At 41.7% G+C, this 72,089-nt stretch overlaps 1 long non-coding RNA gene across 2 annotated transcripts; it reads right to left on the minus strand.

Annotated features, from left to right (window-relative positions):
• Window positions 1-18,796: 18,796 nt before the first annotated feature.
• On the minus strand, window positions 18,797-49,977 carry LOC132399356 (uncharacterized). Of its 2 annotated transcripts, none has more exons than XR_009513971.1 (4): window positions 49,641-49,977; window positions 28,708-28,817; window positions 26,751-26,903; window positions 18,797-24,985 (listed from the first exon to the last, which is right to left on the minus strand). It is a non-coding gene; the product is annotated as an uncharacterized LOC132399356 (long non-coding RNA). The 2 variants fall into 2 exon arrangements; XR_009513970.1 differs by lacking the exon at window positions 49,641-49,977 and adding an exon at window positions 36,718-37,701.
• Between the last annotated feature and the right edge of the window lie 22,112 nt (window positions 49,978-72,089).

Consider the following 72,089-nt stretch of genomic DNA (forward strand, 5'->3'; position numbering starts at 1 on the left):
TGCTTGGTTCTATGCCCTCAACTAAGACTCTCTGGCCAGAGGAGAGAAATAGTTTCTATCATATTTCCTTTATAAATCCTACAAACCTCAGCCAAGCCACTTCTTAACTTCCTAGCTGAATCACTTTGTCCAAATCCAAAATATCCTTTCCATGTGGTAATGCCCAGGGCTATACCTCATCGTCCAAATAAGGCATAACTAGGGCTTAATATATTATAGCGAGTTTTCTTCACCTTAATAAATTATTTCCTGGTTCTCTGAAGATAACGGGTTCTTGATTTTTCTTATTGGACCATAACACTTTGAGTAATCCTTAAATCTTACTTGACACTCCCTCCCCCCACTGTCCTTAGCTTTCACCATTTAAAGTTACTCAGATCTATCAGACTTTAGTCCTTATATTTACTAGTCTTGAATCCATCTGCTGCATTTTACTCCCTCATTTAATCTATCAACATCTCTGTAATTTTATGGTTCAATCTACACTGCTTGCTATGCTACCTGTCTATGTGCTAGTCAGAAACCTAGATATAAGACTCTATTGTGTTATTGAAGTCATTAATCATTAATAAATACTGTGAACAGTGAGGACACAGCCAGGTCCTTGTGGGCCATCACTACTCACTTCTCTCCCATCTGTGTACGTATATTTAACCCTACTTTCTACTTATGGCCACCTCATAACTAGGTCATAATTTCCATTCAATTCCATGAGATTTAGTTTTAACTCTCGGGGAGCTGCAGGTGAAGGGAGAATTGTGTGCTGCTGACAATCAGATGGTGGGAGAAACCCAGTGGAGACAGAAACTGCTCTTGTTCAACCAGAGCCAAGGAATTGTGTCCAAGTGTTTAAGGGGAAAATGCTGTAAGTCATATGTACAGTCAAACAATTGGCTCTCCAGAGTGGAAAACAACAAAATATAAAAATATAATAGTGACAGAAGCAGACAACATGATCCGTGTTAGCAAGCAAGGCTCCAGAATTTGTCAGGGAATGTATATATTCACAAGAATCCATCACGAGGACCATCACTGTATGGTCTAACGAGGCAATCTTTTTGCTTCAGGACTGTTCTGACGTGGAGAAGACACAGACCTTGAGGAATCTGCCTCATCTGTCACTGACTACAGCTGTGTGTAAATGACATCAACACCTCAAGGACAGCCATCTCACGGCCCAGGCTCAGGCCTGAACACAGAGGTGCACTCCCTGTTAAAAGCCTGGGCTGTAAACTTCAAATCTGGAGATGGAACAGCTCTGGGAGCTGGCAAGAGGAAACTTATTTGAGACATCAAGAGAGCAAAGACGATACACTCAAAAAAATTCAGGAGCACCTATTCGATAACAATCAGCAGCATATGTGGATGGGCATTACTGACTACGTAAGGAAAAACTGTGTCGACTGTAACAGTGACACCTCCCTTCTCAACGCCCTAAACAACTTTTACACGCGCTTTGAAGCATGCAACACAACGCCAGCCACGAAAGCTACCCACCCCCCCAGGTGAACAGACACTGTCTGTTAGTATGCACGAGAGGTCTGTGCAGAGCATGAACCCTCCGTAAGGTTGTTGACCCAAACAACTTCCCAGGCAGGGAACTCAGGAAGTGTACACAACAGTTCACTGATGTCTTCACGGGCATCTTCAACACTTCACTCATCTGGGCTGCTATTCCCATATGCTTCAAATCAGCCACCATATCCCCGTACCAAAGCACTCTGCAGCTTTGGAACTAAATGACTATCGCCCAGTGCCATTGACACCAATCATCATGAAGTGTTTTGAATGGCTGGTGATGACACACATCAAAAACTCCAGTCCTGCCATATTGGACACTCGCCAATATGCTTATCAACAGAACTGCTCGACAGCAGTTGCCAAAGCATCTGTCATACACCTGGCTCTGTCACACCTAGAAAACAAGGACATTTACGTCAGAATGCTGTTTCTGGATTTCAGTTCGGTATTGAACGCTATTGTCCCACAGACTTTGCTGAGCAAACTCCCACTCCTCAGTTGACATATGCCATTTTACACCTGGCATTAGACTTCATGTTCAACAGACGTCAAATTGACAGGCTGCACAATTGTTCCTCCTTCTTCATCGTCCTCGACACAGGTGGTCCCCAGGGCTGTGTGCTGGGCCCATTGCTGTACCCACGAATGCACAGCCAAACACTGAGCAATTACATTGTCAAGTTCGCCAGAGACACCACAGTGGTGGGGCTTATTAACAACACAAGCAGAGTGCTGACAGAGAGGAGGTAGAAGAGCTCGAGGCCTGGTGATAGACAAAAAAATCACCTCTTACTCAAAGTCAATAAGACAAAGGGGGTGGTTATCGACTTCAGGAGAGCTCGTACCACTCACACTCATGTTCACTGGAGCAGTTTCAAGCTCCTGGAAGTGCACACCTCACACGTCTCATGGTCCAAGAATACATCCTCCACATTTAAGGAAGCTCACCAAGTGAGACAAGTACCAATGGCTGCAGAGTCAGCTAAAAAGACAACTTATACCATAAACAGTATAATGTTACAGGCACATCATATGTGATGACAGCAGTGTGGTGGCAGGGAATTCAGTAGTCTGCACCCTGGGGGGGAAGAGTTGTTTCCCATCCTAACTGTTCTCGTCATAATTCTATGGTGCCTCCAGCCTAATAGTAAGGGGTCAAAGAGATTGTTGGACAGATGAGAGAGATCATTGACAATGCTAACGGCCCTGTGGACACAGTGCTCCACATAAATATCTCTGATGGGTGGAAGAGAGACCCTCTCAACAGTCCTCAAAATTGTTTCTTGTCAGATGCCTTGCAATTCCTATACTAGTGGCACTCTTGAATGTGGTCTTGTAAAATTGTTTAGAATGGTGGTGGGGAGGATCTTCACACACTTTGACCTCCTCAGGAATTGGAGATGCTGCTGAGCTTTCTTCACCAAAGAAGCAGTGCTGCTCCTAACTCTTTCCACAGATGATCTGTTCATGTGCAATGAGGTGTGTCCTGAAGAGTGGCAGTAAGCCATTTTGAATCTTGAACTCTGAATGTAATTAGCAGGAACAGAACTTGGTATGAAGAGTGGAAGAATGATTTGTTGTGATCGGAGTCAGTGACATAAATAAAGAAGATTTTTCTATGGGAGTATCAGGCACTAAATTAAGATTTGGGAATAATAATAGACAGTGGGGCGCAGGGCTATTTTTTGTCTTTTCCTAATATGGTGGGTGGTGCACTTCCCACCAGGAATGTGCATCTGCTTCCTGCAGGCCATATTGGGAGCGTCATTGGTAGTTTGAAGTTACAGGGCTAGAATAGGGATCAAATTCTGCAATCTCTGTATAGGAGATGAGGATTCTGTCACAATCATCGGATAATGTTACTGAGCAATTTTAGGGTCCGGAAGTAAACCAGTTAGATCCATTTAGGAAATATAAATAAAATAGCCACCCAAGTTGGAAAGATATAAACAGATACTCTGAGATCAGCTGTTTCATTACTGACATTTGTAGGTCTGGATGTTTGGACAGGAGGTTTGTGAAGTCACGACATAACACTGACTGCCAAGAATGCAAATAGCTTAACCAAGTGTTGACGTTCACGTTCCAATAGAACTCTAAAAACTTCATTATCATAGCCCGCTGTTCACTGGGAAGAAATTAATCTCGAACTGAAAGGATGTCACGCAGAGGCATTAATCTGAGCAGCACAAATATATTTGTAACACAGACAGGCCCCCAAGGGAGGTCAGTGTCTTGGCGTTGCGATATTGATACCACAAGTGTTTCAACTGAGTTCCAGCGGGATAAAAACACACCACAATGCGGGTCACGTTGGCATCGCTGTTGTGTGGACTGTGGAGCCCAAGAACATTCATTTCTCCTCACGAAGTGTGAATGTAATTTCACACCTTAAAAGCTATCAGTGTGACCGAGAGTGAAAAATATATTGTAAAGCAGACAGTTATTCAGAAGGGCTAGCCTATTAGGTCCTCTTCTTCTGGTGCAGAGCAACAATTCAACACTTTTGTTGATAAAGGTCATCTGATTTTTCGAAATACAAAGTACATTTTATTAATGATGACAACCATAACCATTCAAAATCAATGTAGCTCCTTTAAAATATTAATTTTCATTATAGCTGTTTGCTAGAATTTGAGTGTTGTGCACTGTATCTTTGACCTTCCTTTGTCCTAGGGATGAAACTTTTCTTTGTTTATGTGATAGAATTCAAGTTATTTGTGGTCAAGTGTGATTTTAAGGCTGGTCCCCAGTTTTAGGAGAAATTTTCTGTGGTTTGTTTTTTTTTTCTCCCTTGACATATCACTTCATTTTAATGGTGAAATTAATTCAGTGTTCTAGCCTGAGAGTGAGAATGTATATTTCAGCACCTGGATATTGATCTGTGAGTGAGCATTTAAAAGTTTGAAATACAAAGTTCAAAGTAAATTTATCATCAAACTGCACATACGTCACCACACACAACACTGAGATTCATTTTCTTGTGGGCATTCATGGTAAATAAAAGAAACATAGTAGAATCAATGGAAGATCACCCCCAACATAGCGGGCAAATAATCAATGTGCAAAAGGCAACAAACTGGGTAAATGTAAAATGAAAAAAATTATAATAAATAAGCAATAAATATGACAATATGAGTCCTTGAAAGTGAGTCCACTGGTTGTGAGAAAAGTTCAGTGATGGAGCGAGTGAAGTTAGTTGAAGTTATCCCCTCTGGTTCAAGAACCTGATGGTTGAGGGTAACAGCTGTACCTAAACCTGGTGGTGTGAATCCTGTACCTTCTTCCTAAGGGCAGCAGCAAGAAGACAGCATGACCTGGATGGTGGGGTTCCTTGTGATAGATACTGCTTTCCTACGACAGTGCTCCGTGGGATGTGCTCATGAATGATGAGGGCTTTACCCGTGATAGACTAGGCCGAATCCACTACTTTTTGTTGGATTTTCCATTCAAGGGCATTGGTTTTTCCATACAACCAGTCAATATGTTCTCCACCACACATCTATAGAAGTTTGACCAAGTTTTATATGATATCCAAATCTACACAAATTCCTAAGGAAGTAGAGGTACTGCCCTGCTTTCTTCGTTATGGTATTTTGGTACTGGGCCCAGGACAGGTCCTCTGAAATAATAACACAGAGAAATTTAAAGTTGCTGACCCCTTCCATCTCTGATAGACAATAGACAATAGGTGCAGAAGTAGACCATTCGGCCCCTCGAGTCTGCACCGCCATTCTGAGATCATGGCTGATCATTCACTGTCAATACCCAGTCCCTGTCTTGTCCCCATATCCCTTGATTCCCCTATCCATCAGATATCTATCCAGCTCCTTCCTGAAAGCATCCAGAGAATTGGCCTCCACCGTCTTCCGAGGCAGTGCATTCCACACCTCCACAACTCTCTGGGAGAAGAAGCTCTTCCTCAACTCTGTTTTAAATAACTGACCTCTTATTCTCAATCCATGCCCTCTGGTACTGGACTCTCCCAACATCTGGAACATATTTCCTGCCTCAATCCTATCAAATCCTTTAATTATCTTAAACGTTTCAATCAGATCCCCTCTCAATCTCCTCAATTCCAGCGTGTACAAGCCCAATCTCTCCAATCTCTCTGCGTAAGACAGCCCTGCCATCCCAGGAATCAACCTAGTGAATCTACGCTGCACTTCCTCAATTGCCAGAATGTCCTTCCTTAAACCTGGAGACCAAAACTGTACACAATATTCCAGGTGTGGTCTCACCAGGGCCCTGTACAAATGCAAAAGGACATCCTTGCTCTTGTACTCATTTCCCCTTGTAACAAAGGCCAACATTCCATTTGCCCTCTTCACTGCCTATTGCACTTGCTCATTCACCTTCATTGACTGGTGAACTAGGACTCCTAGGTCTCTTTGCATTTCTCCCTTACCTAACTCGACACCGTTCAGACAATACTCTGCCCTCTTGTTCCTGCTTCCAAAGTGGATAACTTCACATTTATTCACATTGAATGACATCTGCCAAGTATCTGCCCACTCACTCAGCCTATCCAAGTCTCCCTGTATTCTCCTAACGTCCTCTTCGCATGTCACACTGCCACCCAGTTTAGTATCGTCAGCAAACTTGCTGATATAGTTTTCAATGCCCTCATCTGAATCATTGACATAAATCGTAAAGAGCTGTGGTCCCAATACAGAGCCCTGTGGTACCCCACTAGTCACCTCCAGCCAGTCTGAGAAACACCCATTCACTGCTACCCTTTGCTTTCTATCTGCCAACCAGTTTTCTATCCATGTTGAAACCCTGCCCCCAATGCCATGAGCTCTGATTTTACTCACCAATCTCCTATGTGGCACCTTATCGAATGCCTTCTGAAAATCTAGGTACACAACATCTACTGGCTTACCCTCGTCTAACATCCTTGTTACACCCTCAAAAAACTCCAACAGATTAGTCAAGCATGATTTGCCCTTGGTAAATCCATGCTGGCTCGGCCTAATCCTATTTCTGCCATCAAGATGTGCCACTATTTCGTCCTTAATAATGGACTCAAGCATCTTCCCCACGACTGACGTTAGGCTAACAGGGCGATAGTTCTCCGTTTTCTCCTTCCCTCCCTTCTTGAAAAGTGGGACAACATTAGCCACTCTCCAATCTTCAGGAACTGATCCTGAATCTAAGGAACATTGGAAAATGATTACCAATGCATCCGCAATTTCCTGAGCCACCTCTTTTAGAACCCTTGGATGCAGACCATCCGGACCCGGGGATTTCCTGATCTCCTGATGGGAACTGGCTCATGGACCTCTAGTTTTCTCCTCGTGTAGTCAGCTCTTTGGTCTTACTGACATTGAGTGAGAGTTTGTGGCACCACTCAGATAGATTCTCAATCTCCCTCCTACATGTTGATTTGTCTCTACCTTTGTTTTGAACAATGACAGTGGTGTCGTTAACAAATGTAAAAATGGCATTGGACCTGTGCTTTGTCTCACAGTGATAAGTATAAATTGAATAGAGCAAGGGGCTAAGCACGCAACCTTGTGATGCCCCTGTGCTGATGGAGATCTTGGAGGCCAATCCAAACCAAATGAGGTCTGCAAGTGAGGAAATCGAGGATTCAATGCATAAGGAGATATTGAGGCCAAGGTCTTGAAGCTTATTAATTAGTTTTGGGTGGATGATAGTATTGAATGCTGAGATATATTCAATGAAGAGTATCCTGATGTATGCACCTTCACTGCCCAGATGTCCCAGGGTTGCATGAAGAGCCAATGAAATGACATCAGCTGTTGACCTGTTGTGACGGTAGGCAAATTGGAATGGATCCAAGTCGCATCTCAGCCAGGAGTTGACATGTTTGATCACTAACCTCTCAAAGCACCTCATCACTGTGGGTGTAAGTGCTACTGGATGATAGTCATTGAAGCTAGATACCGCATTCTTCTCAGACACCAGTATAATTGAACCCTCCTGAAGCAGGTAGGTACTTCAGACTGCAGAGGTGAAAGGTTAAAGAGATCGGTGAACCTTCCAGTCATTTGAATATCACTGGTCTTTAGTACAATTGCTGGGAGCCATGTCTGGACTGGATGCTTCCTATGGATTCATCCTCATTAAGTATGTTCTCACATGAGAGCACGTCAACCTCCAAGACTGAAAGCACAGTCTACATACTATTTAGACTACGTTGTCACATCAGGGTTGCTTCCTCATGTAACTTTTGTATTTCCCTTCTAGTTTCTATGACCAATCCTTTCAGCCTTGACTCCTCAATGAAGACATCATTGGTGTCAAGAACTTTTATATGACACCAGCTGTAGTTCAGCAAGCAATATTGTTCCTGTGCACGAAAATGTGGGTTAAAGTTCCACTCCAGAGATGTGCACAAAAATGTATTCCTTTTCCAACTGAAGGAGTGCTGCACTGTCAGATACGTAATCTTTCAGATGCAGTAGTATGTCAAGGCCTTGTCTGTTCTTGCAGGTGGACTTACATGATTCTTCATATTATTTCAAAGAGCAAGATAGCTGTTTGTCTGACTTCGATACTGCCTTTACTTGCTCTATAACCTGGTCAGCAATGAATGTGGGTGAAGAAGATTCTGCTGTGGCCCCTCTTGGTGGCTGACTTTCACACCTTCTTTCCTTCTTGCGACATTGCCTCTGACCATGGCCTGAGAGGCCACAGCTGTAACAAGTCATTGTCTTTACCCTTCTATGCCACCCTTCAATTATCCTTCTATGCTAGCTGCTCTCCGGTTGCTGGCATGAAAACAAGTCCACTGTGTCCTTGCAGCAGCCACATCCACTACAGCGATGTTACAATTTCACTTCCCTCTCTTTTGATCTGATCCCCCAGTCCATGAAACTGTTGCGGTGTAGGTGGATCACACAGTCATCCCCAGGACTGAAACTTACTGACTGCTGAGAGCCCTTCCTTGAGCATTTTCAGGAGAACTGGATCACCCCTCCCCATATTGCCCAGTCCTGAGTATTTCTCATAGGCCTGGTATTTTTACGTTGCATTGTCCATTGGAGGCTCATTGGCCTCTGAACAACTGTTATTACCATTCCCCAGTTACTTTCACCTCCTCCAAGTTGCTGAATTACTTCTTCCCCGAAGTTTCAATAATCTCTCCTCATTACTGGCATTCTCACTAGTTGCTCATGTTCCATCCTGAGTCCTTGGGGTCATTCTGTCCCACAAATTTCCAGGGCATTTAGCTTTAACAAATGTCTTTGGGATGCATCTGGTGGATATCGATTGTTTCTGCTAATTTATGGCAAAATTCTGCATTTCCGCGTGCAACTAAGCGAGGGCAATTCAGATAGAGTGCTCCGCATTTCCCCTGGAGTGAAAGGCTTGTGGATGGTGTTGGTGTGTGTGTGTCACTGGTTGGGATCGTTGGGGTTTTGAGCCTGCTGTTGCCTGGTCTCTGTAGGTGCCATTTGGACAGGCAGTACTGGGTACAACCTCTCCTGTTCGTGGATACTTTACCGCTTGTCACATTCTTGGTTCAGTGCTTTCGAGTTTACCTCATCAGCTTCCTCAGTCATTATTCCCATGGCTGCTACCCAGCGAGCGCTCTCTCTCTCTCTCTCTCTCTTTCTTTCTCTCTCTCTTGTTCACAGACTTTAATACAAACCGTGTTAAAGGGAAAATAAAACAATAAATGCTAGGCCAAAAAGGGCCATTGACTAAAACTCTCAAAAGGAAATGAAGCCTACACTGCGGCTGGAAAGAACGTCTAAAGATTAAATGAATACCGCTAGTCTTCAGAGTCAGTTTCTTGAAAGTCCAATGGCTCAGGAAAGGCTGAATGCAAAACAGCAGCGAAGCATTGCTGTGCTCTGTCCAAGTCTTGACAAGCACTACGATGACAAGTATGGAATTAAAAACTATCACAATTAAATAATAATTAGCTGACATGTGCAAATTCACAAGCGCAATTGCCGTATCTACTGTGCTGCCAAATCCATGGTTGTCTCTCTCTCACACACACACACACACACACACACACACACACGTCATTGGGTTATGAACATATCCAAGCCCCCAAATACTGTGATTGTGATGAAACTCACTAGAGAGACCACTGGAGTTGTGGATATGAAAATGTTTATTCATCACAACAGACTTTTTCTTGGAGACACTCTTGGCAGAGGCCCCAAACTCAATGGCATCACCTCTTATATCTCTAAGATCAAGATATAACCATATAACAATTACAGCACAGAAGCAGGCCATCTCGGCCCTTCTAGTCCATGCTGAATGCTTACTCTCACCTAGTCCCACTGACGGGCAATATAACCATATGACACTAATAGGTGATTCAATACAATGGTAATAGGTACAATATCATTGTTCACTTCAATACTTTGGGTTGACAAATGGTTCCTTTGAGCTACATACGTCCAATAGGAGACACCTCAGAACGTTTAGGTACCTTTGCTAATTACAAGTTTCCCTGAATTTACATATTTACAATGGTATAACTTAGTTAAACCAACAGTTGCCTGGATGCAGGACAGGGCAATTAACACAAACCTATTGTTTTAACATTTGGCTGATGCATATGCAACCTCAGGCTACCTCCACACTATGCCGGATAAATCCGTAACTGAAGCTTTTTCTCTTCGTTTTTACCCTCTGTCCACACTAAAATGGCGTTTTCGTCCCCCGAAACCGGAGCTTTTCAGAAATGCTTTCCAGGGTGGGTATTTTTGAAAAAGCTGCTCGGGCAGATCAGTGTGGACGGGGTAACCGGAGATTTCTGAAAATGCTGTCAGACGGCAGCGCAGTATTTCATTGTTTTCTTGAACGCAACCTAACAATTTCAAAACAGACAGCAACAAGACTAAAGCCAAAAAAGTTAGAAATGTACTCACCAAATACTTTGACCCATAACTTACTGAATAAATAAGTATACTCACTTTGCCCTGTTTTCTGTCCTTGCTCGTATGAAGGTGGTTTACCTATTTATGCAAGTACTTCTCTGACAATAGATGTGTAACAGCCTACTGTAACATTGTTTGGAAATACAAGATAATGCTGATGCAGACATGTTTTACACACTTAACAAGGTGCTTTATTAATGCAAAAGAGTTAGTCAGTTTTTCAATGTTCGTCATCAGCCGGGTTATACAGTCCATGAACCCCCTGTTGGTTGCCTCATACGCTTCTTGTGCGACAGCCAGCAGCTGCCTGTCGTTTAAGTTTTTCTAGTCTGTAACTGAACAAACACACACTGTCTTTCACGGCGAGATTCAACACCAAACATGCTACTTGTTTTTGGTAGATGTGTCCTGCGCATGCGCAGTAGGAGGAGATTCGACGAGATCAATGTGGATGGAGATATTTTCAAAAATGCATAATGTGGATGCCTATTGTTTTTACACAAAACCGGCGTTTTCAAAATTATCCAGTCTAGTATGGATGTAGCCTCAGTCTGTGGACCAGCCGATGCCTTTAACTTCAATTTACTGCTTGCAGTTTACAATAGGAGCTGGTTCTTGCTTGAATTAATATCTGCTATAATCACAAAGCTCCAGAATACTCCCTAGCATGCGCTCCTCTTGGCCTATGGATGGAAATCTGCCACAGGCAGGGCAAACTTTAATGAGGATCTAAATGTTTGGCAGCAAAAGTACCATTTGCTTTGGATGCCTTTCCTGATTAGTAACCTATCATGTCCCTGTGTGAATCTACGTCTGCACCATCATTCCTAACTGGCGATCTACAAGACTGAGAAGAGGTGGCAATAAAAAGTTCCAGAAATTTGAAAGCACATCCTCTTGTTGGAAAAATTAGTTTCCTTGATTTCAGTCAGTCTTTAAAATGCAGCTTTGTCATTTACGTGCTTGTTGCCTCCTTCCCTGCAGGCCCACTGCAGTCTACTCACCTCCTTACCTCACTCCTTTATTGGCTGATAACTAAAATTTAACAGTGGCCCTCAGTGCACGGGGAAACCAGCAAGGTAACCTTTTTCAGGTTCACAGGCAACAGCTTACTTTCCATGCCATGACAGTGGATTGTCAAAATAATCTGACAGCAAGTCTCTTTGATCGACCTACAGCAGGTTTGGGGTGGTCTCTACTTTGAATGGCTCCAAGGACCTCACCATGGTAGCAATTGTCATTTCAATCACTGGTCCAACCACTGAAAGAGCCCTGCTTATTTTATTCACTCCCATTCAGGCAGGGCTGGCTCATAGGTGGCCATTCTTCACACAACATTCTTCGACTCATATTTTAGTAATTTTATCTTGAAGATTGAACATTCAGCCAACATATTAAATTACTTTGGAATAAAGGTTTGTTCTGGGAGGTAGATAATTAGTTATATAGATCAGAATAGAAAGATGTTGGGAAAATAGACAGGAAGGGATCCAAGTTATAGCAGAGACATCAAGTTCCACAACCTTGATGGCAACGCAGACAGAGATAGAGAGAAGACATTACACAGAGCATCTGAAGGCAGCCACCCCAGCCAGTGCTCCTGGGTGAGGTCGTCGCAGCATTCAAAATTGAGATCACCCCAAACCCTCCAGTGGGGAAGAAGGCAACAAGCACACAAATAATGAAGCTGGCTGAAACTGAAGAGACAAATGTGCCCAAGAAGAGAATGTGATCAAATTTCTGAAATGTTATATTGCCTTCTCTGCTTAGTCTTGCAGATCACCAGCTAGGGATGATAGTGCTGATGTAGATTCACAAAGGGACATGATATGTTAGTAATTGGGGAAGGGATCCAAAGTAAAGGGAATTTTCGCTGCTCTACTTAATGAGATCTTCCTTAAAGTTTACCCATCCTGGGACAGATTTATGTCAAGAGACCAAGAGGAGGGTAACTTAGGGAGTATTCTGTAGTTATGTGAATATAGCAAATATTAATTCAAGCATGAACCAGTCTTCAGTTCTTATTGTAAATTGCAAGCAGTAAATTGAAGTTAAAAGCACAGACTCCCACAGACTAAGAGATTGCATATGCATCAGCCAAACATTAAGAAAATGGGGTTGTGTTAATTACCCTGTCAAACCTAGGCAACTAGAGGTTTAAGTAATTTGTACCATTGTAAATAAATTCAGGGAAACCTTCAGTTAGCAAAGGTATCTGAACATTCAGAGGTGTCTCCCACTGTAAATATGTAGCTCAAAGAAACCCATTTCTCAACCCAAAGTATGAAAGGCAACAATTTCATTGTAATTATTTAAATTACAGTGCCTTGAAAAAGTATTTAGCCTCCACAATCATTTTCATATTTTACCGTCTCATTTTAGAAATTTGAAAATATATTGAAGCCGGATTTTTGAGCTAATCTACAAAACACTGTGTACCATGTCAAATCAAAATCAAAATTCCAAACTCTATCAACAATTTAGTAAATATTAAAAACCAAAATTGTGAGGCTCATAAAGTATTCATCCCCTTTGTAATTACTGCACTAACTTTTCTCAGGTGCAATACCAACTCACCCGATTTGGTTTTTGTTTTGAAGTTATAAGAATAAATACACCCTCTCTCTATAAGGTCCAACAGTATTGTAGATTTTCAACAGACCAAACCAAAGTGAAGACAAAAGAGAATTCAAGACAAGTCAGGGAAATGATAATAGAGAAGAGCAAATCTGGGGAAGGGTACAAAACCATCTCAAAGGCACCAAATATACAGTACCTCAGAACTCGGAGCAGCCCATGTGAAAAAGTAGAAAAAAATAGAAACCACAGCCACACTGCCTGTGTCAGACCACCCCTCTATACTTAATTGCTGGAGAAGAATGGCACGTAATAGAGGCTGAGTGAGCTGCAGAAGTCCTTGGCTGCAACTGGAGATGCAGTTCATGGAAGAGTGGCAAGCAAGAAGACCTGGCTGAAAAAAGGAATATCGTTGCCCGTAAAGAATTTGCAAAGTATTACTTAGAAAATACTGTAAAGATGTGGAAGAAGCTCTAGAGGTGAGTCTAAATTGGAACTTCTTGGCCTCAGCACTAAGTGGTGTGTGTAGCATAAATCTAATGCTGCGCATCAGCCTTGGCAGCACCATCCCTACTGTAAACATCATGCAGTGCGGATGCTTTTCAACAGCAGGGTCAGGAGAACTGTTCAGGAATGGTGGGAAGATAAATGCTGCTAAATACAGTGAGATCTGGATAAAAGCCCGTGAGCCTCTTCCAGAAGCCTAAATTGGGGAGGAAGTTCATCTTTCAGCAGGACAATGACCCAAAGCTTACTGCCAGAGCAACCACTGTGTGTCTTTTGATGTCCTTGAGTGGCCCAGTCAGAGTCCTGGCCTTAACCTGATCCAGTATCTCGGGCAACACCTCAAGATTGCTGTCTATCACCAGTCCCCAGCTAACACGGCATGGCCTGAGCAATTTTTCAAGGAAGAATGGGCAATTTTTTCACTATCACATTATGCAAAGCTAAGAGACAAGAATACAAGACTACTGGCTGTAATAGCTGTGAGAGATTGTTCAACTAAGTACTGAGCAAAGGCGATGAATACTTTTGAAATGGTGGCACTTCAGATTTAGAATTTTTTGTTTGTCATGCTTTACAATTTTTCCTGGCTTTTTTGGAGGGGTCTACTGTGAAAAAGGGAGCGTGTGGTTCACAAATAAAAATCCTCAGTTAAATTGAGTTAAATTCCCTGGTTCTAATCGGGAAGGAGGTACAGAAGCCTTGAGGCATGCATCAGAGATTCAGGAACAGCTTCTTCCCCCCCCACCATTTGATTTCTAAATGGACATTGAATTCATAAACACATCACGATTCATTTTATTTCTGTTTTTGCTCTACTTAATTTAATTTAACTATTTAATATACATATATACTTATTGTAATACAGTATTTTTTATATTTATCATGTATTGCGTTGTATTGCTGTCACAAAGTTAATTTATTTCAGGACACGTGCGGGTGATATTAAACTTGATTATGATTCTGATCTCCAGTCCTAGCCAACATTTATTCCTCTATCAACATGTGAATAGTTATTTGATTATGTTGCTGTTCCTGGGATCTTACTGTGTTCAAATTGGCTGCTCCATTCAACATTACAGTACTTGTCCCTCTGTAAAATATGTATAATTGGCTGGAAATTGCTACGGGATCTCCTGAAAGGGTCTGAAAAAGTGCAACATCTTTTCAACAGGTCCAAATAACCAATTTTCATATCAGGACATGCTGCATGAGCTACTAGGCTGTAGCTAACATTACAGTTGATCCCAACCTTATCCCACCCTGTTAAGATTTATGTGGAATTGACAGGATTGAAAATCACAGTTGATTTTTCTCTTAGTCTCAGACGTGGAGGTAATTATCACAACTCACTAGTATCTGGACTCATATCCAGCGGAATGCAGTCCAGGAGTTGATGTAAAGGTGTTCTTGCTTTTTTTTATCTCTCATTTGGCAGATTTGTTGATTTATTAAGCATTAACAGACTCCTCTGCTTGCATCACTCTGCTTTGCCTATTGGTTGTTTCAGCAAGCAGATATTATCAGTTTTAGTTAGTCTTTAACATCTGACCAGAAAGATCTGTTTTTAACAAGAAAATAAGCCACTTTCAATATTCCCTTGCTCAAGGCGAAAGGAATTGTGTCCCATCTTTCTACTGCAGACTTATCAATAATATTTCTCACAACCTTCCAGAATCATTATTCTATCCTCCCCAAAATCTTGTGCCAGGATGAAGTTTCAAGTACGTTGTGTGACCAGGAAAATGAGTCAATGTAAAAAGAATTGAGTGAGATGTAGACTGTTGGCTCAGGGACCGCCCAGTTTACACTGTTGCCCATGGTCACTATTAGTTCAAATGACACATATAAAACTTCAACTGTACACCTTAGTCCTGCCGAACAGCTTAATAGAATTCCACCTTAGTACAAATGAAGAGAAATCTTAGGCAGGGGTGGAGGGGCAGCCATCATGATGGAATAAGGATCAGAATTACTACTTATTGCCCCATCAAGTACTTACAAAGAACAATAGCCCTCATGGCCTCAGTCTGATTAGTAATCAGCAAGTCACTCATTGAGATTCATGTCAAGCTTTGTGCTTTCTACAAATAATCTAGTATGCAGAAGGAACACGCTGTAGCAATCGGCTTCAGTTTGGGCAGGTTAAGCTAACTTCTGCCTCAAAAAGGCCATTTTGTTTGCATCAGAAAGGATGTGGCAGTATGACTGCGATATTTTGAATAACTGGCATTCAGTAACTGCCAAACCCCATCACAGACTGATGTAATGAATGAAAGGCAGTTTCGCTCTCAGTGAGGTAAGCTTCCTGATCATGTGAGCCAATAAATGGGGCCGTTTTACTGTGAAAATTAGTAACCAATTGGGAGCACAGTCCTGTGATAACAGGGTGGAAATATCAAACTGATGGCATCTCATCCAAGATTACTTCAGTAAATGGTATAGACATCTTGGCATCATCTGCATTTAGGCCATCACAAATGACCCTGCTTTGTCAAAATGGCAACATATTTACACTGTGATTACCAACTGATAACGGTTTTACTTTGGAAAGATGCAGTAAGTTAGCCCCAGTGTGTGTTTATCAATGCTTTCCCTCAGTTCACAACAATAAGACTTCTCCCTCTCTCTTTGATACCCTTGGAAGGCTGTGAACTCCAGCCATTCCTGTTCTGAGGACCACACACCATCCACGTGGGGCAGCACGGTGGTGTAGTGGCTAGTGCAATGTGGCAACAATCATCATTCGGGGTTCAAGGAGTTAGTATGCTCTTCCCGTGGCTAAATGGGTCTCCCCCCCCCATATTCCAGAAATGAACGGGTAAGTAAGCTGTGGGCATGCCATATTGGCAACACCTGCAGGCTGACCCCAGCACACCCTCGGTCCGTGTTGGTCGCGGACACAAATGACGTGTTTCACTGTACGCGTCGATGTTTCAATGTGCACGTGACAAATAAAGCTAAACCTTCTATATATCATACACAATGTTTCACTATCTGAATGCTCTTAATTATTTTGGGATGACCTGCGGTCATAAACAGCACTATAAAATACATTGCTTTATTTCTTAAAAGTTAAACAATTGAGGGTGGGGGCAGATTAAGTGAGGGAACCTGTGAAGTCAATGGGAATTCCCTGCGCTGTGAGGAGCTATAAATTACAAGGCAAGTTTGCCAAACCGGGCAGCAGAGTATGAAGATACCTCAGATTAATTTAATCTTTATCAGCCTCATGTTAAATAGATGTCCAAGCCGGAATTTGAAAAAGTGGGAAACAAATATTAATTTAAATAAAAAATGAAGTAATTTCTTTTACATATATAGTGGCATGCAAAAGTTTGGGCACCCCTGGTCAAAATTTCTGTTGCTGTGAATAGCTGAGCGAGTAAAAGATGACCTGATTTCCAAAAGGCATAAAGTTAAAGATGTCACATTTCTTTAATATTTTAAGCAAGATTACTTTTTATTTCCATCTTTTACAGTTTCAAAATAACAAAAAATGGAAAAGAGCCTAAAGCAAAAGTTTGGGCACCCTGCATGATCAGTACTTAGTAACACCCCCTTTGGCAAGTATCACAGCTTGTAAACCCTTTCTGTAGCCAGCAAAGAGTCTTTCAATTCTTGTTTGGGGGATTTTTGCCCAATCTTTCTTGCAAAAGCTGGGGGATTTTCACCCATTCTTCCTTGCAAAAGGCTTCTAGTTCTGTGAGATTCTTGGGCCGTCTTGCATGCACTGCTCTTTTGAGGACTGTCCACAGATTTTCGATGATGTTTAGGTCAGGGGACTGTGAGGGCCACGGCAAAACCTTCAGCTTGCACCTCTTGAGGTAGTCCATTGTGGATTTTGAGGTGTGTTTAGGATCCTTTCCTTTTTTTCACTCTAAAATTGTACAAAACAAAAGTAATACACTAATCTTGCTTAAAATGTTGAAAAGAGTGTTTCATCTTTAACTTCATGACTTTTGGAGATTAGTTAATCTTCTACTCGCTTAACTATTCACAGTAACAGATATTTTGACCAGGGGTGCCCAAACCTTTGCATGCCACTGTATTTTGTATAAATGTTTAAGTCTGACAGTCGACTTAACTATTATCTCCATAGAAAAAATATATGAATGACATTTCCTTTTCAAGATTGGTTACATTTCTCCGCACTTTAAGGTCTTCCATAGCACTGTTAATCTCCCTTAAGAACACACTGCCATTTGGTAGAAGCTTCCTGAACCAGGTCTATGCCATCAAAGCTGAACCAGGAGGTCCAGAGAAGAGGAAACACTAGGAGGCTAATACTTCTGGGTTACTATGGTATTGTTGTTACAAATACTCAGGGACTTTGAGTGATGACAGCAGCTAAATGTGGTGCCAAAGTTAGAGAAAAGCCATGACCTAATTGAATGCTGGAGCTTGAATAGCTTAAACACACAAAATACTGGAGGAACCCAGCAGGCCAGGCAGCATCTATGGAAAAGATTACAGTTGATGATTTGGGCTGAGACCCTTCAGCAGGACTGGAGAAAAAAAGATGCGGGTAGATTTAAAAGGTGGGGTAGGATAGAGAGAAACACAAGGTGATAGGAGAAACCAGGAGGGGAAGAGGGGAAGGGATGAAGTAGAGAGCTGGGAGGTTGATTGGTGAAAAAGATACAGGGCTGGAGTCTGTTAGGTGAGGGCAGAAGGCCATGGAAGAAAGAAAAGGGGGAGGAGCACCAGAGGAAAACAATGGGCAGGCAAGGACATAAGGTGAGAGAGGGAAACAGGGATGGGCAATGGTGAACGAGTTGGGTGGGGAGGGCATTATTGGAAGTTTGAGAAATCAATGTTCATGCCATCAGGTTGGAGGCTACCCTGATGGAATATGAGGTGATGTTCTTCCACCTGACAGTAGAGGCATAGAGGAGGCCATGGATTGACATATCAGAATGGGAATGGGAGGTAGTATTAAAATGGGTGGTCACTGGGAGATCCCACTTGTTCTGTCGGACGAAGTGTAGGTGCTCAGTGAAGCAGTCTCCCAATCTACAACAGGTCTCACTGATATATACCAGGGCCACAACAGGAGCACCGGACACAGAATGTGACCCCAACAGACACACAGGGCTCAATATTGAATGGAATGATTTTAGATGCTTTACTCTTTCTGTTTGTATCTAAACTGGACAGTTCCACTGTGAGGTTTTCCACCTGTAATGTGTACGTACTCTCCATAGATACTGCCTGATCTGCATTCTCTATTTAGTTTCAGGTCTCAGCAACACCTGCGTCTTCTGTTTCACAGTTCTAGTATGTTCCTTTATCTGCTTTGTCACTCTCCAGCCCTCCTCAATGAAAATCAAAGTTCAAAATAAATTTATTATAAAAATATATATTATATATGTCACCATATACAACCCTGAAAATCAACCAGACGTTTCCATAAACATTAGGTTCACCTTAGCAATCCTGGCCTCACCCTGTCAAGATATTCCTACCACTTAACACCCTCCCTGAAACTTAAAACTTTGTTTTCTAACTTTCCCAGTTCTGATGAAGAATATTCAACTTAAATTGATCTCTCTGTTTCTCTTTGCGCAAATGCTGCCTGACCTACCAAGTTAGTATCCTTGTTGGACCATATGGATTTAAGCATAGTGTGGAAGGTGGGGGCAATAATATAGATATGTATGCCATAAACACAAGAGATTCTGCAGATGCTGGAAATCCAGAGCAACACCCACAAAATGCTGGAGGAACTCAGCAGGTCAGGCAGCATCTGTGGAAATGAATAAACAGTGGATGTTTAAGGCTGAGGCCCTTCATCGGGATAGATACATACTCTATATTCTTGGATAAACACTACAGGAGCCCCAGTGATGATGATTTTCCCAACTCCCTGCCCCCAATGACTTAATTCAATCCCCTGCAGACTTTAACACAAGAATATATCAGGTTATTTAGAATTGGGACCACAGATGATCTTCTCAATAAGAGAAGATGTAGTTAGCACTCATCTCATCAATGGATCTGCTGTTGCTTGTATTCTGCATACAGTGCACAGTCATGACAGCCTGATCTCCAAGCAACCATCCTGACATGGTGCTTAGGCCGAACAATGCAGGCATCTTTAATGCTGGAAATCATGGGATTAGCTCAGCTTCTACGGCAGCATGCAGAAAAACAAAGAACGTGGTGGCAAGCTGCATTGTCACAGAAAGAAATTCATTTTATAGAGAGGCATTTTGACACTAAATAAAATCAAAGCATTTATTGTTAAACTACATCATAGATTTGTGGATAAAATTATGAAATCTGTGGCAGGCACAGGGGAAAACATTTGACTTGACTCAAATGTTACAGTCATACAACCCCTTGGCCCACCACCTCTATTCTGCCCTCATCTTATCCATATTAATCCCATATCCCTTAATGCCTTGATCTTTCAAGTACCTGTCAGTCAATGTCAAAGTAAATTTATTATCTAAGTACGTCACCATATACTACCCTGAGATTCATTTTCTTGCAGGCATTCAAGAGACCTTTAAAGGTTGTTACTGTTTACAGCCTCCATTATCTCCTTTGGCCGATCATTCCGCATACAATCCAGAATCAAACCTTTCTGTAAAAAATTATACCTCAGTTCGCTAGAAGCCCTAAAGGGCATTTTACTGCTCTGCCCTTGCCCTCGACTGGAGAGGTGATTTACTTTACCTGTGCAGGGGGTAAAACTATGAGGGCAGATAGAAATGAGCCTTGCATACTTGAGAATGCGAGAATGTAGCTTCATGTGGATTTGACTGTACGCAAACAATGAGAGTACTGTACTAGGGATGGACAGACTGAGTAATACCATGGACAAGACAGGGACAGCAAACATGTGTGACCGCAGAGCAGACAACATGGTCCTCAGAGAGACACCAGCCCCAAGCAGAGGGAAGAGACTGGGTGAAGTGTAGACAGAAGATGGGACAATGATCATGAATCATGTCAGCAGTCCCAAGGTTAGGGACTGTAAAGGACAAGAACTGTTAAAGGTAATGCAGCTGCCTGTAGATGTAGCAGCAACTTAAGTAAATGCTGAGCAGAAAGGGGAGAGTATGGAGCAGAAAAGGAATGAGTGTAAAGATCACAGGGCATAGAGAGCAACAGGAGGACAAAATGACAGAAATCGAAAGGGTGGAGAAAGAAATCAAGGGATTTACCAATTTAATAAGACCTTGTGGAGATGTGGCGGACCATTGCAATGCTTTGAGGGACCGAGCGAAACAGCAAGAGAAGATCGTCCTCCCACAGATGGGTGACCAATTCATGGTGAGGGAGCTGCCTGAAAAAAAGCAAGGTTCACTCCCAGGTGGATAAGTACTTCCGACAAATGACACCTGTGTTTGTGTGCAGCCCTGGCAAGGCAGACAATGGAAACACAGGACTCGGGTTCATCTTCCTGTCACCCTCACAGATCATGTCTACCTAGTAACAACGTCATTACAGGGAATCTAAGTGATGGACATCAGCCTGCTGTTTCACATCAGACCACTCCTGGTGAAAGCTACATGCAGAAGTGTAACGGTAACCGCACTTTGTAATGAAGGCTGGTTCTGGGAGATAAGTGATTCGTTGTAGAAACAGAAAGAGGTAGGGGAAAATAGATGGGAAAGGATCTGAGTTACGGTGGACATCAAGTTCCACAGCCTCGAAGGCAAGGCGAACCAAGAAAGAATAAAATGCACATAGCGTCTGAAGGCAACGACCCCAGACTGAAATGGGAGTGGATACAAAGGAGCTGGGCCCTGTCAGCGTTCGGACCACTCATCAAAAGGACAAACCAGGAGTGGGTGCCACTGCGATAAGGTACTTGGAGATACACAAATAGAGACCACCCCAAACCCTCTTGCAGATTGATCAAAGGGACTGAGAGATTTATTGTCAGGTTTTTCTGACAGTCTTTCGTCACAGCACCGAATGGGATCTGTTACCATGCTAGTGCCCACAGAATAACTGACAGCTACTGCTGAGTTTTAGCTAACAAATACTGATGGTGGAGGGGAAGATAAAGATGGGATTAAACTGTACTGGGCCAGCAGGTGAGGAAGCAACAAGCACATAAATGACAAAGCTGAATTTTAAAGTCTGTTGAAATTGAGAAGACAAAACTATCTAAGAAGAGGATGTGATCAAATCTCTGGAATGGTTTATTGCCATCTTTGTTTAGTCTTGTAGATAGGGATAATCGTGCAGATAGAGATGCACATAAGGTTTGACCTTCCTGGGATAGATTTCTGTCCAGGGGCCAAGAGGAGGGCATATTTGGGAGTACTCTGGAGTTATATGCAGATATTAATTGAAGCAAGAACGTCTTCAGATCTTTTTGTAAATTGTAAGCAGTAAATTGAAGTTGAAAACACAGATTCTCCCACAGATTAAGTGATTGCATATGTATCTGCCAAACGTTAAGACATTGGGGTCGTGTTAGTTGCCATGCATCGACTATGGGTTTAAGGAATTTGCACCTTTGTGACATTGTAAATTGTAAACATTGTGTAAGTTCAGGGAAGCTTGCAAATAGCTTGTTTCAGCAAAGATATTTAACGTTCAGAGGGGTCTCCCACTGTAGATATACAATTCAAAGGAAGCACAGTCAAACCAAAGTTTTGAAATAAGTGATGTTATTGTAGCTAGTGAAATTGTACTGAATCACCTGCTGTTACCTTTGGTCTTTGGGTATAAAAATGGGATGTACTTTGTGAGACTCTACAGCGAGCGTCGCCAGGAGAATGACTGCTTGTTATGATGAAGACTTGTATATCACCAGCTTTAGTGGTCTCGGGTGACTTCATTCAATCTCAGCACAATCTGCTCCAGCCAATTCTTGTTACATGCCCTAGCATCTCTGTACCAGATCTCCAGCCCCTTCAGGTAGTCAGACTCAACACTATATGTGATTTTACACAGTAAGGTTCAGAGCCGCATAGATCATCAACCAGTATCTTTCTCTTGGGTTGAAATGTCTAATACCGGCGGCATACATTCAAAGTGAGGGTGGGTAAGTTTAAAAAATGTATGCAGGGCAAGTTTGTTACACGTAGGGTTTCTGGAATGGGTTGCCGGGGGCGGGAGTGGAGGCAAATATAGTAAAGGTGCATCTAAGCAAACATGGAGGGATGTAGACACTGGGTAGGTACAAGAGCCTAGATTGTTTAGGTAAAAACACAAAATGCTGGCAGAACTCAGCAGGCCACACAGCATCTATGGGAGGAGGTAGTGACGACATTTCGGGCCGAAACCCTTCATCAGGAGTGAAGTAACATGGGATGGTCGAGGGGGAATAAGAAGTGGGGGGAGGAATGAAGTAGCGAGCTGGGAAGTGATAGGCTGGAGGGAAATGGGCTAGGGGGAAGATGGAGAATTATGGGAAATAAAAGAGAAAGAAAGGTAGGTGTGGGGGGAGATTATAGTGAGGGGGGAAAAAAGAGAGAGAAAGAGAACCAGACTAAAATAATAGATAGGGATGGGGGTAAGGGGGGGGGGGGGGCACGGGTATCAACGGAGGTCTGTGAGTTGGATGTTCATGCCAGCAGGCAGGTGGCTACCTAGGTGGGAGATAAGGTATTGCTCCATCGACCTGCATGTGGCCTCATCTTGACGGTAGAGGAGGCCATGGAGAGACATGTCAGAGTGGGAGTGGTCTGTGGAATTGAAGTGTGTGACCACAGGGAGATCCCGCCACTGTTGGAGGACCGAGTGCCGGTGTTCGGCGAAACAGTCTCCCAGTCTGCGGCAGATCTCCCCAATGTATAAATGGCCACATCGGGAGCACCGGATACAATACATCACCCCAGTTGACTCGCAGGTGAAGTGGTGCCTCACCTGAAAGGAATGTCTGGGGCCTGGGATGGTGGTGAGGGAAGAAGTGTGGGGGCAGATGTAGCACTTCTTTCATTTGCAGGGATGAGTGCCCGGAGGGAGGTCGGTGGGGAGGGATGGGGGGGTGGGATGAATGGACAAGGCAGTCGCATAGGGAGCGATCCCTGCAGACAGCCGAGAGTGGGGGGATGGGGAAGATGTGGCTGGTGGTGGGATCACATAGGAGGTGGCAGAAGTTACGGAGGATTATACGTTGGATCTGTAGGCTGGTAGGGTGATAGGTGAGGACTCTATCCCTGGTTGGTTGGCGGGGGGAATGGGGTGAGGGCAGAGGTGCGTGAAATACAGGAGACGCGATGGAGGGCAGAGTTGATAGTGGACAAAAGGTAGCTGTTTCCCACAGCTACCTAGACTATTCCTCCTCCCACCCTGTCTCCTGCAAAAATGCTGTCCGTTTCTCTCAATTCCTCTGCCTCCACTGCATCTGCTCTCAGGATGAGGCCTTTCATTCTAGGACAAAGGAGATGTCATCCTTTTTTAAATAAAGGGGCTTCCCTTCGTCCTACAAACTGTAAAAGAAATAATAAACAATTGAACAAGTGAATGAATAAATAAACAATAAATAAATGAACACACGGGAAGATAAATAATTAAATAAGCAAGCAAACAAAAAATATCAAGAATGTGAGATGAAAGGACTTTGAAAGTGACTCCAGTTCAATGGGAACAGTTCATTGATGGGGCAAGTGAAGTTATTCCCCTCTGGCTCACGATCCTGATGGTTGAGGGATAATAACTGTCCTTGATCCCGGTGGTGTGGGCCCTGAGGCTCCTGTACCTCCTTCCTGATGGCAACAGCAAGTAAAGAGAGTGTGCTGGGTGGTGGGAGTCACTGATGATAGAGACTGGTTTTCTGTGACAGCGCTCCTTGTAAATACGTTCAGTGGGAGGGCTTCACCCATGTTGGATTGGTCTGTATCCACTATGTTTTGTAGGCTTTCCCATACAAGGACATTGGTATTCAATAGTTTATGCTCTATGTTTAATACATTCTTGGATTAGCCATCTGATGATTCAACGTCTGTTAACATTCTATGTCCTGACCCAGCCTCTGAGCTGACAAAGAAGCAGCAAACAATAGATGAGTCTGACATGTCTCTGTATAGTTGTTGAAGTGCTGCCAATGCTTCAGGATGGCCTGGAGATTCTGAGAACTGGACTATCCTACAAAATCCTTCAAAGCAATCCGGGAGGAAAATCATAGGAACACAAAAAGCTATATTTATTTCATTCCTTTTGAGTACTTTTGGCTATTTTCCTCCGAAATGATCAACTGTGGAAAACTGGTCAACATCCAGCTGAGAAGTGCAGCATGCTTCCTGCTGCAGTGGGAAAACGATGTACCGCGAGATGGCTGTGTTCAACGACCAAAGCCAAGACGTGTAGGCGGTGAACTGTCATGTGATGGAACATGTCCAGTCAGACTTGGCAATCCTTAAACCATTGGCAGATATGCAGTAGGTTCTTACTGTCTTTTGTTGCTGTTAGTCCAAGACAGAATTTAGGAGTTTAGAGTTTCTGTGAGGGCTCTCCCAATTTGCTGTTTAAATTATTTCTTTCATTGTCATCTTCTCAAAAATGGCTGGAGATGGATAATAAATGAAACATAGATCCTATAAAATTAATATAAAAAATAAGGTGGGAGATCAGAACAGTCACAAAAAATTCTAGTGAGAGTACTTATGCTTCCTTGAATTATTGCTCAATAACACAGCATATATTAATCAACACAGAGGTTACACATGGAACACAAGTAAGTGTTATTATGTAGGACATTTGCCAACTTGAAAGATGTCAGAATAATTCCTGGCCTCTTTGGTACTACACAATTGCAGCGAACACTTAAACTGTAATGACAAAGAGTGGCACATATTGCACTTCACAAACTATTTGCAGACATCACATTACAGCTAACAAATATCAAAAGTATTTAACAAAGTCTTTGTCTGAATCCTGATTGCCTGTCTCCCCCAAGCACAGAACACAAACTGTTCAAATACTCAAACCTTTAGTGAATAGTATCCAATATGTTCACGCTGTGTGACGGAAGACTGATATTTGTTTTCTACAACAGACAAGTTGCTTATTTGTATAAATACTACTACGAGTAGAGTTTCCAAAATCCTATTGCATGCATTCCCTGATGCATTATACTCAGAATAACACATTTAATTGGGTGAATAATTTATGTAGTGAGTGGATTGTAAATCGATCCAGCAACTAAAGTTCCTTCTATCTGTTACAAAATAACATTAAGGTCTTCCTCTTCCTGAAACAGTAGATGTGTTGCATTGAGCTATAAAAAGAAAATTCCATTTCTCATGGAAAACCTTGTGTTTATAGTGAGGGTGGACATATCACATTCCTGTGTCCTTTGGTATAAGTAGGTTACTGTGGGTGGTTGATCATTTTTCTTTCTTTAACTTGGGGAGCTGGGTTAGAGCTGAGATTAGGAAGCACTATTTTGATTTTGTTTTATAAGAGTGATGATGACTGACTTAAAACCACTGTTCACACAATTTGTTTTCTGAAGGTTACTTCATTCTGGTTTTCTTCACCTAGCCTGCTCTCTTGGAAGTCGCAGGATTTCAGCTATCAGCTGCCCTCTAATCCTGTTGTCTTTCAGCAACGAAAGTCAACCTGGATTTCCACAGCCCACCATGGTGCAATGGCATTCACTTGAAATATGCACATCTGGGTTTTATGGGAGCTTAAGATAAGACGGGAACACTGGCTCGGTCGTTCCTGAGCTCCATTTACTGGCACCATTTCACAGTAAGATATGCTAACTACCTCGTTGGATGGAAAAAAATATATCTTGGTACTTCTTGAAAACAGAAAATTCACTGGCTGACATTTACCTTTCATCTAATACTCCAAACAAATGCTGCTTCGTGAAGCTTATCCTGTACGATGACCTGTTGCATATGTACCTTCAAAGAATTCATGATTTTGTGAAGGCGCATATATAACAGGTGACTATACAGAATCACCTAACCCCACCTTTTATTTGGTCATCTTCTCCCTTCCTCCTCAGTCCTGAAGAAGGGTTTCAGCCCAAATCGTCAACTTTTTATTCACTTCCATGAATGCTGCCTGAGCTGATGAGCTCTTCCAGCGTTTTGTGATCATTGCTTAGGATTTCCCGCAACTGCAGGAAACATCTTTGTAGTTCATTGTTTAATTGTCAGGCCAGAGAAATTGGACAGCAAGGAATAGATTAAATAAGTTTAAGGTAGGAATTCAAGAGAACAAACACAGAAGTTCTATGTGACAGTCTTCGGTTTTTCCTGTGTTTTATCCATACCGAAGAAATGCAGCCTTAAAAATAACACAATTGAAGAACAGTTGCAATAAGATTTTAAAAATAGAGCATACCTGATTATTTTTCACCTCTCAAAGTTGAATCCTACATCCCTGTCATGAGAGGTGGAAATAAGTAAGGCTGGCCAACAGGGCTGTAGTGAACCTGCGTAGACCAATCCTCTGGATACAATGGATTACAGAAATGTTGATGAACTCCAACCATACCTTGGATGGAGAAAGGAGGTAATCAAAGAGGTGCTCCATTGGAAGCTAAGGGCCCAAGAAGAAGAAGGGAAATACTTTTCAACAATCTATCTAATTCTTTTGGGCATTTTTATTGCTCATCTGATGTAGCAATTTTAATGTTGTCCTTCCATCCCTGTTCTTTGCTGTTTCCAATGGGCTTGACTCTGACTGGGCTCCTTCATCTGAGTCATGCGAGGACCTAAATGATGACTATCGAGAAGCTAACTCAGCCACATATGGAAAGTAGCACACAATCCTCAAACACACAACCAGCGTAACTCAATAGATGCTATTCATCAGCAGATGTTTTCTGGTCCCAACCTTTTCAACTTTGTGCATGGTCACTGAAAAATAATGGCAATCTCTAGGTCAATTAACCCACCCAGAATCAGGGCTTGGAAGCAGATTTAACGGGCGTCCTTACATCAGTTGCTGTTACCAGGGGGCAGAGTGTAGTGAAGCTCCATGCTAAAGATAAAGATGCTGAAGGGGATAAGATTTGCAAAGTTACTATGGTTACGGTTACATAGGATGTAATTAATGGTTTTAATAGGAGTTATTTTTGTGATATGGCAGTGCTGGAAACCAAAGTGTTCAATGGTGTTTTTTTGTTATCAATGAGGTCAAGGATATTTGAAGGGTGGAATAGAGGTCCATTAACAAAATTAGCTTAATCTTGGGGGCAGCAGTTTGATGGGAATTAAATTGAAGGTACAGGATATGGCTCTCATGGACAAGGACAGTGAAGAGGTAAAAGTGAGGATGACATCAATTAACTTTGGAAAGTATATCTGAAGAATGCCGAATACCCTCTTCCTTTCAGTCCAAACTGGCCAAATTTCAGGTGCAGCCAAGTTATTAATTTAACAATTTGCTTATGTCCTCACCAAATAACACAATGACTTTGTGACTGACACTTGGAACTGATAAGGAGGCACTATCTACTTTGTGAAAGATGCTGATTAAAGCTTCTGGGCATTATCTGCAGGAACCAGGACATCTAAAAATAGGCACATTTCAAGCTGATAAAATTCCCCTTTTAATAAAAGGAGAGAGGACACCTATTTTTCTGCACAATTAATGGCCTGTTCATGAAATGGCATGAATGTGAGATTTCAGTGATAAGATCTGGGACCTGAATTCCACAGAGGCTCCGCTGATCTCCTGCTGTTACTCTGACAGAAGATCAGTGCCCCCTGGGGGAACTTCATCTGTTCGTTAGCTGATTGCTAACTGGAGGAAACAGGGCAATTCACTTGTTTTTCATTAAAAATCTTCCAGAAGCTTTCAATAAATTGTATCTGCTTAAAAAGGATTTAATGGATGTACTCCTAAGCATATATAGACCAGAATATGCTCACTCCCTCAGCCTTACAGGAGAAAAATTCATTTTATAATACATAAAGAAATGAAAGACAAATTATGTTCCTTTTCGCTCTTTAGTAAAAGGTCTGTAGTAAAAATAAAGATTTGCTTGTTGAATTCTCTGCTGTTGATCGGAATACACTTAACATTAATGTTCTTTGTTATTTGAACTACTCTACCCATACAGCTTGTTAGGGCTGATGGAAATGAAATATTGTACAGGAAGATCTGAGTATAAGTCAGTTCAGTGACAAGAGAAACCTATCCCATCAATCATGCCAAGCATGGTGTGCGAGATCCATCTGTCTTCCAGAGATCCAGCTATTCTATTGATACAAATCTCTTTTATGTCATCTAAAATAAATATTATTTTAACAATTGTGTTTGGGTATTTCAAATTCTATGAATGGATGATTACCTGATGAAATTGTGCCTTTGTCCCCTTAGTTTTGTGATACATTGAAAGGGTTGTACAATTGTAGCTGAAATTCAATTGTTCCACACCTGAAGCAAAGCAAATCAGGGATTCTGGAAAGTAAGCAGAAATATAAATTATAAAGAGTCAAAGCAAGGCCAGGTTTTTGGTGCATGTTTTCTGTTGAGAAATATCTTGTTCTTTTAGCATAAAAATATTTTTTACATAGACTGCTGTGATACAATACTAGACTAGTGACTTCAAGGTGATGAGTTCCAAAGTCCAAGGTAATAAATCTTGCCATTTACTGGTATCAAGAAATGGACCATGAAAATCTGCTAGCAAATTCTGAATACTTTGTTAATGACCTTTTGGAAGAAATCCGGCTTGCTTGTGAACTTAGTTCGGCGAAATTCGACATATTAGGCTCCTCATCTAAGCAAAGATGTGCAGGCATTGGAGTGGGTCCAGAGGAGGTTCACAAGGATGATTCCAGGAAGGAAAGGGTTATCATATGAGGAATGTTTGATGGCTCTGGTCTGTACTTCCTGGAATTTAGAAGGATGAGGCGGGGATGTCATTGAAACCTTTCAAATATTGAAAGATGTAGAAAGGATGTTTCCTGTGGTGGGAGAGTCTAGGACAAGAGGGCACAGCCTCAGGATAGAGGGGTGTCCATTCAAAACAGAGAGGCGCAGAATTTTCTTTAGCCAGAGGGTGATGAATCTGTAGAATTCATTACTACAGGCAGCTGTGGGAGGCCAGGTCATTGGGTGTATTTAAGCCAGTGCTTGATCGGTTCTTGATAGGACATAGCATCAAAGGTTACAGGGAGAAGACTGGCCAATGGGGCTGAAGAGGGGGGAAAAGGGATCAGCCATGATTGAATGGTGGTGCAGATTTGATGGGCCAAATGGCCTTATTCTGCTTCTATGTCTTATGGTCTAATGATCTTATGATCTTATGATGAGAATTCAGTGCTATGCTGCAAGTACCTCTTGTGCCATGTTCAAGAAGCAAAGAGGTGTATAGAGAAGGTATCTGGGGGTACTGAGAAGGAATCTATTTGGTCACTGATAAATTTCATTTACCCATATCTTTTAGTTCATAAAGAACACGAGGTAACTTTATGGAACAATGTTCAAATCATGAAAATACCTAATGCAATTTCCCAAAGATAAAGCAGGGAATAAACCAACAACGTAAGTCAAGTAAATGGTATACATCTTTCTTATATACATTAGAATAAACGACGTTCTCATTGTCTTTCATTACAAGTGGTCTACATGCTGGATCTTTATGCTTCTCCTTTTTGAAACATGAACTGCTTCGTTTCCTTTCAAAGGGATTACATTGTGTATCATCTAATTGTTTCCTTAGATGAAGCGGTTGGTTACTCAGTCAGCTGGCTCTCTGCCTGCCATCCGATGATGTCAGCATCCTCCTGATCTTTCATGTTATACAATCCTAGCCCCTGGATCTTGAACCACAACCAATGTTATCTCAGTGACGTCAACCTGTCATCAAATTGAACTTCTGGCAAGACAAACAAATCAAGCAAGTTAAGAAGCAGTCCTGGCTTAAAGCAGAACAAGTTCTGTGGGGTTTCACTAAACATACATTCAAGATGAGACTTGTTTAAAGTGCACATCTCTAGAAACATACACTCAGTGGCTGTTTTACTAGGTACCTCCTTTACCTAACATGTGTATTCATGGTCTTCTCCTGATGTAGCCTATCAACTTCAAGGTTTGATGTGTTGTACATTTAGAGATGCGTTTCTGCCCACCACTGTTGTAACGTGTTAATTTGAGTTACTGCCACCTTCTTTTCTGCTTGGACCAGGCTGGCCATTCTCCTCTGACTTCTACTATTAACAAAGCATTTTTACCATAGAACTGCCACTTCGTTGGATTTTTTATTTTTGCTTTTCGCACCATTTTCTGTAACTTCTGAAGACTTGTGTATAAAATCCCAGGAGATCAGCAGTTTCTGAGATACTCAAACCATCCCATCTGGCTCCAACAATCAGTCCACGGTCAATGTCACTGACTCATTTCACCCCTGTCCTGATGTTTGGTCTGAACAAGAACTGAACTTCTGGACTTCTTAACTGCGTGGTTTTATGAGTTGCTGGCACATGGTTTTATGAGTTGCTGATTAGATAGTTGCATTATCGAGCAGGTATACAGCTGGGCCTAATAAACAGGCCACTGAGTGGTATACTCAAGAAATATAGCAATTAGTATGTTGGCTCTTGAAGAGCTCTCTGACCATTTCAAATCAAGAGAATGCATTATTTTGACCATCTCAATAATCATTTCAAATATGGTTTTGTGTGCTCTGCTAAATGTCATTAGAACCACACTGAGCCCTTGATTCACACACAGCAAACTGGGTATGAATGGCAGATTTCCTCTCCTGAAGGGCATTACTGTATTGAACCAAACAGAGCCTTATGTCAAGCCGATGGCTTCGTGACCACCATTAGCAAGATTAAGAGGAGATGTTTCATTTCTAGATTGACTACATTTAAACTCCACGGCTGTAATGAAGTGATTTGAACGTGGGCCTCTGAATCGCTAATCTAGTGGTTACCAGGGCAGTAAGATAACCGCTGTAGGGAACTTCTGTAACAGCATCATGGATGCCATTATCAAAATGTTGCAAAATGTCAATCTGTCCTGTAGATTAATGCAAATAAGAGTGATGATAGTTCCCGTTCTGTAGTTTGTTCCTGTAATACATAACACTTATTTCTCCATGCACTGTGAGAACAGCACAGAGAATGTTTTTATCAGATCTGAACAAACTATTTAGGCATTGTGTCATTTTGCATCTTATTGAAACAATTTAATTTAAGCAGACTTTAGTAAATCACATCTCAGCCTGAATGTAGTGCCTATGATGGGCTACATATCTTTCTGTGGATTTCACTGACTCACCTCAGATCACAATCTTCAAAGATTTCTCTCTGACTTAATCAATTTTCTCATTTGCTGTTAATGTTTTCCTAAGAGACTACTCCCCTTCTAGTCATTCATGATCCAGTCTATTTTGTCCTCTACCACTGTGGCCCGTTGAGTCTGCCCTTTGTGAACCAATGCATGCAATTTTATTTGTTATATCTGAACCATTATGCTAATTTACAGTTGCAATTTGCATAAGATTCTCCGATTTGCTTTGAAATTGAATGCAGAAATATCATTTGCTTAAAAAGCTGCTAGTTTCCAAAGTCTTCATTTACTGACAAATTACTTTAGTAAAGCTTGGGAGATGCTTGGTGGGATTCTGTTCTTTGAGGAAGATGGGATTCCCTCTTTCTGCCCAGTTCATGGACATCAGTCCGTATGCTGCTTACTGAGGTCTTTTAGCCATGTGAAATGTTTCCCTGGTGACACTTAATGCAGCCAGGAGACCCTTCCTTTTCAGAGATACTGATTGCCATTACTTGGCAATAGAGAAGCTCAATTTTCTTCATTGCCGTCTATCCCCCTCAAACAGTAATTCAGTCAATGAATAGTTCAGGGACAGACAGCAACATCTGGGGACATTTCAATGAGGTCTCAATAGGAGTTTAACTAAATTCTTGGGCCCTTATGTGTGATGTGCTCGGTGACACCACAAAAAGATTGCTAACTGTTTTATACAGGATGGAGAATTGACTACTGTGTGTGGTTGCCCCAGATTATTTTCCAAAAATGTAAAGGTCAAGTCTTCCATTGATCTGAGCTACTCAACTCCAAGACAACAATCTAACAAAAGGGATGAATGGATTTTGCAGAAATATCTCAGCATGGTCTTCCCAATGGGTGTTTCTAGGATCTTCCTAAGACAAAATGAGCCCTCCTGTAACAAAGCTTTTCCCTCTCCAAGTCTTGTCCACAACCACCCCAGTATTGTGTGTGTGTGTGTTTCTGAAATATTTTGTGAGCAATAAAAGCACTTGGCTTAATTCATCTTTCAGTCCTTTTAAGTAAAAGGAGACACTAACTCATAGTCTTGTACTGGTTTCATCTTTTGCAGATTAGCCTCAAGGGAAATGGGCTGCAGTATTGTTTGACTTCTGTTAATAAATGGTTGCTTGCTTAAATACGAGTGCTATCTGGGCAGTATGTTTGAGTGTAAATATAGTTCTAGGCCATCTTGTTTATATCAGGGAGGGCAGTACCTCTTTATATGGTTATCATTGTTACTTGGTACCATTTGACTCCAACCAGGAATTCCATTCTGTAAATTCACTCGTCTATAAAATTTGCATATCAGTTCACCTCCAGGTATATCTCACCATGATTGCTTAATCTTTCGTTAGGGAAACTGGTGCAGTACAGTTTTACTGGGCTCAGATATCAGGTCTTTGGTTGGGTTTACAGAGAGTTCTTATCTCTGCACCCACAAGTTACACTCTCAGGCAAGCTGACTTATATAAGACAGGGAGAACCATAAATGAGGATTTTTTGAATGTCAAAACTAAGTATTATTCATAATGAAACTATATAGAAAAGAAGAAATAGTGCTAAAGAAAACTTCCATATTCATGGTCATTACATTCAGCAGTGTAATGAAAAAAAAAACAAACATAGCACCATGCCACTGGTGCAACTCCCCCCAGAGGGTGAATGCTTCTTTTCATGATTTTTTACCCCTTAATGTGCAGTAGCAGAAGGATCTGGATTTGATCCTTACCCACCAAGCTTCTGTGTATCCATCGGTAACTATTCCTGCAGTCTGCAGCATTCCCTTACCCTCTGTGCTGGAGGACCAAGAAGTTTCAGGTGGTGAAAAGGGCTTCTTTCACCAAGCTGACGACCTTTCAGCAGCACTTGATGTCTGTCTCTATGCGTCCACCCCCGGGAACAGGCTATAGATCAGTGAGTTCTCTGCTGGGGTGAGCTGGAACATGGACTTGATGTCTGTCTCTATGCGTCCACCCCCGGGAACAGGCTATAGATCAGTGAGTTCTCTGCTAGGGTGAACTGGAACATGGAGCCTTACATCCACCTCCACGTCCTCTTTGTAAATCTGCAGTCTGCAAAGAGGTGGGTGACTGTCTCTTCCCAACTGTAGCAGTCCTCAGGACAGTGCGTGTTGGGGTTAACTTGTCATCTATACAGGTGGTCCACTTCCACTGCTGGGAATGAGGGCAATGCTGAATGTACTTTTGGCCCCGTTCTCTGGGGATCCATGCATCAATCCTTGCAGACTCACTTCATCTTTGATCCTAGACAAACTGGAAGATGTCCAAGGTAATTACCAAAGCAAAGAAGTGGGGACAGGCCACACCAAGTACAGAGCATATCACACCTGATAACAGAATTCTTTCCAGTTAATGACAGAGAACATCACTTCCATAGACCCAGGTTTTGTTTTAACGTCCAAATCTCCTCCAGCCAATTCTTGTTACATGTCTCACACAACCTCTCTGAAGCAGGCCCCCAGCACCTTCAGGTAATCGGATCTGACTGTGAAAGGCACCAGCTATTGAAGAACATGGTCTCACTCATCCTGCAGCTGGCTTGGCCCAAACTCAAAATGGTTGCAGATGCTGGTAGATCTATGATGGACCATGGACTGAGCAGAAGACAAGCTGTGTTCATGTGACTTGTGGAAGTGGATCACACCACCACAACAGAAACACTATCATAAGCAGGCCCATTTTGGCCTAACCAACCATTCAGTTCTGTTGAGCGAAATGACACATCATAAAATTATCATTATTATCTTGTGAAACTGCCCCTGGGCTAGTTGAGCTTCCTTTCTGTTCAACTGCTATAAAGCAGAGGTTGTCTAAGTAATCCCCTGGATGGCTGGCACTCACAGTATCAAGGAAAGAAGAGGGAATGCACGGTAAACACTCGTTTTGTTTGTCACAAGTGCGAGGCATGGGTGGACCCAAATGCAGAACACCAACACATTTTGTAGCGTTAACAAAATAGAGTTTATTAATAGTTACAAGGAAAGCGGAGAAGCAAGGATTGTTCAGAGGGAAATCAAGGAGTGAGCAAAGCAGAAGTGGGAACAAGCATGGTTGGATTCAGACTCAGGCCCAGGACAGACTGGGACTCGGGACCTGGACTTGGACTGGGACTTGGACTCGGGACCCGGACTTTGACTTGGGACCTGGACTTGGACTGGAACTCCGGACCTGGACTTGGACTGGGACTGGGACTCGGGACCCGGACTGGGACTGGGACTGGGACTCGGGACCCGGACTGGGACTGGGACTTGGACTCGGGACCCGGACTGGGACTGGGACTTGGACTCGGGACCCGGACTGGGACTGGGACTTGGACTCGGGACCCGGACTGGGACTGGGACTTGGACTCAGGACCTGGACTTGGACTGGGACGGACTCGGGACCCAGACTTTGACTTGGGACCTGGACTCGGGACTGGGACTTGGACTGGGACTCGGGACCTGGACTTGGACTGGGACTGGGACTCGGGACCCGGACTGGGACTGGGACTTGGACTCAGGACCTGGACTCGGGACCTGGACTGGGACTGGGACTTGGACTCGGGACCCGGACTGGGACTGGGACTTGGACTCAGGACCTGGACTTGGACTGGGACGGACTCGGGACCCAGACTTTGACTTGGGACCTGGACTCGGGACTGGGACTTGGACTGGGACTCGGGACCTGGACTTGGACTGGGACTGGGACTCGGGACCCGGACTGGGACTGGGACTTGGACTCAGGACCTGGACTCGGGACCTGGACTGGGACTGGGACTTGGACTCGGGACCCGGACTGGGACTGGGACTTGGACTCGGGACCTGGACTTGGACTGAGACGGACTCGGGACCCAGACTTTGACTTGGGACCTGGACTCGGGACTGGGACTTGGACTGGGACTCGGGACCTGGACTTGGACTGGGACTGGGACTCGGGACCCGGACTGGGACTGGGACTTGGACTCAGGACCTGGACTCGGGACCTGGACTGGGACTGGGACTTGGACTCGGGACCCGGACTGGGACTGGGACTTGGACTCGGGACCCGGACTTGGACTGGGACTTGGACTCGGGACCCGGACTTGGACTTGGACTGGGAGTCGGGACCTGGACTTGGACTGGGACTGGGACTCGGGACCCGGACTGGGACTGGGACTGACTCGGGACCCGGACTGGGACTGGGACTTGGACTCGGGACCCGGACTTGGACTCGGGACCCGGACTGGGACTGAGACTTGGACTCGGGACCCGGACTTGGACTGGGACTTGGACTCGGGACCCGGACTTGGACTGAGACTTGGACTCGGGACCCGGACTGGGACTGGGACTGACTCGGGACCCGGACTGGGACTGGGACTTGGACTCGGGACCCGGACTTGGACTGGGACTTGGACTCGGGACCCGGACTTGGACTGAGACTTGGACTCGGGACCCGGACTGGGACTGGGACTGACTCAGGACCTGGACTGGGACTGGGACTTGGACTCGGGACCCGGACTTGGACTGAGACTTGGACTCGGGACCCGGACTGGGACTGGGACTTGGACTCGGGACCCGGACTTGGACTGAGACTTGGACTCGGGACCTGGACTAGAAAATCGGAACTCGGAACACGGACTTGGAACTTGAAACTTGGGAGTCTGGACTTGGAACCTGGAACACAGAACACAGAGCTGGGATTCTTCAAACACAGAGCTGGAACTCCTCTTGGACACAGGACACAGAGCCGGGACTTTTCCTTGGATACAGGACACAGAGCTGGGACTCTTCTTGGACACGAAGAGACAGTTCTCCACTCAGGGTAGTGGCAAACAGCCGGACCCACCCAGCGGAGGAGAGGACACGGGGAGACAAAACCACACAACGATAGACAGTTCTTTATCTTGACACAAAATGGCTCCAAGTAGCGGCAAACTCTCGACGCAGCCCAAGAACTACACACAGCGGCTCTTGTCTCATTCCGGTGGGTTAACTTGACAGACCCGGTCCGGCGAGGTAGCTTAGTGGCTCGCTCAGGCGAGGTAACTTAACAGGCTCTGGCGAGCAGAGGCGACTTACTGGCACTTGCTTTGGGGTGAAGACTTGACTTGCTCCAACGATGTGACTTGGCTCGCTCCGGCAAGGTGACTTGCTCGCAATTGCTTCGGTGACATAAGGTGACATCCGGTGATGATCTAGTGCTGAGTAGCTGTAAACCGGACACTAAATACTGTGCTTTTAATTAAAGTGCCTGAGAAACACAGGGAAACAAGGAATAAAGGAAAACCAGGAGTCAACGGTCCCGATCGTGACACAAAGGAAGTTTAATGGAACCAGGGAATGACCGATCAGGACTGTGACACAGTTCTCATGTAAAAATAATCAAGCAAATAGCATCACAAAATTGGAGGAAGCACAAGAGGATTGAGATGGGGCTGAAAAGGGGCACTTTGAGAACTTGGATTTGTAACTGTAGTTGAACTGGCATGTTGGAATCTCAACATGCTGAATCTGCAATGGATCCATGAGAGACCAGTCTCTACTTGGACCACAGACATTTGGAAAGGACTGATAGACCTGTTGCAATTGTGTAAATGTAAAGCATTGCCCGTATACACTGAACACTGAGCTGATGAATACCGATGCCTTTAACTTTGATCACATTATTCCAGTTACAACTGCCACTATGAATTCTTCATCATTTTAAACTGTTATTATCAGTGCAAAACAATCACAGCTGTGATCTGAACAAGTTTAGTTTCCAAATCAAGTCAGGACATATTTCACCTGTGTAATGTTATTTAATTCAATCACAGGATGTGAGAATCACTGGCATTGCCCATCCCTACTTGCCCTAAGGGAGGCTCAAAGAATGAACCGCTACATTATTTGTGGTCAACTGTTCCACACAGTGTTGTTGGGGAGGTTGTTCCTAGATCTTGTCTGCGACCGACCGTGATATCTGTCCATTTCAGGGAAATATCAGACTTGGAGGTGGTGAATACTCCATGAGACTACTGCCTTGAAATAGAAACAGAAAAAGTCAGAAGCACACATATAATATCCTAGTTATGATGTTACTGAAAATTTGTAGGTTATTTCATATAATGGATTTTCTGTAGAAGCATTGCGTTCTGAAGGCAGTGTTTGGGCTACCGTTAAAGATAAGGGAAGCTTAAGAATGTTGTGTCATCCAGTCAGGAGGGTGGAACTGGGAGGAGGTTCTAGAGAATGCTGGGGGTGAGATGGATACTGAGGTGGTCTTTTTTGGAAGGAGGTGGAGAAAGACGGAGCTAAAGAGAACGGGCTGTAGGATTCAATCTGGCGGGAATGCTGATAGAGGCCTTGTTTGAGCCATGGAGATGCATTTGGTAATGTCGTACATTAATCCAACAGTGCGGGAGAGAGTGAATGGCTAAGGAAGTCAGCAGGGTGTTAGTCAAGAGCACTAGGCGGTCATGGCCATGCTCCCTCAACATTGTCTGATTTGCAATCTTCCTGGCTAAAAGGGAAATTTTCACCACACTTAACTTGTGATTTCTGGGACAAAGCTTTGAGAAGTCGGGAAGTGAGTCACACATTAGCCTCGGATGTGCTTCGGGCAAATAGTTCACAGGCAGTTGTGTAGTCTGTGCTGTGGAGATGATGAGCTATTTCCTCACATTCCTTTTTCTGTTATCCTTTGTAGATCCTTTCCCATTTCCTTTCTTCCACAGCTCTGCACCCTGCTGCTTTTTAGTGCATAGAGGCCACAACTGTCTCTTATTCAGCCACAATGTTGCTCCCAACAACAGTAACACTGCTTACTTTCTAATTTTTTGGCTTCAGTTCTACGCCAACCCAGAACTTGGCTTCTGCAACCCTGTTCTATTACATTCTTGATGCAATAACCCAAACTTGGTTTCCAGATTCTTGGAATTTTATGGACACCAAACTGTTTCCAAACCAGACTGCTGTGTCTTTGTTCTACTGCTCAGCTGCTTAAAGTTTAACATAACATAAATCAACTGACAGACTTTACCCCTCACTCTGTGCCCACATCCGCACAACTAGCTCTTCAGTTGGAGACGCAGTCTGATCCCAAGAGAGATTTCCTCATTTTTGGTCTCTCCTGTATTTTTCAATTGCTCAGCATCTTATGCAGCCTTTACTACTGTTTTGTTCCATGAGGACAGCTCGTATAGTGCTCCTAGTTTTCACAGTACTATGAGTTAGATCTATGCCAGTTTATGCTGTAATATTGCACCACACACGTCCTTCAACTCACCCACAACACTCATCTCTGGAAGAGGTTTATGTAAGGTCCATGCTACCTCCACCCTACTTGCATTGACCTTGTCATACCAAGAGGCAGAAGCCATCAATCCTTCTTTCACCATGAGATCAACATAAAGAGAATGCATTCGTTTTGGAATGGATGGGATGGGATGGGGTTCATCCTAGGATGCTGATGAAGCTGAGGGAAGAAATCACAGCAGGTCTACCTGCATACAGGCAGAGACTAAAGATCAAGGCTCCGGAGATTAGGACAATAGAGTTGGTAGCAGGAGGCAAAGGAGTAGCTATGGGTTAGCTTCAAGTAGGTGGACTGGGTCATGTTCAAGGACTCATCTGTGGATCTGAAAGAATACACCATGGTTGTCATGGAATGTTTGTATTTGCATTGATTGTTTTACTTTGCACAATGGTTGAATGCCCGCTAGGTGTGGTCTTTCACTAATTTGATCATGGTTATTATTCTACTATGGATTTATTGAGTATGCCTGCAAGAAAATTAATCTCAGGGATGTGTATGATGACAAATATGTACTTTGAAGATAAAGTGATTTTGAACTTTGAACATATATTTATAATAAGTATCGGTTTATGTCAAAGAGCTGGAGAGCAGTCAGTGTTGTTTTGATTATTAAAACAAGAGAAAGATCATATTCAAGTACTTAGGAGTGGCTTTTGTAGAGATTTTAATGCTTATTAATCACTTTAAGAATACCATTAATTTCCTTGTTAAGAACATAGTGCGTGACTTAAGAATGTGCAATAATCTCAGAGTAATAAAAACCAGCCATTTTACTGAATATAAATGTGTATGCTTGAATATTAATATAAGAATTAAATTTTAAAATGATTACAAAAGTCAACATTTGTGAATGGGAAACTGAATGGATCATTGTAAGAGAAGTAATCAGCGAGTGTTCAAATGGGACAATTGTGTTTGATAAACCTCGTAACTATCTAAGAAAGTAACAGATATGGCAGTGGAAGCAGTGTATATGGACTTTTAGAAGTCCTTTTGTAGTTACTAGTGAAGAGTAAGGTTGGGACTTGGAGGACAAAATCATACTAGACAACAAACTGTTTGGAAGAGATGAAATGGAGAACAGCAATTAAGGGTAGTTTCTCAACATGATTTAAAGGACTGAACAAAATATTTTGTTTTAGCCCTGGAGAATGTGAATTTAAAACCTGTAGCTAATTCAAAAATAGGAGGCAAAGTTATTTATTCAGATCAATACAAGTCAGGGTCAATGACAGAATGGGCTGTAAGTAAAGACTAATAATGGTATGAAACATAGTAAATGACAAACGATGGAGTTTGGGTGCAGTGGAAATACAAAGGCACCCCCACTGGTTGTTAAGCTTCTTTAAAAATAGCTAACAAAAGTTAAGATTCAAGATTGTTTAATGTAATTTCCAGTACACAAGTGTAAAGGAGAATGAAATGATTGTTACTCCGGATCCAATGCAGCACAAAGAAACATAAGATAAAGAAGTCAATAATAAAAAAAAAACCCCAAATAAATGTGAATACGTTAGACAGCTTCTAGACATAGATTGATTGAACGTCCATGAAGAGGCTCTAGGCACAGGAGTGATTGACAGGAAATGATAAAGTAGTGGTGGGGGGAGGGCGGAGTTGTGAAGAATTGTGTTCATGGGTGGACATTCTGATCTGCCTCACTGCTTGGGGATAGTAACTGGTGGTCCTGGCATGGATGCTAAGTAGCCTCTTCCATGATGGGAGTGAGACTGACAGTCCATGAGCAGGGTGGGTTGGACCCTTCATGCCTGTTTTCTGGCGCCTTTCTGTATATATGTCCTTGATGGCTGGTAGGCTGGTGGCCGTGATATGTTGGGCAGCTTCGTCTACCCAACATAGAGCTTTCCTGTGCATCTGGAGAAGGATGAGAGTATACTGCATATATACATCGTCCAGCTCCCTTCAGCCTCCTCAGAAGGTAGAGGCATTGCTGAGCTTTCCTGATTGAGTGGAATGTGTTCTGGGACCATGAGCAGTTCTGGGAGATGTGCAGTCCCAGGCACTTGAAACTGCTTGCAGTTCCCACTGCTGTGCCACTGATGTAAAAAGAGGTGTGAGTGGTACAAGTTCTCCTGAAGTCGATAACCACGTCCTTTGTCTTGCTGATACTGAGGAAAAGGTCATTTGCTTGACACCAAGTCTCAAGCTATTCCACCTTGACTCTGAGGCCATATCATCATTGTTGATGATGAGCCCCACCACTGTTGTGTCATCAGCAAACTTGACAATGTGATTACTCTGGTGCTTGGTCATACAGGTGTGTGTGAGCATTGTGTACAGCAGTGGGCTCAGCAAACCGACTGTCTGAGGTCTCTTCATCAGGAAGTCCAACGCCCACTTGCACAGTGATGTATTTAGACTGCAGATTAAAAATTTGTTCACCAAACTCTGTGGGATAAAAATGTTGAATGCCGAACTGAACTCCAGAAACAGCATTCTGACCTAAGTTTCCTTGTTTTCTAGTTGTGTCAGGTCATCTGTTGTGGGTGTATGGCATCTGTTATAGAGTGGTTCTGTTTTTAAGCATATTGGTGGAAGACATAAAGCAAGTGGAGACACAACCTGGATGAGTGAAGTGTTGAAGATATCAGTGAGCTGGTGTGCACACTGCTTCAGTACTCGGCCTGGGTGTTGAATGGCTTGGCTGCTTTACGGGGATTGATCCTCTGCAGAGTCCTCCTCACTTCTGCCGCTGTTACTCACAGTGGTTGCTCACCTAGGAAGGGGTTAGTTTTTGTGGCCTGCATTGTGTTGCACACCTTGAAGTGTACATAAAGGTTAAGAGTGTCAGGGAAGAAGGCATGACTGGTACAGTTGACACTGTTTTTCCTTTTTTACTTGTGTAGTTAATAATGCCGTTGGTCCCCGGCCACATATGCCAGGGTTTGTTTTATCTGATAGGGAGTTCCTGAATTTTCTTGTGCACAGACAGTCTTTGCCTTCTTGATGCCTCAGGTGAGATTTGTCCTGCCAGCTTTGAGAGCTGTTCTGTCTCTAGACTGGAAGGCAGTGTCCCAGGCTTTTAGTAGGGGGCATGTGTGTTCAGCCAGGTCACCTGTTTGGGCCATGAGATGACCGTTCTTGAGATAGCAATGTCACCTACACACTTACTGACGTAGCTGGTGACGGATGAGGTCTGTTTGTGTTGACCTCCTTGAACGTCTGCCAGTTAGTCCATTCAAAACAGTCCTGAAGCATAGGGGGTTGCTTCATTAGGCCATGCAGTGATGGTCCTTCTGTCTGGTTTCAGTTGGCATGCTGGGTTTAATATTATGGGGATGTGGTCAGAGAGGCCAAGATGAGGGCACGTCTGTATAAATGTGGTCCAGTTTGTTTGTTCCCCCAGCAGCCATGGTGACGTGTTGGTGGAACTTGGGTAAAATGTCCTGCAGGTTAACATGATACTTGTTTTATAGAGTGCTAATGACACTGTAAAGCTCTCTCAATGCATCCTTGGCATTCGTGCTCAGGGGATGTAGACTGCAGTGATGAACGTAGCAGTGAACTCTAGAAATATAAACAATAAAAGGAAATGCTGATGCTTCATAAAACTTTACAGGATGTAACAACTCAAAGAACCATGAGAATTATGGATTATCACATAGATAAAGAGGAGAAGTTTATCTTTAATCACTACCAGTAGGCACAAGTAAGGGAAAATTTACAGAAGCCTATTAACCTATTTATCTGCAAGTAGAATCACAGAAGCACGTAGTAGAGATACAGGCCCTTTTGACCTCAGCTCATCCATTGCCAACCATGATGCCTATCTACATTAATCCCATTTTCCCATAAGAAGCCTGCATCCCTCTACACCGTTCCTATCCAAATAGCTTTTAAATGCCGTAATTGTATCTTCGTCCAGCATCCCTTCTGGCAGCTTGTTTCCAATATTCAACTGGAAAAAACACCTATCGCTCAGGTCTCCATCTTTGACATTTGCCCTGGTAACCTGCTTCATTCTTCTGTGCAGTCTATTGACTAGGTTTATTTCTGTCCTGTGATGTGACCTGATCATAATATAACTTACTAGTTATATAATATAACTTATTATATAACAGCTGTGTTGTTTGGCAGCACGTGTGTGTGTAGTGCAAAAAATAAGCAAAAAAGTGAGGTAGTGTTCATGGGTTCATTGTCCATTCAGAAATCTGATGGAAGAGAGGAAAAAGGAAAAAGCTGTTCCTGTAACATTAAGTGTGTGTCTTCGGGCTCCTGTACCTCCTCTCTAATGGCAGTAATGAAAAGATGCATTCAGTACTCTAATCAGCTTTATAGTCTTGGAATACTGAGAATACTATTGATGTTTTCTGCAAGTCAGATTCCAGTAGACAGCACAACTCTATCATTGTTTCCCTGACAAAGAGCAGCCTAAAACACTATTGTTCTAGGATGCTCAGTCTTCAATTGCCCTGGTCTTTCCATGTGATTTTGTGGACTATGTTGTGTTTAAGCAGTTTACCTCTGATGACCCTGCCTTATACAAATAAACAGGCAGCAGTTATTCATTATCTGTGATGAGAACAACTATGTTTGGAACATTTTGCAGTCAAGAATACAAGGGTTTGGCTTGGTTGGAGGATCAAAAAGTTAAAAATTTGAAACAAGATCTCAGTCGAGCTCAATCTACTTCCAATTCTGAAGGAGCTGGGACAAACAACAAAACATTTTGTGCCCCATTTTTACAGGATTTCTCTCTCTCATTAACATCACTCAGTTTTATGGGAATGGGTCTCAGCTGGCAGAAGAAACCAGAAAGGCTAAAAGCCTTTACTTCGCTGCTGGTGAAACGGGAAAAATGTCTTTCCCCAGTACAACAGGCATATCCTTTAAAAACCGCACCCCACGACCTCTACATTATCCTATCCATTCAGCATCAACCATCTTTACACATTTCGTAGAACTACCTTCCTCAATAGGGCTAGTTCCATTCCTGCAGCTCAGAACACAGTATCTCCATATGGACATAAAGGAGAAGGAGAAATTGCACCACTTACTCACACCCCTCTTTACATTGGTGACACAGCTGTGGGAATGCAAGCAGTTCCAAATTTCTGAGAGAGCACATCTGGCACAACTTCCCAGAACACAGTATATGCAATCAAAAAAGCTCACCAATGCCTCCACTCTCTGAGGAAGCTGAATAGAGCTGGACTAAGCACATCAATACTTGTGTCATTCTACAGTTGTGCAACAGAGAGGATCCTAACAAGTTGCATCATTCCACTTCACTTCAACATTGAAGTCTTCCCACAACTTATGGACTCACTGGATTGATTGCTTGCTTGATTGTTTGTTTGTTTGTTTATTTATTTATTGTTATGATTTCTTCCTTTTTTTAATGGCATAGTTTGTGCCTTTTACACACTGGTTGAATACCCAAATTGGTGTGGTCTTTCATTGATTGTACTGTGGTTATTATTCTATTATTGATTAATTAAGTATGCCTTCAAGAAAATGAATACCAAGGTTGTATATGGTGACATATATGGACTTTGATAATAAATTAACTTTGAACGTTATGGAAAGTGCACTATAGCAGACAGGAAGGCTCTACAACAGGTAGTCAAAACTGCCCAATGCATCACTGGCACCAGCTTACCCAACATATCTATAGAAAGGTGCCAGAAAAAGACCAGTAATGTCAGAAGGATCTCCACGACTTTGCTCATGGGCTGTCATAAAAAAAAGTCAAGACATATACACCAGCATCCAGCTGATCCTACATGTCCATCTCCAACACTATTTCCTGGTCTGCTGTCAGCTGTGACACTGTCATCTCTACAAACATTAACATATCGTCAAAAGATAAAATTTGATGGGAGCGATAACAAAGCAGATGCTCATCGAATGTATAAAATCTCAAGAACCAAAGTAATAGGGAACAAATTGCAGAAACAGAAGAAAATGAAAACTGCATAGTACAGTGACTGGTAACGTAGAAATAAACCTTATGCAAGTGGCGTAAACTTTCAGCAGCATATTTTCTGGAGGGAGAAAACTGGACAATACTAAAACTGACCAAAACATGTGCACTCTGTGAGGCTAAGTGGTGGTAAAGCACAGGGACATGTGGTCAGAGGCATGGAGTTGGAGACCTGTCTATGTGTGTGAGTGGGTGGATGGGTGGGTTAGGGGCTTGTTCCGCTGTTGTGGTTTTGTTTTGTTGTTCTTATTGCCTGTTTTGACCTGCTGAACATTGTGGACATATTATGGTGGCATCAGAATGGGTGTCAATAGCTGCAAGCTGCCTTCCCGCCATACATCCTTAGGTTGTGTTGGTTGTTAATGCAAATATCACATGTCACTTTGTTTTGATGTACAGTACACAGGATAAATAAATAAATCTGAATCCCTGTATGTCAATCTTGGCCTCTGCTATCTCCTCCCAGGTATCCTGTGACCATAGAGGACCCTACTCGCTCCCATGATTATGTACTCCCTATGATAGCCCCATTCTCGTTCTGCCAAACCTTTCTCAACACTTCCCATCATCGCTATCTCTAACTATCATAAAACATACCTAATGTTCGTCTGCATGCTCCTCTGAAACCAGTCCAGTCCAACAGGTTCTGAGTCTGGTTTCTGGAAAGGGAATTGTTCTAACAATCATTGAATGACACAAAGAGATCTAATTATCAGTCCATGATTGGAGTCAGTCACTTGGAGGAAATTTTCAAAAGTAACTGGAAATTTAATGATACTCTTATATTCACAGGAGCTCTGTTGAGATCTGGAGTATTGGATATGAAAATACATTGAAAAGCAGAATGGAAAACAACATTCTATGAGAACAAAGAGAATGTTCACTGAAAATCTATGCTTGACATACTTTCAGTACCTTAGTCATGACATCATTACCCTGCATGTAAATGAATTAAAATAGCACAATCATGTTAAGCATGTACACTGTACAATTTCAAATCTCAGTGTGTACTGTAGAAGTGTAATGTGTGTTAAAATACAGTACCACAGAATTTCTCTGCGGTAAACTAACTCCAGTATTTATTTCAGTTCCAATACTGGATAAATTTAAATTGCATTTATTTTTCAGGAGCAAAAAAATTGTGGCATATTGTTGAATTTTTGAGACAAAATCTTAATTTAGTGATCTGGCATTTTATTTGGCTCTACGTTTGAGGTGGCCTGTTGCTTTGCACCATTCCTTCTGTTGTAATTGAAAAAGTAATCTAAGTTTCACGTCACACCTCGGCATGATCCAGAATTATTGGACTGGGGATATCTGGAAACCTTCTGCCATGCCAGCGTATTTCAGTCAAAAACAGAGAAAGAAGTTGACACAGAAGCAATTTACAGGACAGATATCATACAGAGATTGACAGCATCCACAATATCATGAAATTATTTAAGACCTGTAATGAGCACTCACACAAAATAATGTGAAAACATACTCGATTGGGAAATTTAATAATTTGAAAGTGAACGGCAATTTATTTTCATCGCTTTTCACAAAGACTATCAAAATATCTGAGGACGAGTCCTTTCTTTTACAGTAAGTTATTATCACTGGGAATGCTCATTCTGAACAATTGATGGATCTATATTAAACTGTCCATTTCGAGGTAGAATTGGGTACAGATATGAAAAGGAAAAAGTCTGCACATCCCTGGGTAAACAGCAAGACTGTATCACCATTAGAATGGCTTTTATAAAGCATTACAATGGGCAAAATGGGCTCCTATTCCATATGAGGCAATGATCTCTGCCTCTCAATGCTGTTGGAAGGTGGTGCCGGAGTCCTGGGTCTTATGCAAGGTTTAATCGACGTGGTTTGTGGATTGGACTCTGTAGTTCATCTTATGATGGTTTCTGATCGTTCCTTTTTTGGTTACTATTCTGTGCAATATTGATTGGGGTAGATAATGAATGACACAACACTAGAATAGACTGAACTGAACTGAACCGAGCCAAAAAACTGAATACGCCTGAACTGCATTTCACTTTTTTTTTGCTGTTCGCACGATTTTGTTGGAACGTAGTGGAGGTGGTTAATGTGCTTCTTTGAACGGGCTATATAGTTTTCTTTGTTTCAGGACTGTAAGTGGGAAGTCGGATCTCAGGGTTGTATACTGCCTACATATTTTAATAATAAATTTACTTTGTATCTTTGATCACGCAAAGACTGAAAATTCAGCAAGAACTACTTAACATCATTGATGGTCCATAATTCACCCTAAAATGCTTTATTGAACTCTTATGATATATACCACAATCACCTTTGGTGCATTTCATACTCTGTGTCTGCTGGTATTTCAATAACTGAGGACAAAGGAAACGGAATATGTGTAGGGAAGATACAGAAGGCTCCCTGGTTTATTTCAAAATAGTGCTAAAAGATACCAGAAGTGTGATTCGGCATTCAAACCTCTGTTACTGGCCTAAATGTTCTCCCAAAAACTGTACAAACTCCAGGCCAAAGATGTAATCTGAGATTGCCAAAATTTTGTCTGTATCCTAATGTGTTTTTTTTTATTGCATGTAAGAACTTTGGCAGAGAGTTAAGAGTAAAAAAGCCATCCAGAGAATCTGTTTTCCTCATCAGATGCGGAGATTTTATCCAGAAATGCCAGAGAAAGAAAATATTGGTTTTATTTAAGAAAATAATAAATTGCTTACCATACTTAAAGTTTTAAAGCTTTATATTTATTCTGTGCAGGTTATATTATAGATTCAAGAATATATCCATACTTCTGTCATGGTTTCTTTCTGACAAGTTAAATTCTCCGAATCAGGTTTACTACCACTGGCATGTGTCGTGAAATTTGTTAACGTAGCAGCAGCTGTTCAATGCAATACATAATATAGAAGAATAAATAAATAAATTACAGTATATGTATATTGAATAGATTAAAAATCATGCAAAAACAGAAATAATCTATATTAAAAAGTGAGGTAGTGTTCATGGGTTCAATGTCCATTTAGGAATTGGATGGCAGAGGGGAAGAAGCTGTTCCTGAATCACTGAGCGTGTGCCTTCAAGCATCTGTACCTCCTACCTGATGGTAACAGGGCATGCTCTGAGTGATGGAGATCCTCAGTAATGGATGCTGCCTTTTGGAGACATCGCTCCTTGAAGATGTCCTGGCTACTTTGTAGGCTGGTACCCAGGATGGAGCCAACTAAATTTACAACCCCCCGCAGCTTCTTTTGGTCCAATGCAGTAACGCTCCCCTCCATACCAGGCAGTGATTCAGTCTGGCAGAATGCTCTCCACAGTATATCTATAGAAGTTTTTGTTGACATTTCAAAGCTCTTCAAACTCCTAATGAAGTATAGTCGCTGACTTGCCTTTATAGCTGCATTGATATGTTTGGACCAAGTTAAGTCCTCAGAGATCTTGACACCCAGGACCTGCTCACTGTCTCCAGCTCTGATTCCTCTATGAAGATTAGTACATGTTCCTTTGCCTTACCCTTCCTGAAGTTCACAGACAGCTCTTTCATCTTACTGGCATTGAGTGCAAGGTTATTGCTGCGACACCATTCCACTAGTTGGTATATCTCACTCCTGTACGCCCTCTCATCACCATCTGAGATTCTACCAACAATGGTTGTATCATCAGCAAATTTATAGATGGCATTTGAGCTACGCCTAGCAGTCATGGATATAGAGCGTAGAGCAGTTGCCTAAGCACACTTGTCTGAACTCATGTCAGATAGCCAGCAAAATGAAAACATTCACCCTGGTGGATGGGTTGAATTTGATCTCACCTTTCAAGAAGTGAGAGAATATTGTGTAACCAGCTCTATTCGATTTTCTTTTAACGATGAAAGTTAGATACCTAACAACCCTTTTCTCCATTCCTTGCTGTTATATAGCTCTTCAAAGCTCTTAAGAATTCCACTAAAGATGCAGTTTTATTTTGTGGCTTGTTGATGAATATTTCTTTCACTCAGAATGTTTCTTTCCATCAAGACAGATATCAGTAGCTGTTTAAATATTACAGAATTCAAGCATCCAGGATTTGTGTAATAAGTTGAGGTAAACTATAAGCCATAACCTTATAGAAGAACTAAATGACCAGCTCCTGCTTTACTTCCTTATGTCATTTCCATGATGTTTATGATGCAGCTTCTTTTACTGTCAGTTTTGTTTCTGCTGAGTTCATTGCAATTGAGTGGAATTTTACAATGATCTGTTTACCTCACAACTTAATTTCCCCTGGTGCATTCCTTGATCCCTGTTCTGAACTACTCTTACTCGTATGCCTTATTTTAATGGGCCTTGCAAACCAACAGCCTGATCAGTTGTACTTATGGTTAATTATTTCAAGTGCAGAGAAAGTGTTTTAAGCAATGAAAACTTCGACTTAAAATTACTGGTATTATCAAACAGGCTGTCCTTTCCCTTTACTTCAAGCCATTTCTCTGGTTAAAAGGAGCTCTGAAAAGCTCCTAACAAAGATTTGGAGCACTAGCACTGTGGATTTAAAAATACCCTTTGTACAAAGGATTCAGTTACTTGATGAAGGAATGTCTGCAATGCTTTTGGAGCTGTTGCGCTTGAGTACACCAGGTTGTTTTGGTTTTGTGTCTTACAGCAACATACCAAGTTAGGGAGTAACTTATACATCTTCATGTACTCGCTGCTGGCTATGAAACTGAAGTGTTGATTGAAAAGCAGTGGTTTTAAGTGTCTGCTAGTCATGTGCACATGGACTCACCTTTACAGGATTTATTGTGGCTCGTCCTTCAGTTTCAGTTCTCTCTAGAAAACGCTGACTGTTTGGTTAGTCTGCAGAAGCATAAGCATTGTGCTGTGGGACTGTTCCACATTGAGCAATGTCAAACTGAATTGAGTACTTACTCCTGTAACAAGCACTTCATAGCAATATGGAACTGGGCCAACTCCTCACATTAAGGGAAATGGAGAACATCCTGGCCTGAGTGCTCACGTACACATGTGTATGCGAATGACATCATTGCGAAAGATAACTTTGGTAGTAATTTTAATCCAAAATGAACAAGTCACTACTTATCTACTCAGTTCAAAAACCTCCAACCTCCATCTCTATAACATTGCAGACTCCCACGCCTTCTCAGTTCAGCGGGTGCTGAAATCTTTCTCCATCTCTTTGTCACTCTTTCTCAAAATCATTTCCAACTCCATCAATCCTTTTAGCAGTACACTCTGGAATACTCTAAAGGAAACTGCAGATTGCTACCTCCCTCCTCTCTTTTAACAATTATCTCGATCTCTAACCCAACTGTAACCTTTGCCAACATCCAGCTCATGCATTTGGATATACATACAGTATACATTTCCTCTAATTTGTCTTGTGAAACCAATCCTGTTTGCCTTCTTTAAGGAAGTGCCATCACATAAATGAGCAAAAGCATAGAAGGGGGTGTGAGGGGAAGACTTTGAATGTAGAGAGTATTTACGTCCTGGAACTTACCACTTGTAAGGTTGATGGAAATAGTGTTGGTTAGTGCTTTATCAAAGGGACTCGGACAGCCGTTCAACGGAAATATTTTTGCAGGAAAAGTGAAAGGGCAGGAGCACAGGATAAAATGGAAAGCCCTGCAAGGAGCCACACTAGACTGAAGTAAACTGATTTGCAATCTCGATTCACAAAAGAAGGCTAAAGTCCATGAAATTCCGTGTTTTTCTAGGCAATTCTCCCACCATTCTGTGAAGTGCCTTCAGTTATTTTTTCATTTCAATTATACTGCTTTTGAGATTTTGTATTTATTTTCCTGTTCTGGTTTTTCTTTATGCTTTGTGCAGTTCCACATTTCATTAGAATGCGTTGCTGTGGTTTGTCTTATATATATGCTCAGTGGCCACTTTATTAGGTACACCTGGACATCTGCTCATTAATGCAAATATCAAATTAGCCAATTACATGGCAGCACCTCAATGTTTAAAAGCATGGTGAAGAGATTCAGTTGTTCAGACCGAACATCAGAATGGGGAAGAAATCTGATCAAAGTAACTTTGACTGTGGAATGATTATTAGTGCCAGAGAAAATGGTTTGAGTATCTCAGAAACTGATCTCCTTCCTGCAATTTTCACACACAACAGTCTCTATGGTACAAAAAACAAACAATAAAAAAACATCTAGTTAGCAGCAGTTCTATGGGAAAAGTTACCTTGTTCATGAGAGAGGTCGGAGGAGAATGGCCGGACTGGTTCAAGCTGAATTGAAAGTTGCCTGGGACCCAAGGAAAATCTTAACAGCTATGGTAGCCATAGGTTACACTCAGTGACCACTTTATTAGGTACAGGGTTGGAATTTGGTGTGGTTTAGTAACTCAGATAACCACATGTTACAGTTGTAGCGTGCAGAAGAGCAATTCTGAATACTCAACACATAGAACCTTGCAGTGTTTGCTCTACAATAGCAGAGACCACACCACGTCCCACTCCTGTACCTAATAAAGAATCCACTGAGTGTAACGTGTGGCTACTGTAACTTCTGATTTTTTTCCCTCTTAATCATGCTTTGTTCATTGACAAAATAGCTGACAAAGTTGGCCCCACCACATATAATACACGACTCTCTTTAGTAAGTTTGGGAGAGTCATATGCTTTGTTGAGAGATATGAACAACACGTTTGGGATAATAAACACTAAAGTAATTCATTCAAATGGAAAATTTGGTATCCAATAGTCAAGAACATAACCATATAACAATTACAGCATGGAAACAGGCCATCTCGGCCCTTCTAGTCCGTGCCAAACGCTTACTCTCACCTAGTCCCACCAACCTGCACTCAGCCCATAACCCTCCATTCCTTTCCTGTCCATATACCTATCCAATTATTTTTTAAATGACAATATCGAACCTGCCTCTACCACTTCTACTGGAAGCTCATTCCACACAGCTACCACTCTCTGAGTAAAGAAGTTCCCCCTCGTGTTACCCCTAAACTTTTGACCCTTAACTCTCAACTTATGTCCTCTTGTTTGAATCTCCCCTACCCTCAATGGAAAAAGCCTATCCATGTCAACTCTATCTCTCCCCTTCATAATTTTAAATACCTCTATCAAGTCCCCCCTCAACATTCTATGCTCCAAAGAATAAAGACCTAACTTGTTCAGCCTTTCCCTGTAACTTAGGTGCTGACACCCAGGTAACATTCTAGTAAATCTCCTCTGTACTCTCTCTATTTTGTTGACATCTTTCCTATATTTTGGTGACCAGAACTGTACACAATACTCCAAATTCAGCCTTACCAATGCCTTGTACAATTTTAACATTACATCCCAACTCCTATACTCATGTGAAATGTGTTTAATAAAGTATCTGGCAATGAAGGACAAAGGTCACCACTTTGCAAAGAGTAGTACAAAATAACCTGCAGTGCTCTATTCAAATTTTCCCTATGAATATTCCATACTCCAGCAAATACTGAAAGCACATTCAGTGGTAGTGTGCTTGCGCTGCTTAATGCAGTAATACTTTTTTTTTAAATTTTAAAAAATACTAATGTCATCTCCATTCTTCTCCAGATTGCATGTTATGAATAGTTATGGCGGCGCGACGCAGCAGCGCGCAGCGACCACTTCGGAATGAATATCTGTAATCTGTAAAGTAGGATGCCGTGTACAATCCTGATTTGATGGAGACAGACGTGTGAAGCACGGAGGAACATCTGGTGAAACTTTTGAAATGCCTGTTTCGCTGCCGCTGCTACTGTGCAATTGGAAAATCTCCGGAAGGAAGGCCCCAAATCCTCAGCTTTGCCTGTTGCTTGGCAGCCGGGGCCGGGGTCGAAGTGCTCGGCAGAGATGGTGCTCGGCCCTCGGTGTTGGAGGGCTGGTGGGAGGCTCGAAGTTTCGGACAGTCTCAGAGTTGGCGGTGGTCAGGTGCTTCCCGGGGGCTGTATCGGCAAGGTTGCGGCGCTGGAGGTTCATGGCAGGAAGAGTTTTTCTTCCTCCTACCGTCTGCTTGAGATGATGGGCTGTCGGGACTTTGAGATTTTTTTTTACCATGCCATGGTCTGCTCTTTATCAGATTACAGTATTCCTTTGCACTGTTGAAACTATATGGTAAATTATGTGTTTTTTGTCAGTTAGTCTTTTATCAATTATGGTATTGTCAGCACTGTTGTAACTAAATATTACAATTATGTGATTTTTGTCAGTCTTTTATCAATTATGGTATTGTCTGCACTGTTGCAACTAAATGTTAACTGTAACTATGTGGTTTTGTGTAGGTTTTTGGTTTGTTGGGTGGGAGTGCTGGTCTCTTGACTTGGTGTGTCTGGGTAGTCTTGTTTTGTCTGATGGGTTTGGAGTTCCTTTCCGGGGAACATGCTAAGGATAGTAGCTTGATTTGATACATAGCAGCATCTCTGGAGTCTGGATTGGGGATTACCAAACGTTATGTGTTTTTTTTTGTGTGGTCTGTTTTATCATGTGCTTTTTTTGTGATATCATTCCGGAGAACGTTGTCTCATTTTTTAACTGCATTGCATTTGTGGTTTCTAAGTGACAATAAACTGAATCTGAATCTGAACTCTGACTTAAGTGAGGTAGAGTGTTGGTTTTGATAGAAATAATAACCTGCATGACAGAAAGGTATCAATAGTACCTGATAATTCTGAAGAATTGCGTTCCATTGCAGATGGCACAGGTGCAGCAATTTGTGCATGATCTTTCTTCTCCCTTCTGTTGGGAAGAAGATGTGAAAGATGGAAAAGAGCTTATATCCCAATGTTATAAGACTCTTGAATGGACTTTGTGTACATTAAAGCTAGAACCTTGACCTCCAGATTAACCTCATCATGACTCTTGCACCTTACTGTCTACCTGCGCTCTCTCTGTAATCGTAACAATATATCTTACATTGTTATTGCTTTTCCCTTGTGCTACATGAAGTATGTTCTGAAATGGCTGCTAAGGATGGCATGCAAAACTAGGTTTTTCACTGTGTTCAGTACGTTACAGTCATAAATCAATAACAATGTCAACATTGAAAGAGATGTCAAAGGACAGAGGTTACAGAGATATAGGGAAATAGAAAAGGAGAATGGGACTGATGGGATTACTCATCAAGGAGATAGCATAGATCCAACGGGCTGAATAGCCACTTCTGAGTCATTAAGTATGAATCAGATCGCTGTTTTTAAAAAATGCTGCATGTGTACATCAGATCCCAAAAGTGCATCCATTAAAAGTTGCACAAATAATTCAATTGTAAATTAAACATATGCATTTTATTGTAGAGTGGCAGTGTGGGGATTAGTCTCTACCAAAGGAAGTGTAAGAAGTTCCTTCCCTCTGCTAGCCTGCAGGTCACCCTTGGGCAAGCTGTAGACCCCTCAAACAGGGAGCAGCGGGTAGATGGTCTTACAAGCAGCTGGTGCATACCACAAGTCCTAGTTATGCGATCAATGATGCCAGGCAGACAATCACTGAAGAGTATTGATAATGGCTGCCATCGCCCGTCCTTAAAGACACTGCCCAGAAGAAGGCAGTGGCAGGCTGCTTCAGTATGAAAATTTGCTAAGAACGATCATGGTCATAAAATGACCACAATAACACAGCACTTAACAAAAGAATGAGCACTTTCTGGGAACACATTAAATAGTGTTCAGACATTTACCAGTTTTCAGAGATAGTATAGAAGAGGTCAAATGAAGTGTAGGCTTTCAGTTTTACTTGGCATTCATCCCCAGCACAATGTTCTCAATGAACCAAAGACCATTAATCAATACAACTTATGAAATATGCTGTACACAATATGATTAATTCAGATTTATGCATATTTCTGTACTGTAGTGACCGAATACTCCTGGGCATCTGATTTAAAGCATGCATTACAGAGCCACCATTTACACGACATGCAAAAATCATAGAGAAGTTGAACTGCAAATTACTTGTGTTGCAATACTGTGCTTTAATCAAAAGCAAAATAGTGCTGTCACTTCCCCTCACATGAATATTTCCCCAGCCAAGAAAAAAAAATGCTTGGGAAGAACAGAACATAATGGGAGGATTGTGTTTCACACGGTTTTGAGCTGGAGATGAATGAGGTAATGAACGATGACAATAGCACATTTTCTCTGTAACAGAGATCCAGCCTACTGGAAATCCAGTGACATGCAGGTGTATTTCTAATAACACTAGTCAACTTCAAAACAAGAGTGAAGTTCGGTTGAGCTATGCATCACAGCATGAAAGATTCAAAATGTGCCGATCTGTTTCAAGAGCCAGGAGTAGCTTAATGCAGCAAGGAAAGCTCAGGGTAAGGAAACATTCATTCAACAATCTCTGTTTAAGAGAAGCACCATTAAAAACTTTTCCATGCCTTAAGGGTACATTAGAACAACACTTGTTAATAAAAAGCAGCTTAAATAATAATCTTGTTATACCTTAATAATGTTTCTGCTTATGCGTTAAAGAGCGCCACAGGAACAGTCCACACTTGAGCACATCTCAGCAGAGTGGTATAGTTTGTAGTGCTGCCGTATCACAGCTCTGACAACTCGTGTTCAGGCCTGACCTTCAGTACTGAATGCGCATGCAGTCCATCCATTTTCCCAGTGTCTGCATGGGTTTTCACCCAAATCTCACAGCTGTAGGGGGATGGTAGGTTAATTGGTCCTTAGTGTGTTCATAAACAATGGAATACAGTTATAGGATCTTACAGCATAGAAAGGGGTCCTTTGACCCATCTAGTCGGTGCCATGACCATTTAGTCTGCCAACTCACATCTCCTGCACTGGGACTATAACCCTCTATATCCCTACCATCCGTGTACCCATCCAAACTTCGCTTAAAACGATGAAATCGAGCTCATATGAACTACTTCTGCTGGCAGCTCACTCCACACTTACACGATTCTCTGAGTGAAGAAGTTTCCCCTCATGCTTCCCCTTGGACTTTCATCCCTTAACCCATGACCTCTGGTTGTAATCCCACCCATCCTCCGTGGAAAAAGCCTGCTTGCATTGACCTAAACTATTCCCCTCATAATTCTGTAATCTGGAGAAAGGAGAAGAGGGCAATAGGAGTGATGGGAATACGCAGCAAAGAAAACCTATTGTGGATTTGAAAGGCCCATTGCATCTGTGTGGTTCTGAGTAATAAATACTCAGGATTTGGAAACATGGGTCTTACTTTGTTGGAACAACTCAGGCTGTGGGTCAATGTAATTTAAGTGCTTATCATTTATACAAGATAGACGAAAGTAAAAGATCTACCTTTGCACAGTGCTTTTCCCAGCCTCAGAGTATCTCTAATTGTTCTAGCATAAGCAGAGCATCTATAATTGTTTAAGAAGGAAAAATTATAGATATATATCAGAGATTTATACTAAAGAGCAAGAGTTCATGAGAGTGATTGTCAGGATATGGAACCAATAATTTGGATAGGGAATGAGGAAATGGTATTAAAGGACAATAGAACCATATACTGTATTAAGCGGAGGATAAAGTTGAGAGGTGGTCCTAGCCCAGTGTCTTCCAGCCTAATGTTCTGGATAGTTTGCTTCTTGTCAGAGATTAATAAAATTAAAGCTGGTTCAACTCAAGACTTGAAGTGGGGAGAAGGTAGGAGAGAACAGAAGGGAAAGACAGTGAGAGGGAAGAGTTATTGTCAAAAGGCATGGTGGGCCAAGGCAAAGGAAGATGGCAAAGAGAATAAGCTGTCAGTTCGGTAGAGCTATGAGTTAGCAGCAAATTATCATCAATGACTGCTGTTCAGAACAAACGAGAGCAGAGTCTACGATATGAAACTATTGACCTCAATAGAGTCAGAAGGCTGTAAAATTCCTAACTGCATAGGTCCTTAAACTTCTACCCTTCTAAAGACTTACTGTACTAATAAAAGGGAATAAACCAAGCCCAGATTAGAGACCATAAAGGAGGCCAGAGTCCAGGGTCAAGCATCGGTACCAGCCGGGGTTGGGAGAAGATTGGCCAGAGGCAAAGGCAAGTCTAGTTTGTAGGAAAGATCAGAAAGTTAGTAGCTTAGGTGGAGGGAGGGGTTGAATTGATGGATATTAGGTGGGAGTTGCTGAGGTAGGCAAACTCTATACGGTACTGAAATGGAAAGGCAGTTACCTCCTGAATTTTCCCCCTCCTTGCCTTTATGTATACATTGTTTCTACCAGTATAGGAAGGTAAATCCTTAGGGTTAAATTTGAAGTAGCTTTTCAATGTGAGGTGCACAGCTTCATTATAATAGCTATTATAATAATTATGTAAGAAAAAAAGAGGTAGGGTTTAATAGAGGGCATAAATGAAAAGAGGCACGGACAACAAAGAGATATATAGTTGCGGAAGGCAGAGGAGTGGCTATGGAATTGCTTCGAGTCAATGAATTGGACCACATTCGAGGACGCATCAGAGGACCTGAATGAATACACCGTGGTTTTCAGGGATTTAATAAAGATAACTACGGACATGTGTCCACCCCCCCCCCCCCCCCAAAATCATTGTGCCTTTCCCAATCAGAGGCCCTGGATGAACCAAGAGATCTGCAGTCTGCTGAGGGCTGGACCAGTGCCATTCAGCTCTGGTGACCAAGGAAAGTACAAGTAGACAAGTTATGACCTCCAGAAGGACTTCTCACATGCGAAGTAGCAATTCCAAACTGAACCTGAATCACAGAAGGATGCTCGACAGCTGTGACAGGGCTTTAATGCTATCACCTCCTTTAAAGTAAATCCAAACGATGCACTTGACAACAGCATGTCACTCAGAGGTGAGCTAAATGCACATGGAGGCATCTTCATGAATTCCCACGGCCCCTAATTTCATTCTCTGAGGCCAACATGAGAGCATCCTTCAAGAGGGTGAACCCACTATAGTATACTAACCAGACAACGTACCTGACCAAGTGTTAAAGATCTGTGCTAATCAATTAGCTGGAATGTTTACCGACAGCTTTAACCTCTTGCTTCAGCAGTCTGAGCCACCCTTCTGCTACCAGCAGCTTTCAATTATACTGGTGCCTAAGAAGTACATAGTAACGTGCCTCAATGACCATCATCCAATAGCACTTACATCCACTGTGAATGTTTTGAGCGATTGGTTATGAAACATATCAACTCCTGCCTGAGGACTGACTTGGATCTGCTCCAATTTGCCTCCCAGCACAACAGGTCAACAGCAGATGCCATTTCATTGGCTCCTTGCAAGACCCTGGAATACCTGGACATTGAAAGTACATTCATCGACATGCTCTTCATTCACTAAAGCTCAGCATTCAACCGTATCACCCCTTCAAAGCTAATCAATAGGCTCCTAGGTCTCTATACCTCCTTGTGTAACTGGATCCTTGATTGCCTCTCTTGCACACCCCAGTCAGTTTAAATTGGCAAGAACACCTCCGCCACGATGTACATCAGCACAGGAGCACCACAAGGCAGTGTGCTTAGGCCCCTGCTCGACTTGCTTTATACTTATAACTGTGAAGCTAAGTACAGTTCTAATACCATATCTAAGTTTGCTAATGACACCACTGACATTGGTCGAATCAAAGATGGTGATAAATTGGCGTACAGGAGGAAGATTGAAAATCTGGTTGAATGGTGCCACAACAACCACCTCTCACTCAATAACAAAGTCAAAGAGCTGATTATTAACTACAGGAGGAGAAACACAGAGATCCATGAGCCATATTCATTAGAATATCAGAGGTGGAGAAATTCAGTAAGATGAATAAACTCTTCTCTGCCTTCCAGCTGAGTACAGGAAGCCTGAGAAGAATTTATTCATATACACTGGGAAAGCACTAGATCCTTTTTCAAATTTTAGTAAGATTAAATTCCTTGGTATTATCATTTCAGAGGATGTGTCCTGGTCCCAACTCTACTAGAAGTACAACAGTACCTCTACTTTCTTTGAAGTTTGCGCTGATTTGGCATGTCACCTAAAACTTTAACGAACTTCTATAGATGCAGAGTGAAGAGTATCCTGACTGGTTGTATCATTGTCTAGTATAGAAACATCAATGCCCATGAATGGAAAAACATTCAAAAAGTAGTGAATACAGCCCAGTCAATCACAAAAACAGCCCTCTACTCATCTACAAGGAGCATTGTCACAAGCAAGCCACGCTCATCATCAAGGGGCTCCCATCATCCAAGGCCATGCTCTCTTCTCGCTGCTAGTATTGGGAAAGAGGCACAGCAGCCTCTGGTCCCACACCACCAGGTTCAGCCACAGTTATTACCTTCAGCCGTCAGGCTCCCGAACTAGAGTGAGATAACTTCACTTACCTTAGCACTGCACTGATTCCACAACCTGTGGACTCACTTTCAAGGACTCTACAGCTCACATTCTCAGTATTATTCATTTATTATTATTGTTTCTTTAGGGTTGTCACAGCCAGGGGAGGTAGTGGGGATAAGCTCCCACTACTGTTTAAATGCTCAACTAGCCTCTGACAACTTCCTGGCCTCCACATAAGCCCAGCAGAACCATTTCTACAGACAGGAGAAGGGGCACAGGTGGGTTACTGGCACCTTTAGACCAGTCACTCTGGGCAGATGAGGCTTGTAAGTCATGGTTGGCAGCTCATCTAGGAGAAGGGAAACTCTGATCTCAAACCCCTGCTGCTTTGTGGCTACATCCACTCATGGGGAGGGCTTAGGAAGTAAATACCAAGGAAAAAATCTGAATTAGGAGTATTAGGAGAATTAGGAGATTAGGAGAAATCTGTATTAGGAGTCCCTAATACAGTCCTACGTTGAGTTCGATGCTGACTGGCAACTTTATTGGCCTCTGCCAATCCTTTGAATTCACTAGCTGCGTGATGAGAGGGGGAGCCTGCTACTTGGGCAACAGCTTGCTCTTCATATCATACTGCCCTGGCTTGCACACTGTCGTGCGTATCACATCAACAGCTAGGATTCAATGTCCATGGTCACTGCCAACCAACTGTCACTCCTCCAATTGTTGGTTCTTTTGTGCTTGCACAGCTTTGTCTTTTGCACATTTGTTTGTCATCATGTGTAGTTCTCCATTGGTTCTATTGCATTCCTTTGTTCTACTGTGCATGCCTGTAGGAAAATGAATCTTGGGGTCATACATGGTGACATATACGTACCTTGGAAAAAAATTACTTTGAAATTTAAATGGGTAAGCTGTCACCAAAGATCGTTGCAGTTATTTACACATCTTGCCCCCATTAAATCCGGAATTAATAGATTGTGATTAAAATTCAAACATTTAACAAGTCAAACTAAAGCAAGACAAATTCTCTCCCCCCCCCCCCCGCTAACTTGATCTCGTTTCTCAGAGATACCGTCTGACACCACAAGTACTTCCAACATTATTGGCTTTTATTTATTTTTAAATGCAACAATCAATACTGCATCTTCGAATTCCAGAAACATTCATATTTCCTAAATTCTGGACAGTTTTAGTTTCTGCACTTATTTTCTTAGGAAATAGTTCTGGAGATAGAACAGGAAAAACTGGCAATAAGTGACCAATAATCTTTGACCAAAATCCAGTTGCTGGGATAGAAAACCATGCATCTAAATTTGCCAGTGACGTAAAAACAAATAGAACTGTAATCAGTGTAAGTGAAAGGATTATTATAAACAGACATTAATACAGTAAATGAATAGGCAAAACTTTAGTAAATAGACTTCAAGTGAGAGGTTAGTTATTGATGGGAAACTGACCAGACCTGTGTATTTTCTAAACGATGAAAAGCTGGAAGCGCTGAAATATAGCAAGATAGGAGCAGTAGTAGTCCAGCTCTGCCATTCAATATGATGTTGTTGGCCAGAAGAAACGACAGTCTACAGATCAGTGAATTCAAATGAATCAAGCACAGTGGAAGCAGACAGACCAACTGCTTTTGTTCTTGCCATGAGGGCTGCCACTTTATGAAGTGACTGGTTTCCTTTTTATGAGTTAGTCGTTTGGCTTGATCAGTGTTTTAAAGTCGATATCCTGATGCCTCAGATAATCTGCTGAACTAGGTGTTCTTTGGTTGGATACAACATGCCGTTTTTTGCCTGTTGGCAGCCGAATCTGTTCTGCATGATTCAAGCTGGTTGCCGATTGAGAACAAAGAGCCATAAATTACCAACAAGAAAAAAAAGTCTACAGAAGCTGGAAATCCAAGCAGAACACACAAAATACCGGAGAAACTCAGCAGGCCAGTCAGCATCTATGGAAACGAGTGCAGTCAACATTGAAGGCTCTCGGCCCAAAACATCAACTGTAATCTTTTCCTATAGATGGTGCCCGGCCTCGAGTTTGTCCAGCATTTTGTGCATATGGTCATAAATTACCAATTGTCAATTGTTGTGAAGAGGGCAATAAATGGATTCTGGCCTGGAGCAGAACCAATAAAAAGGTGTTAAAGATCAGACAAATGGCCTACAGCTAATGACACTGGAATGTAGCATTTGAACTGGTAAGGAATGAATATAAAAGCAGAGGCTTCACGTGTACTGACAGCGGTAACTCTGTAGGAGAACCACTCTTGTGGATGTGAGGTGCCCGATAGACATGTGGAGATTCGAAATGGGACTACAAGGAACATGTAGCCAGCAGCAGTAACTCCTAATATTTAACTGGTATTATGTTTTTTGTTCTTTGACTGTTCATGGAAGGTCAGGAAAACTTGGTAGGTGTGCACATAAGTATTTTGTTGTGTAAGTTTACTTGCTCTTCTATTGAGACAATAAAGGGTCTTGTCGGTACATTACTGATTCTCTATGTCTCACTGATCATTATTACAAGGGGTGTTTCTTGGAACAATGTCAATACCACATCTCTTTCTCCCCATACCACTTGAAGCCCAGATGCAGAGATCCAAAAGAGAGCTAAGATATCATGCGTGTAGATCTTTAAATAAGCTTGACTGAGAGCAAAAGGTTAATGAAATGCTGGTCTTTAGAATCTAAAGGGTGAGATTTGAATGGGGTCAAAGTAAAGCTACATTTTCTGATAGACGTTCATGGCATGGACTAATGGTTTCATCGTATATTTTACCTCCCCGTTTACACATTCAGCCCAGAGGATTTGCAACACCCAATAAGTAGGCACTAACAATCCCAGTTTCTTGCCTCTTTTTTGAGGGGGAAGGATGAATATTAATTTTAAAGATGTAACCAAAACTGGCAAAATATAAAGTGAGAAAGGAATTCCCTCAATTGCTTTCAAACAATACAAGTTCATGTCTTTAGAAACAGACATTTGGAATGTCCTGTTCTATTAAATTCACTAAAGCAGCAAAGCACCAACATCTTTTATTTTATTTGTTAATTTTAGGCATGTAGGGACTGCTGGCAAGCCAGCAATTAACAATTACTACTGTCAAGTAGTGGAGAGCTGCCTTTTTGAACTGCTGTAGGATAGGGAGTTTCAGAACTTAGACTCAGCAAAGGGGATCATATTTTCAGTCTGATGTGTGTGACTTGGAAGGGATCCTGAAGGTAATGGTACTCCTGTACATCTATTGCTTTTCCCCTTCTTGTTGGCAAGAGCTGCAGCTTTTGGTGCTCTCGGGGTAGCTTCGGAGAGTAACCACAGTGCATTTTGTAGATGATGCACACTGTAAGCACAGTAAATTGCTGGTGGAGTGAGTTTTATGGTGGTAAATAGGGTATCAATCAAGCAGTTAACTTGTCCTGTATAAAGCCGCATTAATTTGAGTTTTAGAACTACATTCCCCTCAGCAAATGAAGAGTGTTCCAACAAATTCATGACTTGTGCATTGGAAACGGTCGAATGGCTTTTGAGGCAATTCACTCACCGCAGGAGACAAAGCTTCTGACCTGACCTTGTAGCTATAATATCCAGCATGGTTGGCTTCTGCTGAATGGTAATCACCAGCATTTTCATGGTGGAATCTTGGTAATGGTAATACTACTGAATATCTTGATGAAAATCATCATTTCTGGTACTTTAATCTGCTTATGTATGAATATTATCTTCATCTTGTTGCATTTTGACACACGCTACATCATTTGCTGAGGGGTTGTGACTATAACTGAGCAAGGTACAATCATCAGAAACATCCCCACTTCTTTCTTTTTTTCAATCTTTTTATTAAATTTCATGTATAAAAAACATAACATAATATTGTATTAAATAGGTTATGAATACATTAGACTTAAAGTTAAATTAGTAATAAGATAACAATATCTTATTAAAATATCAGCAAAAAAAATCGTACAATAATCAATCTAACCTATATTGATTATACATGAAAAAGAATAAGAATAGTCATCAAAAGAAAAAAATATATATAAATGCAAGAAAAATGTATATTAAAAAAAAATAAACCTAAACTAACATGGGCAATAATAATAGTTTATATGTATATGATAGTGTCAAAAAACTCCGGAACTCCATACCAGAACAAGAATAAAAAGAGAAAAGGTCTGGAAGAAGCCAAATTAATTCATATGAAAGTGTCGAATGAACGGTCCCCAAGTTTCTTCAAATTTAATTGATGAATCGAAAATAGTACTTCTAATTTTTTCTAAACTCAGACAAGAAATAGTTTGAGAGAACCACTGAAATGTGGTAGGAGGATTTACTTCTTTCCAATTTTGTAATATAGACCTTCTGGCCATTAATGTTGCAAAGGCGATCATTCGTCTAATTGAAGGGGAAAGTCGACTACCATCCTCATTTGGTATACCAAAAATTGCAGTGATAAAATGAGGTTGTAAATCAATATTCCAAATTGAGGAAATGGTAGCAAATATGTCCTTCCAATAGTTATGTAAGGTAGGACATGACCAAAACATGTGGGTCAATGAGGCCACATCTGAATGACATCTGTCACATTGAGGGTTAATATGAGAATAAAATCGAGCAAGCTTATCTTTAGACATATGAGCTCTATGTATGACCTTAAATTGTATTAAAGCATGTTTAGCACATATAGAAGAAGAATTAACCATTTGTAAAATTTTTTCCCATTTTTCCGTTGATATATTGTATTGAAGTTCTTTTTCCCACTCCTGTTTAATTCTACCCAATACCTCTGGTTGTATCTTCATAATCATATTATAAATAAGAGCCACTAATCCCTTCTGACAGGGATTCAAAGTAAAAATCGTATCTGAAAAATCTATCAAAGTTGAATTAGGAAAGGATGGTAAAACTTTATATAAAAAATTTCTAATTTGTAAATATCTAAAAAAAATTAGATTTAGGTAACTTAAATTTGTTGGAAAGTTGGTCAAAAGACATCAAACTACCTTCAGAAAAAAGATCACGAAAGCATATTATACCTTTCCTTTTCCATATGCTAAAAGCTTGATCTGTTAAAGAAGGTTTAAAAAACATCCCCACTTCTGACCCCAAGATAGAATGAAGGTCCATCAACTTTCAACCATTGAAGTATAGTAAATTCAACGTACACAACACCATATACAATCCTGAGATTCATTTTCTTGCAGGCATACACAGTAAATCCAAGAAATACAATACAATCAATGAAAGACTGCACCCAGCAGGACGGACAAATGAGTGTACAAAAATTATGCAAATACAAAAGAGAGAGAAAAAAGTAATAAATATTGAGAACATGAGATGAAGAGACCTTAAGAATGAATCCATAGGTTGTGGAAACAGTTCAGTGGTGGGGCAAGCTAAGTCAACAGCTCTGGTTCAAGAGCCTGATGGTTGGGTGAAGGGGTAATAACTGTTCCTGGACCTGGTGATGTAGGTCCTGAGGGTCCCGTACCTTCTTCCCCATGGCAGCAGCAAGAAGAGAGCATGGCCTGGGGGCGGTGTGGGGGTCCTCGATAATGGATGCTGCTTTCTCGTAACAGCTCTCCATGTAGATATGCTCAATGGTGAGGAAGACTTTACCCGTGAGGGACCAGACATATATATATTTTTAAATATCAGCAATATTTTCTATATTGTGCTATCAGAAGCTTAATTCTGCACTGACATATTTTATGAAGAAGAAAATGCGTGAAATTTGGTTGTCACGTTCTGAATTTGTAATCTATGTTCTACAAAGGCAATACCATGAAAAAGAACAATTATTCTTTTGAGGAAGATAAATCCAACACACTGTTTCTAGGCCACTGTCTTGCAAATCCAGAACAGACATATTCCCACTTGATAACCAAAACAAACCAGGAATGAATCAATACTTCACATTTCTCAGATCATGGCCATATGATGATCAGTTATCAATGATCATCAGTTAATCAGTTATCAAATCTCACATTTCTACTTCTCAATTGAAAGACTTTCAATGAAAACTTTCAATATCCATGTATTCAACATTACCTTCATCAGCATTAACTATTATCTCATTAAAAAATTCTATCAAACTAGTTAAGCACAACTTAATCTTAACAAACCCATGGTGGCCTGCCTTAATTAATCTATTTTTTTCCATATGGCAATTAATCCTGTCCCAGATCAATGTTTCTAAAAGCTAACTTGCTGGCAGACATCCAAAATGATTTTAAAATCCACTAATTTTGAAAGATGCTCTTAATATTCTCTTTATGCCCTCAAAGCTTTATTTTTCATTGAAGCTACCAGCTGACATGGAAACTACATATCTTGGGATTGTCATCTTTTCATTCGCTATCACGTTATTTCACCACAGGCATTAGCTCTTTCATTTGATCTTTGGTCAAGTGCTTTTAAATGCAGCCTTTACTTTGCATTGGCCCAGAGTCTAGTCTACCTCCCGTCCATAAAACATGCATTTTTCTGCTTCTCCTGCCTTATATTTCAAGCTTCACATTCTTCTGATAATGATCATATTGAGCTTTGCTTGCGTTGCTGCATAACCACCCCTATCCCGATTATCCTACTTGTACTCCAGTTCTAAGGCATACTATCTCTTATCTTCTGAGGTTGTCATTGATCTGTAGTGCTCCATGATTACTGGTTAGAACAGTAGCCACTGACCCTTTGGTCATCTTGCTCTGCACCTCTTGCCCATTTGACCTGTGGTTTGTTGGGTGGGGTCAGTACAAGCCAAAGCTTGAGTTGCCCCAGAATCCATTCACTGCTCAAGAACTGTCATTCTCTCAAAGACATAGTCAACGCAACTGACAGCCATGATCACTAATGCATGTCTCTGGCTGATAACACAATGGACAGCTGGACCCAACTCTTTTCAGCGGTAACCCAATAACATATCTCCCTTATATAACCCCCACCTGCATAGGTGCCAACAACATAGAGTCATAGAGCACTACAGCATAGATGCAGGATATCTGGCCCATCAAGTCCATGCCAAACAGTTATTTTGCTTAGTCCCATCAATCCACACCTGGACTATGGCCTTTCACATCCCTCCTGTCTACATACCTATCCAAAGTTTTCTTAAATGTTGAAAACAAACCCATATCTACCACTTCCTCAGCAGCCTGCTCAAAACTTGCACCACCCTCAGGTTGCCCTTAAATATTTCACCTTTAACCTTAACCTATGACCTCCAATTCTAGTTTCACCTGTTTACTTTGATATTACTAAACTATTCAATCTTTCCCTGTAACTCAGGTCCTCAAGTCCTGGTAACATCCTTATAAATTTTCTCTATAAAGTTAACTCTATCTTAATAAAATATTCAAGGCACTTCTGATATACAGCCAAACTTGTAACAGATTCCTTGCTGTAGTTATCAATATGAATGCTGCCTTGACAGTCTCAACTGAGAAGTGGTTTATGCTAAACAGTTTTTAATCTGCTATGCAAATATACAATGTATTTCATTCAACACATCCTATTCAACATGAGATGCCACCTCAGTGAGACTGCAGATACCCTTGCCCCTTTGCATTATATAAGGTTCACTGTCTTTGCTACCTCAGCTATTTCTTCTATAGTCCCTGCAATACACCCTATTATGTGGCTTTCTAAGTCTAGTGGCTTCCAGAACATCACTTGGAAGGCTTCCCAACTTTCTGCTGCACATGGCTCACAGCCTTCACTCATCCAGCATGCCTGTGACTGCCTATTTCTTATCAAATCCACTTGTAACATTAGTGCAACACAGTCACGAAGATGACAAAAACCTACGCTACCAATTCTGTGGGCTTGTTTCCAGCCTGCCCCACAGAAGTGTCCCCTGATTGAGACAGATCCACAGTTCTCACACCTTCTCCAATATGCTGGCTATTCTGCACAGTCTATTAACAATAGCACGTCCAATGGTGCCTGGATTTTCTCATTTCCTAGTCTGCAGACCGACTGGATCCAAAAAGGTCTGGGAATTGCACCCGGATGCTGGAGTATTTATCCAGATGTTCACCAGCTGTTTCCTGGTGGTATGTGACAAACTTGAAACTCCTGTAAATCACTGAAGCTGGATATGTCCCTTTAAGGCTTTTGCTGTGTCCACATTAGACACATTATCTATAATATGCGGCACAAAACTCACCATTGTCACATGTGCATCCAACCCTAGCATCAGCAACAATAATCACCTTCTTCATTTCACACATGGCTGTGCTTCTGTGTTCTGAGCCCTCCCCTGGGGCCTTGGTGGTGTTATTTGTTCAGAGGAACATCTCTGTTTATTCCATCTGCAGGGCAAGTGGCTGAGACCTCTCAAGCTCACCAACACGTGCACCATGTCTATTGGCTGCCTATATGCATAACAACAGCAGAGGTTACTCAACCATCAGGTCCATGCTGGGTCCCAGACATACCAGTAGTGCAAAACCCCCTCTCTTTACTTCCTTGTACCTTATTCTCTCTTACAAATACCCATCAATGTCCCTTTGATTATTTTTGCCATCGACCTCTACTAAGAGGTAACTTAGAGTAGCCAGTGACCCTACCAGCAACATAATCACTGGCAAGACACTGTTCAGCATGCAGCAGTACCACAAACTTGTCAGTGATTTAGTGTCCAATGGCTCCTTCCTGTTGCTGCTCAGTTAGCAGGTAAAACGTATACAGCTACTGAACAAACATCCTTCATTTAAGGCAGTCAACAAACAGTGCCTGATACAACTGAAACACCTTGGTTTCCATGGCTACGGAAGTCTATGGAAGACAACCTCCGGTCCGCAAAACTTGTGAGATCGAGGCACACTCGATCCCACCCCAAACCTTGGTCTGTGTGGATGTTGTGTCATTTGCTACCCTGATACAAATTAATGCCATGAAATAACAGACTATATGGTTAACGGAATTATATTTATGGATCTTAGCTGAGGGGTTAGTAAAGAATAACAAAAAGAAAAGGGCCCATTCTAATTAAACAGTCAAATGTGCACAAGTTGGAGCTCATCTTGAACTTCTCTGTAACTCACGTACTGGGCCCTCAGTCCACGTGATGGCACACACCACCTTTCGAACATCGCTCGCAATCCATCTCGAACAAGCGGGTCTCCCGCTGATTGTATCCTACCACCAGTTCTCTCCAGCGTCTTCTCTCTTCATCTACTCTTGAACAAAAGAAGCCCAACCTCATTGACTCTCACTATGAAAACCTCCCGCTAATTGGATGGCACACGTTCCACATCATCCTTTATCCCAGATCCCAAAATAACCCAAACACACTGAAAGCAGAACAGCTCTTACAGAGCTGCTAAATGAAATACCTGCAGCATAACCGTAAAGATGTGAACCAGGGCATTACACAATGTACCAAAAATCATACATAGCATAAATAGCTTAAAATCCATTTAACTCACATTTACCTCAATAACACTCCTAGATACCACCATTCCTCTATTGCTGGTCTTACTCTCATTCCCAAACTGCCACTTTTAGCTGCTCAAAACCCTAGGATTCAAGTTTCCCTCCTCTAACCACTCCACCCCTTCTTCCCTCTATCTTCCTTTAAGGAGCATTTTAAAATCTAGCACTCTTGATTATTTCCCCTAACATTTCGTGTTGGCACAGGAGAATGCTGATCCTGGAATCTGAAGCAAAAAAAAACCCCAAGTTGCTGCAGGAACTAGTGGATCAGTGGAGGGAAAAGTCAATGTTGCAAGACAAGACACTTCACCTGGACTAAAAGATAAAGACGAGACATCAGGTACAAGGTGGTGAGAGGGAAGAGCTGGCACGAGATAGATGGATCCAGCAGAGGAGAGGTCACAGGCAAATAGTGCCAAAGGCTGGGAGGTGGCAAAGCTCTGCAGATGGTGAAAGCTGATAGGAAAGGAAGGTGGAGTGTGGAGCCAAATCAGGGAGGCGAGGAGGGCAGATAGCAACAGAAAAAAAAGCTGTGGGGTTTGTCATCAACAATTTTTATGATGTCCCTGTTAGGTACTTTATTTTTACCATATTAGAGATATCATGTAAATGGATATTGTTGTAGCTGCTGGCTATTGCTGTTGTTGTTAGGAAATAAAGGCCTAGAACCTCTGGAAAGTTGGAACCTCTTCTCCCCATGAGGCCACTTATCGTTAAATGACCACATCCTGTGTAATTTTGGCTGCAGTATTCCTAGGTTTTTAATTACATTGTTTCAAACCACCCATATGCTTTGATAAGCTCTTAACACTGAGTCCAGTATAGGCTGGCAGGATGCTGTAAATAAATAATTAGGTTAAACCTACAGACATAAAGGCTTCTCACCTGTGTTTTTGCTGCTTTAATGTCCATATTGCAAAATTCACCCTACTGTAAGGAATAAATTTAAATCTATACTATAAGAAATAAGCAAACTTACCTACAGTAATGCCAATGCTCCAGTTAAACCTTCTCTCAGCCTTCCTGATCAAATCCCACTGTACCTTATTTCTTCCTTGCATTTATCTAACCTTCTCTTAAATACACCCTTGATATTGGCCACCATAGTAGAAGTTCAATATTTAACCACTTTCATTTTCTCCTTAATTCCCTTTTAGAATTTATTTATATTTCTTTATGGCTCCGAATATTGAGAAGCATAAGACTATAAGATGTAAGAGCAGAATTTCTGCATTTATACAAACAATAATTTTTAAAACCCCTATTCCATCACACTTCAGCCTGCTCTTCTTTAGTGGGAAGAGCATCAACCTGTTTAGTCTCTCCTGAAAGTTATAATTTTACAGTTGTGATATCATTCATGTATTTTTATTGCATATTCATCAGTGCCTCTACATCCATTTTGCAACATAGAAGCCAGACTATATGCACACTGCATAATAAATAGCTTGGATTCCAGCAAGTTACTGCTCAACTTTGACCTCAGAGTTCCATCCATAAGCGGAAAACTTTGGTATTGTTATGACTTACACTCTTTGTGGCTTCTCAAACAAGGCCACTATATTCAAAACCCAAAAGCAATCTTCTGCTCTGGGAAAAGGATTCTTTCAGTCCAGAGTAATTCTTTCAAAGATCTTTAGCGGCTGTTAAAGTGGAGGACTTACATCACTGTGGCTGAATTTGAAGCCAATCACCATGAAAGGAAGTGTACCATAATATCCCAAATCTAAAACCAGACTTCTAGATGAAGACAAGGTCTCATGTTTGATTCTGTCTGTGGCCAAAAGCTTACATTTGTCTTATATGTGGTAAGTCCTGTTTGTCTACAGTCTCAGCAGAAATATTTTAATATAAAATTGTTGTATGCTAGAAGTCATCTATATAAAACCCTCTTGGGATAGCATAAAGATAATCTTAAAATAATTTTGTGACTGAAGTACCATATTTGGTCAAACTAATTTAACATCTCTGATAAAAATGACCTCACTATTGAATTTTTCTAATTAAAACTGCAAACATGCTGTTCAAATATTGGAACCTAACAGATTGCCTCTCTCATTGTTGAGCTCATGATGGTCATTAAAATACATTGCCATATCATTTGCTGTGATTTAAATCTTTCTTTTCTTTCTCACACCTCAAAGTTGCTTGTCAATACTCAGTCCAGTTCACGGACAGATATTTGGTAGAATTGTGCTTTTTGCGTACAAGCTGCTTTACTCATTTTTAAGATCGGCACATTGAGTCATTAAGGTATAAATCTCAATGCCATGAGTCTTTCCAACGATGCTGACAAGGGCAGTCAGATGCTCTGGCTTAACTTCCTCTTAACATTCTTGCTTTTTAATAAAGTAGTTTATTTTCTGCAGTTCATGGCATGTATGTTGTTTGCTTATGAGGGGCAGGGGTAGTTTATAGGCATGCCTAGTTTTAATGGAGAAGTTAGGGTTCAATTCTTTGTGCTGTAGAAGAAAATAGTCATCCCTTCTTGTAATATAACAATGGGATGTGGCTTTATTCCCAGATGACAGCTGGTAATGCAATCACGACTTTGGCTGGGTGAATAGCAAAACATATGGATTCCAAAGCTGAATCCTGAGAAGAACTGCACACCTAACCTTCGACATTGTCCTTGAAAGCATGCAGAGGCATGTTGGCAGGTTTACATCAGCTCTTTGTTACTGGAAACCCACTATGAAAGAATGTGTTAAAGGTGTATCAGAGAGCCACACACAAAATGTACAAACACCATTTATAGTAGTCCAGTCAACAGTTGTTAATAAGATTATTTTATGGGCTCACAATTACAGTAAGTCCTACAGACTTACTGTAAATCCATGACTGCGATAATTCAACTTCTTTATGGGCTTGGTGCCACAGGGACTTCTGTCTGCCAGTAATCTGCTGTGATCTTCAAGCATCAGAAACAGCCAATAGTTTATATTTTATCTCAAGTCACAAATCACTCCAGACCAATCAGTATTTCATTAATGCCACCAGTTTGGTTAAGCTTCACACTCTGACAAACCGCTTAAAGTACATTGTAGGAAAAGGGATCTGCTCAACTTACAGCATGAAACATTACGACAACATAATGCCACAATTTCAACTGCTTCTTGTAAACAAATGTAAAACTGTTGCCCAACCAGTTCTTTTTTAAACAAAGTCTGCTCTGTTTTAATAAAACACGTCTGTGCCTATATCTGATAAGTACTTATGAAAAAGAAAAAGAATCTTACTGTCTTTCCATTTACTGGTAATAACTATAGTCCTTCTTTGCTGCTGTTGTCTTGAACCAGATTATATATTGATTATTGTCTGCAGTCATGTTCTGCATCACTGTGGCTGTGTCATTTCGAACTTTTCAGAAGCACAATAAAATAAAGTGAAACAAAAAAAAATTATGAAGTTCCCCCAGTTAAAAAAAAGCTGAGGTACTGCACATTGCTTTAACCTACTGAAAACTGAAATTATATCTTAATTATATCTATTAGCTAAGGGAAGCTTTTCAGAAGGATGCTTTTTCAGACGAAACACAAGT

The sequence above is a fragment of the Hypanus sabinus genome, chromosome 9, assembly GCF_030144855.1.
Source record: "Hypanus sabinus isolate sHypSab1 chromosome 9, sHypSab1.hap1, whole genome shotgun sequence".
NCBI classification, from domain to species: Eukaryota; Metazoa; Chordata; class Chondrichthyes; order Myliobatiformes; family Dasyatidae; genus Hypanus; species Hypanus sabinus.